The following is a 67,828-nucleotide window of genomic DNA, read 5'->3' on the forward strand; positions in this document are numbered from 1 at the left end:
AGGAGGATGGCTTCGGGCAGGTGTGAGGGGTGAGGGGTGAGGGCCCTGGCACTCGGGCCGGAGCGCGGGGACTCAGGCCATCACAGAACAAAGCCAGAAACGAGGTGTGCGAGCGAGTGGGAGCGAGGACTGAACACACATCAGGGCGCCCCGGTGGGGGCTCAGGGGGTGACCCTGGGTCCCGGGATCGAGTCCCGCCTCGGGCTCTCGGCACGGAGCCTACTTCCCCCTCTGCCTGGGTCCCTGCCTCTCTCTGTCTCAGGAACAAATAAATCAATAGTGTTTAAAAAAATTAAAAATAAAAAACAACTGAAGCTGTAATTATTGTGCAGCTTGTACAGCCCGGCCCGACACACCTGCTCTCTCGGTGGAAAGGGATGAACACACCTGGGGAAGTGAGACTTGTGGCCCCAGGTACCAGGAGCCCGCACCTGCCGTGGCGGGACCGACGGGGGTGGAGGCCCTGCCCCGCGGGTCACCTGGGTCGGGCAGGTCGCATCGCCCCGGCCTTGAGCGAGCGCCCGACTGTCCTCCCGACGCCCGCGGGCCCTGGACAGGGGCGACCCCTGGTGGCCACGGCGCGTCCCTGCAGCACCTGCCGAGCAGGTGTACTGAGCGCGGGACCCGCCTCCCTGCTGCGCCTGGGGCTCTTTGGAAGCAAGCTGGGGGGGGGGGAGGACGTTCCTCCATCCCTCCTCCCTCCTCCTCCCCTTCCCCCTCCTCCTCCCCTTTCTCCTCCTCCCCCTTTCTCCTCCTCCCCCCTTCTCCTCCCCTCCTCTCCTCCCCCTCTTAACCTCCCCCTCCTCTCCTCCTCCTCCTCCTCCCCCTCCCCCTCCTCCCTTCTCCCCTTCCTCCTCCCCCTCCTCCCCCCTCTTCCTCCTTCCCCCTTCCTCGCCCCTCCTCCTCTTCCTCCCCCTCCTCCTTCTCCGAGTCCCCCGGCAGGTGTGCAGAATCCCAGCGCCCATCTCCAGGCCTTCCCGAGGGCCCATCGCTGGAGGCCGCGTGGACCCCCCTGTGGCCGTGGTTCCGGGCCCTCACCACCGCTCCCGGCCACCCCAGGCCTCGCAGAGGACCCCGCCACCTCCCTTGCGCAGCCCCGCAGACCTTGCCACCGGGATGGTCTGGCCGGTCCTGCGCCGTCTGCACACACGGGGATCCCCTCGGTATCCCGAGCTGCGTGCCCGCTCCTGCTGGTGATGGAGACCCCCCTGCCCGCCCCCACGGCCTCTGCTGCCGGGCTCCTGGGGCCTGGTCCGCAGCCAGCGAGCCCGGGCACGTCGCCGGGTGTTGGGGCTCACAGACGTCCAGCCTTGGGAGACGATGCCAAGACCTTCTCCAAACTGAGACTGAATTACTCAGCGTGTAGATCATTCTCTTCAGCGTTTCGCTGCTCAGACTCCGAGTATCATCGGTTGTTTTCTGTGAAGAGCCTCTTCGCGTCTTTTTCCTATTTTTCACTTGCTTTACCTTCTTTCTTTCTCTTTTAAAAATATTTTTTTATTTATGATAGACACAGAGAGAGAGGCAGAGACACAGGCAGAGGGAGAAGCAGGCTCCGTGCAGGGAGCCCGACATGGGACTCGATCCCGGGACTCCAGGGTCAGGCCCTGGGCCAAAGGCAGGCACTAAACAGCGGAGCCACCCAGGGATCCCCTTTACTTTCTTTCGTACTGACTCTCGCATCCTGGAATCACTTAGGGTGGATTTCTGTGGGTGGTGTGAGGTGGCCGTGGCGGGAAGGGCGGTGGCTCCCGAGATGACCACAGTCTCACCCCTGGGACCTGGGAACATGGTACCATGAGCAGCGGAAGGACCTGTGCTCCTGTGGCTGAGGCTACAGACCCCGGGGTGGGCACGCCACGCTGGCCTGGGTTATCCAGGGGGAGTCCCCTGTAATCACGTGGGTCCTTAGGAACCGGGCCGTGTCTTGGCAGGGACCAGAGATGTGAGCGGGAGCAGGAGACAGACAGAGACGGAGGACGGCCGCGGGCGGGGGCTGCAGGCTCTGGGAGCTGGGACCGCCCCGAGCTGACCGGTCCCGGCCTCCCACTCGAGGAGCCAAGCTGTGCTCCTCTGGGGACAGGGAGTGCATCCTCCCCGCAGCGTCCAGAGGCCCCGCCCTGTCGCCCTCTCCATCCAAGCCGCCGGGACCCCCAGGGACTGCGACCTCCAGAAGTGCCAGGTGATGAACGTCTGGCATGGACGCCTCCAGGCGTGCGGGGGCGTGTCGTGCGGCAGCAGAGAAGGAACCCAGTGGGGCTCCATGCTCATCCCGGTCCCCTCCCTCCCCACACTGCTGTCACCCACTTTGCCCGCCCAACCGCGTCCCCCAAAGCGGACGCCCCAGTGAACAGATCACAGTCTGCAGTGATGTCGGGCCCCTCCGACCGTAGCTCTTATCTGCCGTGGAAGACGCACCCGTGGATCTAACCTAAGAGGGTCGGATATAGTTCGAGGTGGAAAAATAAATCACTGAGCACAAGGTGAGGGTTTAGGACACTTCAGGCCACTGCAGGGGATTCTGCAAGGGTCCCCCACATGGAGCCAGAGGCCCTCGAAAGCCCTTCTTTTGGGATCATCCCAGAGCCTCCTTCCTTCTCTCCTTTGCCTGATGGACGTGATGGCGGCCCAAGCATTAGGGAGGCGGGATGGAGAACTGGAAAGGACCTTGCCGCCTGACGGTTTGGGGGTTCCCTCGGGGCCCTGGGGAACGGAGCAGGAGCTGGGGCTTGGCCGGGCAAGGGCTCATTCCTTCAACAGCGAGCTGAGCCGGAAACAGCCAAGCAGATGGGGGGGGGGGACGCCAATGGTTGCAATGGCTGGAGTGTGGCCCGGCGGGCCGCAGCCAGGAGCTTCCTGTGCACAGCCGGGGAGCGGGGGGCATGCGTCGGGCCACGGGGGTGCTCCAGCCCTCACCTCCGCCGCGCTCTGACGACATAAGAAAGCCTGTTTTGAACAGCAGCTGTAGCGGAAGCTGTTTCTGGAAATGTTGGGGCTGGAAGAAGGTGCATCATCCATCCGGTGGGGTGACTTGGCTGCAAGCGCAGGAAACCGGCGACAACTCAGAGCCAGGAGAGCTCACTGTCGGGCGACAGGAAGCCCAGACACAGGGCAGGCTCCGGGCTTGCGGGGGCAGAGGCTCAATCCTCCTCGTGGTCACAACAGGGCTGCCCATGCTCTAGACACCGCGGGCAGTCCCCAACGGTCAGGCATGCTTGGGAGAGAGACGAAGCCGTTGCCAGACCCGCCCTGCAGACCCCTCGGGCCGTGCTCCTGAACCAGTCCCGGGGTGCGCGGCCACCCGCACGGGCTCCCTTAATCTAGAAGCCGCAGGACAGGGCAGGGGGCGGGGAGACCACCTGGAGCTGTGGCCCCAGGGTGGAATGTGGGCGGGCCATTCTCCCGTTGCCGGGTGACCACAGACACCCTGGGGGTTGGGGGCGCAGGGCTGAGGCGGGCAGGGCCCAGTCCATGGGAGACCGGCGGCACAGCTCGCTCCGCAGCCGCCAGGGCGCCGAGGCGGAAGGCCGGCCCGACAGGGGGCAGCACGAGGGTGTCCTGGGCATGCAGGGTCTGGGGCCTGGGGGCCGAGGACCCCAGGACCCCAGGTACGCGGATGACGGGGACCTGAGATCCGAAGAGCAGGACGAGGAGGTCCTCCCGGAGGTGACCAGGGAAGACATGGTCCCCAGTCCCCGGAGCCCCGAGGCGGCCCTGATGACGCTGCAGGGGGTTCTGGAGAAGGACACAGAGGACGGCATTCCTCAGCTGAGGTGGGCACCGAGGGGGCCCTGCGGCTGGGGCGGGTGCGGTGGGGGTGCGGGTGCGGGTGGGAGGGCAGCACAGGCAAGTATGGCCCGGGGCAGGGGTCTGGGACGGGCACCCTTATGGAAGCATCGCCCTGGGGAGCTGGGCGGACAGGGTTAGGGGCCAGAGGGGGGGTCGGGAGTGGAGGCCCCTGGGCAGAGGGACACGGGGAGCAGCTCCCAGCGCCAGGCCACCGTCCCCAGTGCCTCCGCTCCCGAGGCGGGTGAGGAGGGCCTGGTCCTCTGAGCACCTGCAGGGAGGGATTCGGGGCCAGTTCTGCAAAGAAGGGGCCCACTGTCACCCACCTGCGGGGCTGCCAGCTGTGGCCCTCCTGCCCTGCCCGCCGGCCCCCCGCGCCCGTGCTCTGGGTTCAGCTCTGGGTTCATCCTGGCCGGGTGCTCTCCCGTGGCCCCCTCCCCCTCCCCCCTGCACAGGGACACCCCCCCCCCCGTGGAGCCCGTGTCATGAGCACACACATGTGCAGCCTTCCAGGGAACGGCCAGGTGCCCCGGCATGGGACACTGCTCCTCCCAGGCCCTGGGCTTCCAGGCCGGCACACAGTGGGCGCTTAATACCTGCTCGTGCGTGAGGTTTAGTCTGATTTAGTCATCACGACCGCCTCGGGGGTCGGGAGCTGGTCTGTCCCACTTCGCAGAGGGCAGCGCCATGGTGACTGGTGGGGGTCACGCAGCTGCCTGGTTGGGAGCAGGGACTCAGCGGGGAGGGCCCTGAGCCGCGCCCCACCCTCCTCTCCCAAAGCCGCCTGTCCATTGCTCAGGAGGTCCCCAGCGCCTCCAGGGCCAGAGGCAGGAAGAGGAGGAGGGGGGTCTTTGAGCTGGCAAAGCCCAAGACCAACTGGCAAGTCCTGAAAGACAGGTGAGGCCTGAGGGCAGCCCTGCTGGGGGGCGCGGGGGGCAGCTCCTGCTGGCCTGCCCATGGTTACCCCGGCTGCTCGGCGCCCTCGCCCCGTGGGCACCCACCGATGACCGGGGCAGGTTCACAGGGGCGAGAGGTCAGGCAGGGCTCGGGCAGTGGGATGGGGTGGCCTCTGGGTGCCGACGAAGGACAGTGAGGCCTTTGAGCGAATGGAGCTGCAGAGCAAAGGCGGGGGCTCGGGCCTGTCTCATCGCAGGATGGGGTGCTGCTGTCAGGGCTTTGCCTGGGTGTCCCCGTGCAAGAGGAACTTGCAGTTCTGTGTGTGGTGGTGAGTCTCAGGGTGCCCTGGGTGGGGGCAGGCTCGCTCTCCTGCCCTGCTCTGGGGGGGGGGCAGGCTCCAGGGATCTGTCCTGCCCTGGGGGGATGCTCCAGGGAAGTGTCCTGCCCTGGGGGGATGCTCCAGGGATCTGTCCTGCCCTGAGGGGATGCTCCAGGGATCTGTCCTGCTCTGGGGGGCAGGCTCCAGGGATCTGTCCGGCTCTGGGGAGGATGTTCCAGGGATTTGTCCTGCCCTGGGGGGGATACTCCAGGGGATCTGTCCTGCCCTGGGGGGGATGCTCCAGGGCATCTGTCCTGCCCTGTGGTGGGGGCAGGCTCCAGGGATCTGTCCTGCCCTGGGGGGGATGCTTCAGGGGATCTGTCCTGCCCTGGGGGGGGCATGCTCCAGGCACAAGGACAGGGAGAAAGGCCCTTGATGGGGGGGCTTCCTCACCCCAAGGGCCTTCCCAGCCCCCCAAGCCGGGTGCTCTGGGCCCCAGTCCACTTCTCTGAGAGGTGGGCTTGTCCGCATGATAGGGCCCTGGGTCTTGCTCTTAGCTGTGCCTTGTTTTTTTTTTTTTTTCCCAGCTCTCCCTTCTCTGAAAATCAGCCCTGCTCAAAATTATCTGTGTTTCCCCCCTTGCCTCTCTGACCTACCCTCGTCCACATTCTCTCCACGTGTCTCTCCTTCCTCCACCCACCCTCATGGTGTCCCTCCTGGGCGTCTCTTTGGTGCCCCGGGTTCTGTTTCAGAGCAGGGCATGGGAAGTCTGTGCCCCGGCTTCCTCGACCCTGAGCCGTGACTCGGTGTATTCCAGGCCTTCTGTGTACTGGACGGAGAGGTTTCTTGAAGACACCACCCTCACTATCACAGTGCCCGGTAGGTTGAGCCCACCCACCACCCTCGCTCTCCATCAGGGGTCACCTGGCTCAGGAGTTGGCCAGAGGTGGCCCTTGTCCCAGCTCTAGTGCGTGGTTACCGTGGGTGACATGCCACCCTGGCCTCGTGGGGCTGGGTCACCCCCATTCCACTCCGGCCTGTGTGGAGATCCAACTGAGGAGATCCAGCTGGGGTCTCCCCTCGTAGCCTAACCTCACCAGATTCCCTATTGCTCCCTTGGCAAATTCGCCGGGGAAAAACCCAATTTGCTCTACAGCCAAAATGAGGGTTAGTATTAAATTTATTAAAAGACTTTTTGCCTTCCTTTCCGCAATGGTTTCTACACTCTCTGAGAGCAGAGAGCAGATCCCTTCAAATAAAACATTTCAAGAACTCCCTTATTGGAAAGAAGTAATAGGGCAGGTTGTGTCTTGGGGGTTTTAGAATCTTCCCCACAGTGGACACTGAGCCCTGTAAACCCTAGGCCTGTACTAACTGCAAACCAAAATCCACTTTCCCGCCAGTGGTTGTTGGAGCCACACTGAGCTCTACTGAGGGACAGATGGGCCTGAGCTCCCCATTGCAGCTCTGCTGCTCCCATGCTGTGTGCCCTGAGTAGGGGCTGCAGGCTGCTGATGGGGCCCAGAATGGGGGCAGCGCAAGTCACTGCGCTGCAAGGTGTCTGCTGCTCAGCTCTCTAGGCCCTCAGGGCCTCGCGTTGTCCTCTCACTGTAGCTAGTGGAACACTAAATCAAGCCAGAAGGAGATTCCTGAGGGTGGGTGGGTTTATAAGTCGGGGCTATTTCCTATGTTGTATAGAGGTGTCCCGCCGCGTAGAGGAACTGGCTCGACCTAAGAGGTTCTACTCCGAGTATTACAACAACAGCAGGTAAGGGAAGAGGCACCAGGCTCCCCTCGACAGGCTGTGGCAACGGGAGAATCTGGGTCCGGGGAGTGGACGACCTGGTTTCACGCTGGGCTGGGTGCCCCTGGGCAGCGCTTGCCCCTGTGAGCTACGCGCTCCACCTAGGGCTGCGTAGAGGTGGAGATGACACGCAGAAGGTACTTAGCACAGTGCCCGACCCAGCAACGCTCGGTGAATGTCACTTATCACCATTATGGGAGCCGTTGGCCCTAAACAGCCAGCAGCCTGGGACGTTACTGCATGTACAACCTTCAACGCAATACCTTCCTACGGCTCAGGACTTCCATGCTTGTCAAAAGTGTTCAGAGTTATTTAGGCACAGATTTTAATTATCTATTTTATGCACATAAAAGGGAAGATCATAACTGAAATAAGTGAGCTGAACTGTGAATGTTTTGAATCACTTTTTATCTCAGAGATGTTGACAAGCTCCACAGTGTTTTTATGCCTGTCTTTGTGACAGTGACTTTTCATTTTAATTTTTTTTTAAATTTTTATTTATTTATGATAGTCACAGAGAGAGAGAGAGGGAGAGGCAGAGACACAGGCAGAGGGAGAAGCAGGCTCCATGCACCGGGAGCCCGACGTGGGATTCGATCCCGGGTCTTCAGGATCGCGCCCTGGGCCAAAGGCAGGCGCCAAACCACTGCGCCACCCAGGGATCCCTGACTTTTCATTTTAATGCTGGATCATAGTGTGATCCAAAGATAATTTAAACTGCAATCAGACTTCATGTCTGTCGGTCCGAGAATGCATGTGACTCGGCTGAGGCCGTTTCAGTGCCAGCAACCACACCAGCGGGCACGCAGGCAGGGTCGGCCGTGGACCTTGCGACGTTAGGCTGAGAGCATTTGCAGCTGCAGTCCAGGCTCACAGGTGGACGTATGGACAGTCTGCCTCAGATCAGTGCAACACGGCTTTATTTCAGGGCAGAGGCCGCCCTGGCATCTGATCTCAGGAGATGCGGGCCTGGCGAGCTTTCTGTGACAATTGCAGGACGCCCCCCATTCTCCCCAATGCCCAAGTCCTGACCCCAGCCTCAGTGACGGGGGTGTGGGGGAGAGGCCCTGGGAGCTCCTGTCCCGCTCTGCTCAGGGGCACTGACCGGGAGGGTGGCCACTGGACACTGAGCCGGGATGACCTTGGGAGAGGGTAGCTCTGCCCTTGAGCACGCTTAGGGGCCTCCTTTTGGGGTTTCTTTCCTCAATCCCTTCCCGGAGATGTTTTCGAAACCCTGCAGCGTCCCAGGCTGTCCCTGACCCCCGGCTCGGAGGCAGGCCGGGAGGACGGGATGCCCACGCCCCGGGCTGGGCTGCTGTGTCAACTGTGGATGTCCCCTAGGAGCACCCCCATCTGGCCCATTCCTCGCTCCTCCCTGGAATACCAAGCTTCTAGTCGCCTGAGGGACCTGGCCATCCCGAGGGTCCGGAACAACATTTGGAGCATAAACATGTCTGAGGTGGGTGTCTGGAGGCGCCCGGGGCCAGCGCCACAGGGAGCGGGGCCCACAGCGGCCTGCACGAGGCGCTCAGCTGAGCGATCGGGGTTCGGGGCGCAGCTGGGATCCCCCCGGCACTGCCTGCAAGCGGGCTCACACGCGGCGTAGGCGTGCCCGCTCCGGGGGTCAGCTCGGTGAAGGGGTCCCGCGGAGCCGCCTGTGTGCCTGGGGCTCCCGCGTGTGTCGGCGGCTCCGGCCGGGCGGCCTTCTGTCCCACGGACGGGCCACTCCGCGCCCAAGGACACGCGAGCCGTTTCCAGCGTTTGGCTTTTGCAGACGAAGCTGCTCGGAAGCCCGCATGTCACCGTGGTTTCCATCTGCGTTATGTCACCTGTTGACGGGTTTTTTTCACGTGGTTGGTTCCCAGAGCCCCCGCTCCACAAACAGTGTTTAAGAGTGCATCCAGATATCACACCATTTTTCTCGGTAAATACTTCAGAATGTGTCCGTAACCGACAGCCGTGGGCACCTGACTATCCGAACACTCCGACTGCGTTCACTTTCCCCGGTTGTCCCCAACAAGCCCTTTATGGCCACGTGGGTTGAACGGGATGCGCTGTCCTTCGACCCGTCCCTCTGACCTGGAGACGCACCTGCCGCTTCCGGGGCTGCCTGTCTGCCCAGACGCCCCCCACCCCCCTCACCCGGCCGGCGCCAGAACCGCCAGGGCTCCCAGTCCTGGGAAAGCCCAGGTTCCCAAGCTGAGAACTGAAAACTCGGCCAGCCCTGGCGCCTCCTGCCCTCTCTTCCTTCATGCCCCTGCTTCGCTGGGCTGCATGCAGGGCCTGCCGCCTGGGACCCCTCGCTCGCCCTCATCAGCAGTGCTGGGGACCCCACCTTTGGCCTCCCGCGCCCCGCACGCTCCCGTCTCTTCCCCAGCCCCGAGCGCACCGTCTGCACGGACTGGTGGCCCTTCCAGCGGACCCTGAGCCATGCAAGACGCGGCCGCATCTTTCTCGGTTTTCGTGGCAATATTCCCGAGCTTGTCTTACCTCATGCGGGGCACGGACGGGCAATCCATGCCAGCTGAAGGCATGGCCAGGTGGCTGTTTACCTGCCCACCCGCCCCTTCAGGCAGGACTGCGTCGGGCCCGTGTCCAGGCAGCAGTCAGGCCTGAGCTGTGGGAGTCGTGGGGGAAGAAAGGACGCGAGAGGAAGGGAGGAGAAGGAGGACATGCACGTAACATCACAAACGGCACGACGTCCTCGATGAGAGCAGCGTCTGTGATTCTTAGGGGACACAATTTTAACAGGAAAGGGACTCAAATTTCAGCCTGACCTCTGGAGGTCATTTCAGCCAACTCCTGCTCCCAAGAGGTCGCCTGATAAACCGTGCTGTGCGACAGCCTTCGCACGACACGGACCGTTGCAGATAACCGGCCCCAGCCCAACATTCGTGGACTTAGTCTGACGTTTTACAGGCTTATTCAGATCCGCTCCTTGAGGAATAAAAGGTCTCGGCGATGACCCTTGCCTCCTCCTTCCCTCTCCAGAGGCATCAGGAGTGGCTTGCTCCTGTTTGCCTTGTCACGGTCCGAGACGTTCAAGGGTGATTTTGTCCACCCTTTGCTTCATTTGCACACGTGCAGGACCCAGCTGGAGGGCGGGCGGGTCATGGAAGAAGGTGCACTGGGGCAGCCTGGGAAGAGAGGGTCTTGAGTGCACTTTTTTGGGGGGCATGGGGGAGACTAGGGGCTCCCTTTGTGTAAGCTGATGCAAGGTAGCAAAGCAGACAGTTTTGTTTGTGCCTGAATTCTCTGGAAAAATGTAAGAAGCTGTCGATGGAGCAAGTGGGCTCTCCGAGTCGGCCAGGGCCTCCCTCCCCATTTTGAGCAGCTCTGCCTCACTGCCCTCATTTCAAACTCTATTATCATGTAGACCCATCAAGTACCATCATTGCATTTTGTGTGTGTGTGTGTTTTTTTTTGAAGATTTTATTTATTTATTCATGAGAGACCCAGAGAGAGAGGCAGAGACACAGGCAGAGGGAGAAGCAGGCTCCCTGCGGGGAGCCCGATGTGGGACTTGATCCCAGGACCCCGGGATCACGACCCAAGCCAAAGGCAGATGCTCAACCACTGAACCACCCAGGTTCCCCAGAACTCTTTATATATGATAGCTACTACTCCTTTGCTGAACTCATTGCAAAGGGACTTCTTCCAACTTAGTCCTGTGTCTTTTACTGTTGCTTGTGGGGTCTTTCTGATCCAGGGACCTGTGAGAAATCATGGATTATTGTGTTCTTTCCCTGTACTTGTTTCCAGGTGTCCCAGGTATCCAGGGCAGCCCAGTTGGCCATCCCCAGCCCAAGGATCCTACGGCTGGCAAAGCCCAGGGCCCCAGCCCCCCTGTTGGAAGAGTGGGACCCCATGCCGAAACCCAAGCCGCACGTGTCAGACTACAACCGCCTCCTTCACTTGGCCAGTAAGTAGTTCTGCTGGGACTTGGCTCCTTATCAGGCCCTTCTGTCCTTCTGCACTGGCCGCAGGCCATGGGGTGGGATACTCTCCAAAGACCTGGGCTCCAGGCCTGCTTCTTCCACATTCATGCTTCTCTCTTCATCTTTTTCCTAAACTGCAGATCAGTTGTCCAAAAACCCGTGTGCCGCTTGTAGCACAGCCCACGTGCGTGCTTCTGGGAGCTGGCAGAGAGGACTGTTCCCCAGGAGCAGAACTGAGAGGGGTGGTGGCCTGAGTGGGCCTCCTGGCAGGGCAAGCGGGTGCAGGAGAGCAAGGTGGGGTGCAGAACCAGGCACCAACGTGACAGCCCAGCTGAGGTCCAAGGGCAGCTTTAAAATGGCATCAACCTGGTTCTTTCCCTTTTGTTTAAAACGAACGAGGCACCTGGTTCCCCCAATGACAAAAGTAACGGACACAAATCGTAGAGAATCGGACGGTCCAGAAGAGCACGGAGAGGACGGGATCCTAGCGCACAGAGCAAAGGCACGCTCTGTAGTTCCATCTGGGTCTGCACGTCGTGTGTACACTGGTCCTCGACGTCCTGTGGCCACACGTATATGCAGGGGCGCACCCTCCCAGACGCTCTTCCCGCCTGGTGCTCCGGTGGCACCCTCGCGACCTCTGTAGGACTCCTGTGGGCTGTGCCTGCTGAGCCCTGAGCCCGCCCAGAGCTCCCCCCTCCCCCGCCTCCCCTCTGAGGCTGGCCATCCTCCCTGCACGAGGCCGTAGCCTGCCCTCACCTATCTCCATGTCCCAGGGAGACGCATCTTGCTAAACTCAACTCCGAGTCCGCCCTTCTCCGTTCACAGCCCTCTGGGGCTCCTGCCCCTCTCAGTGTGGCCCACGGGCTGTGTGATCTGTCCCCTGGCCTCCCAGACCGGGCTCCATCCAGCTTGGGCCACCCATGGCCCGGAACGCGCTCCCCAGACCCCTGCAGGGCTCAGTCCTCCACCTCCCGCAGCGCTTGGCCCTCTCTGCGCCCTGGGTGAGGCGCCTCCGTGCCCTCTCTCACTCCCATCTGGGCACCTACAAGCCCGTCTCTGTTCTTCTAGCACCTGTCACCTTCTGACATACGTCACTATGTATTTCTGTGTCTGCTTACGTGTGTGGTCTGTTAGCTGCCAGGCCCGAGGTGTCAGAGGCACTTAATCACCAGAGAGCCTGGCTGGCCATCTTGGCTCACTCGGTTCTATCATTTTCCAAGTTTCTATTTCTCTCTCTCTCTCTTTTTTTTTTTGGTTATTGATGTAGAGCAGCTCTTTATATAAGATGATCACGAATCCTTTATTGAGCACTTTGCAAAATACCCTCTTCCGCGTCTGCCTCTCCTCTTTTAGCTGGGCTTATGAAGTCTTTAGTTTGCTTATTCATTCCTTTATCCGCTCCCTTGATATTCCGTAAGTGAACGGCTAAGGGAGAGGAAGCGTGCGAGCACGTGTGCGTATGTGAGGGGGTGGGCCCAACAGTCTGACGCAGAGGCACGTGTGTGAATGCGGTCGTGTGTCTGTGCACCGTGCTCGGGTGTGCGCGGGTTGTGTTGCGGTGGGACACGGTCCTTTTCACATAGTGGACCTGCGCCCGCCAATGGCCGTGATGGGAGAGGAGCGACACGCGTGCTCCCGCCGTGTCGGCGCGGGAATTGTCCGTGGCCGCTCTGCCTCTCTGTGCATGTCCACACTGTGCTGTGTGGCAGGCGACTCTGTCACCATTCCACTCTTAAGTTTTCATTGGGAGAATTTTTAAAAATCAATTAATTAATTAATTAATTGATTTTTAAAAGATTTATTTATTTATTTATTCATGAAAGACACACAGAGAGAGAGAGGCAGAGACACAGGCCCAGGGAGAAGCAGGCTCCCTGCGGGGACCCCGATGCGGGACTCGATCCAGGGACCCCAGGGTCACGCCCCGGGCTGAAGACTGACGCTTAACCGCTGAGCCACCGGGGCGTCCCAATTAATTCATTTATTTTAGAGGGTGGGGAGGGGCAGAGGGAGAAGGGGAGGGAACCCCGGACGGACTCTGCTCTGTGTGGGGCCCACTCAGGGCTCGGTCTCACGCCCCGGGGTCACGACCTTGAGATCACCACCCAAGGCCACACCAGGAGGCAGACGCTCGCCGGCTGCACCCCCGGGGGCCCGTCTTGGGCGCAGGTGTAAAGCCCAGATGTCACGATTGCGTGAAAGCCCCCGAACTGTCAGAGGAGCTCGGAGAGGCCTGGGTCTTGCCCCCTGAGGCCCTTCTGCCCGGGGCTTGTCCCCTCACAGCTCTGTCCAGCCCTGGTGGCTTCCATGGGGACTCGCGCCTGCCTGGCGGGAGGGACCTTGCTTTCCTTTCACCAGGGTCCCTTGCCGAGCCAGGGCTTATCCTCTGAGAAGCGGGTCAGCTCTCTGCCCCTCGTACGGAGGCTCTGGACAAAAGGGGCTTGCAAGAGGCCTGTAATGTCCCTCCACTCTCAGGGTCCCGAAGCTCCCAGAGTCCGAAGGCTAAGGCAGTGACCACCAGTGACCACCCCTCTGCTGGTCCCCAGACAGGCCATGTGCTGCAGGAGAGGCTGGTGGGTGGAGGGGCGGAGGCGCTGACCAGCACAAGAGGCCTGGGGTGCGAAGAGGGGAGAAGACGGGCTCGGGGGAGCCACAGGCCCCTGCCCCTGTGGGAGCTCATCCCCGACGGCAGCCACTGCCGTGTGCGGCTATTTCAATGATGTTAAAGCCAACCCATTGGTTGATCTAAAATGAGTTAATCAATTGAATTTCCATTGACTCAAATAAAACTCCAGCCCACATCAGGTACTCTGGTCACACATGGCGGAAGGAGCCACACCTCCCGGGACGGCCAGCCAGTGCCCCGGGCAGCGTGCTAGGCCCAGGAGGCTGGTACTGAGTCCCACAGGGACCCTGTGCCCGGGAGCTGCCCCTGGGTCCCCCCCGGGGGTGCAGCCCTCACCAGGGAGAGGAGATCCACATCTGTCTGCGTGTAGCATCAGAGCAGGGGGGTGGGGGGAGGAGGTGAAGGACCCACCAGGCTCCGTCCTCACCTTGGCCACTAGGCTGGTCCCGCCATGTCCCCCTGTCTGGGACCTGTGGCCTTTTGAGATAGTTTTATCTTTACAATTTGCCCCTTTAAACTGTTTAACATGCGACAGTAAGAAAATACAGTATGTGTACAATTTAATAGTTTTCTGCACATTTGCAGTGTTGTGCACCCTTCACCACAATCCATTTTAGAATTTTAATTTCCTTAAAGAGAAACCCCATCTCCATTCTCCACTAGTCAGCACTCCCCAGCCCCCCGGAGCCCCCTCTCCGTCTGTGCAGGAGCACATCCTGGACGTGTCACATGCGTGGACTCCACCCCGTGGGGCCTCCTGTGTCTGGTTCCCTCCCTGGGAAGGAGCTCCCTCGGGGCTTGGGGTCGGTTCCCAGGGCGGCGTGGGGGCCTCGCTCCTGCTGGTGGCGGAGGGATGTTCCCGCGCGTGGGTGGGCCGTGTTGTCTGCGTCCATCCTTCTGCTGTTGGGCTTGGGAGCTTTGAGCCCCACGGGCCTGATTCGGGCCCCTCTCCTGTCCTCTCCAGTGCCCAAGGCCCAGTCGGACCAGTGTGTTCCTGACCGAGATCCGCGCTGGGAGGTGCTGGACGTCACTAAGAAGGCAGTGGCCAGTCCCCGGATCATCTCTCTGGCCAAGCCCAAAGTGCGCAAAGACCTCAACGAGGGCTACGACCCCTACCGCATTTCCCCAGCGTCCCTGGTGGCTCAGGCCTCCCCTCGCCTGTATGAGCTCGCTGTCCCCAAGAGCATCACCAAAAGAGTGTGAGCAACCCAGGCCTGGCCTCTGAGGTCCCATTCCCAGTAAACACCCAAATGCATCCTAATCCTGCGTGTGGTTGGCTCTGAGTGTCTTGGCCTGAGGGCGGGAGGGCAGACTGGACGGCCAAAGGGAGGAAGAAGAGGAAAATAATTATATTTATGTTTACATTCAACATGCAACCTGCGACTTGTATGGCCCTGTTATTTCCCAAAGCCCGTCCGTCCTCTCCAGCCTCTCGGATGCCTGGCTTCCACCTCCCTCAACTTCAGAATTTCCTTCTGACTCTCTTGTGCACACACATGCTTGTCCACCTGGTCCTGGGTGTCTACACGCACCTCAAACTCAGTCCCCTCCGTTGGAAAACCAGCCGATGGCTATTGCATGGCTTACTGACCTTTACAGTGACCCAGTGAAGGGGGGGCCGGAACTGTGCCCATTTTATGGAGGTAGACACTGAGCCTCGGAGAGGCTGGGAAAGACTCAGCCTCATCCAAGTCTCCCCGGGCCGCAGGGACCCACCACTCACACTGATGCTCTGATGGTTCTGGGCTCAGAAGTCCTAAAACCCACGTGCGGACGGGGCTGGTCACCCCCCCCCTCCCGGGGCCCCAGGGAAAGTCCCTTGCCCTCCACCTTCCAGAGGCGCCCCCTCCTCGGCCTGTGGCCCCTCCTCTGTCCTCAATGTTAGCAGTGTGGGGTCTGCCCGACTCTGGGGCTCCCCCCTCTGCCTCCCTCTTGGGGGGACTTGGTGAGGATGCAGGGCCCCCCGGGACTCCAGGGTCACCCCACCTCGGGGCCTCGACCAGGTCCCCTCTGCTGCGGGAGGTGACGCGTCCAGGTCCGGGGACAATGACGTGGGGATCGTTGAGGGCTGTTGCTCGGCTGACTCTGGTGGGAGAAACACCTTCTCTCTGAAACCCTAAACAAAGCCCCGTATTTTGCTGGCTCTGGCCAGGCTGCTGGGGACTGCTCACTGGGTCCTGGTGGTGCGCTGTGCGACCGGCCGGCCCTCTGCGCAGTGTCCCACGTGTCAGGTCCCAGGCCGTGCGTCTGGGGATCCAGAGTATTAGCACACTCTAAGTTATTTAAGGAGATTCATTCATTCAATAACTTAACGGATGGAATACTCACAGGTGCAGGACTAGACAGGCGATCAGGAGTAAAAAGTCAAAAAAATACCCCACCCGCATGCTCTTGGTACAAACTGACAAATACTCGACACTCCAGAAGGCGGGGCTCCCAGCTCAGAGCCTATGGGGATTGCTGCGGAAACGTTTCTTTAAAAAAATAGTATTTTTAAAATTTTTAAGTAACCTCTATACCCAGCGTGGGGCTCGAACGCACCCCTGCGCAAGTGTTTCTTGAAGAGCCGAGGGAGACGGTCGGAAAGGCAGGTTCAAGGAGTGGAAGGGACCGGCCTGGGTCCGTGTTGCTCTGGGGTCGTGCTCGTGCTGCTGGAGGCGTTTGTGAGGAGGGCGGTGGGTGACAGCCGGGACGCAGACCCCCACCCGTGTCCCGAGGTCCCATCTCGAGTCCAGCAGATTGGATTCCATGGTCAGCGGAGCAACGGCCCAAGATGTCCTGAGACCTGGGATTGTTATTTTACGCGGCAAGAGGGACTTTGTAAGCAAGTTTTAAAGATTTTGAGATGAGGGGATTATCCGGGAACCCTGGGTGGGTGCGACCTAATGACGCGCTTCCAGGAGGGTGCTGGGACACCTCGGCGAGATGTCACGCTTTGGCTTCCACGGAGGACTGGGGCTGGGAGGCAGTGCGGCCGCTGGCACCTTCATTCCTGCCCGGTGAACAGCACCTGTCGCTTTGTGTGGGTCCATCTGGTGGCAATTGGGGGCCTGTCGGATGGGCGATGGGACACTGAGCCCCGCCACTCACGGAGGGACTCGCAACAGCAGGGCGGGGACTCCAGACAGCAGGGAGGGGGACACACAATGGCAGAGAGGGGGACTCGAGATGTCAGGGAGGGGACTCACGAGGCTGCAGGGAGGAACACACCTCCCCAGGGAAGAGAAGTCGGACGGATTGTCAACCTTAGGAACCTTTAAAACAAGACACACTAAAAAAAAACAAAAAACAAAAACAAAACCAACAACAACAAAACAACAAAACAACAAAAAAACAAGACACACTAAGAGCTTCGAAAATTTCTTTTTTCCTGAAGATTTATTCGTAAGCGATCTCCGCGCTCAGGTGGCGCTGCGGCTCACAGCCCCCAGATCAAGTTGTGCGCCTTCCAACGGAGCCCGCCGGGCACCCCAAAAGCCCTAAACCAACTGAATGCCCAAAATGATGTGCAGGATCTCTCGTCAAAGATCACTTCTGGGGCGCCCGGGGGCTCAGGGTGGAGCGGATGCCTTGGGCCCAGGGCGTGACCCCGGGTCCCTGGATCGAGTCCCGCCTCGGGCTCCCCACGTGGAGCCTGCTGCTCCCTCTGCCTGGGTCTCTGCCTCTCTCTCTGGGTCTCTCATGAATAAATAAATGAAACCTTAAAGAAAAAGACCACTTCATATTTTAGCGTTCTTTGTCGAGTTGAGAAAATGCAAACTTCACGCAAATATATCTATGAAATAAAAGTCAACCAGCCTACGTTTAGCTGCCCACCTCGAGAGTCCAGGCGTCAACCGGGAACCACGCGTTGCCGTCGCACCTGGGTTTCGCAGTCGGCCTCGCTGAGACCGCGTGTGCACACGGCAGGCTGTCTGCTCCTCCGGGTGTGCTTTCACGAGCACCGACAGGCACGCAGCTGTGTCACCACCACCGCCAGCTCCCGGTTGAGAGAGACGACACTGTCGTTTGCCTCTGAAATTCCCTGGTGCTGCTCAGCTGTCAGCTAGTGTCCATCCCCAGGCTCCGCTCGGTGTCCCTGAATTGGAATTTTCCAGAACTCGGGTATGTGGGGAAGGCACACACTGCCGCCGGCTTTGTCTTGTCCACCTCACGCCCGCGGTCGGGATCTGTGCCCTCATCCGCCTGGGGGTCCAGCTGAGGCAGGCCCACTTATACCTCAGGCGGGACAGACGCTGGGTCTCCTTCGCCTTCTTGTGTTGCACATCGAAATTGCCTGACTGCTTGTGTTTGTTCTTTAAATCTTTCAAGCTGCGACTCATGCCTTATATCAGAGGCGAATCCCTCGGGAAGCAGATTTTGAGACAGAGATCATGGACAGGAGGGCTCCTGGGGACCGCACTTGGCAGGCAGTGAAGGAAGAAGGGCCAGACAGAGGGACGGGGGCCGTGGCGACAGTCTCAGCCAACCCGACGGGGCCTCTGGAGCTTCAGACTCGTCCTCTGCTGGCCACAGGTGCTGGCTCATGTGTTTGCACGGACAAGCCCCCGGCGTGGACAGCCTCTGCGGAGGAGGGGGGCTCCCTTCGGCCAAAAGCAGGGCCCGGGGGACCTTCAGCTTAGAGCCACCAGCCGCCAAGACCCCAGCAGCTGGGAGAAATGCTGCTTCCACATGTCGGGGGGTCGGATGGTGCCCACGGCATCCACTGTGGTCCACCCAGAGCTGCTCAGTCCACGTAGTATGTTCTGGAAACGTCTCACCCAAGATTGTGCTAGGCCTCCTTTTCTTTTTTTTTTTAAATTTTTATTTATTTATGATAGTCACAGAGAGAGAGAGAGAGAGAGAGAGAGAGACGCAGAGACATAGACAGAGGGAGAAGCAGGCTCCATGCACCGGGAGCCCGATGTGGGACTCGATCCCGGGTCTCCAGGATCGCGCCCTGGGCCAAAGGCAGGTGCCAAACCGCTGCGCCACCCAGGGATCCCCTAGGCCTCCTTTTCTGAGGGAAGACGTGCACGAAACGATGAGTGGGGTGAGCTGTGGTCTGCAGAGCCACCTCAGGCTGCGGCTGAAAGCTGGCCCTCCCCACCCGCAGCGCACACTCTCCACGGCTCACTCTTGCTCTCTGTGACCCGCAGGGCGGCCCAGACCTCAGGCCCTGAGACGCCCAAGCACTTAGTCACCAGCCCCTGTGAGGCCACGAGGGCTGCACAGTCCCCGTCACTTGGGCCGATGACAACCAAAGAAGGTGCGCGGCACGGTGCCCACGCTCACGCGGGTGTCCAGGCCTTGGCCACTGCCAGTGCCAGGGATGCGCTCCCTGCCTCTCTGCTTCTTCCTTTAAGACTTGATCAAGGACACTGCCAAGTTCTTAACTCTATTTTTTTTTACTTTTTATGTTGAAAACCATTCAGGTTTACAGAAGAATAAGTACAGCTAGAAACTCCACACACCCGTTCCCACAACCAGCTGTTAACATCTTGCTCCACTTCCTTTATCTTTTGCTCACCCCCCGCCGCGCCCCTGCCCCGTCCATGTTTGGTAGAGACAAGCTACACTTTTCCTAACCACTGAAGTTGCACGCATCGTGGCACCTCACCCCTTCGTCCCTTTGGGCTGCTCTATCGAAAATGCCACAGGTCAGGTGGCTTATAAAGAACACAAATGTATTTTTCATGGTTCTGGAGGCTGCGAAGTGCAAGATCAGAGCACCCGCAGCTTTGGTGTCCGGGGAGGACCTGCTTCCTGCATCCTAGGCTCTCTCTCCGCGCCACGCTCACAGGGTAGAGGGACAAGGGTGCTCATCCCATGACCTCCCAAGTGCTCCCCCAAGTACCATCATATTGGGGATTAGATGTCAAATGTGAATTTTGGGGGAAACACAGACGTTCAGTCTATTAACCCCTAAATATTTCAGTGTAAATTTCTTGTAGAATAAGAACACTCTCTTACAGAACTACAGCCGGTCATTAACTTCAGTGAGCTTGACATTGATATAATGTATTTATCTAATCCACACCTCAATTCCAATTTTGTCAATTGACCCAATGATGTGCCTTCTAGCGTTTCCCTCCACACTAACCAGATCCAGGAGCTGTCCTGTATGAAAACCTGTTTTTTTTTTTCTTAAAGATTTTATGTATTTATTCATGAGAAACACATAGAGAGAAAGAGAAACAGAGAGAGAGGCAGAGACACGGGCAGAGGGAGAAGCAGGCCCCATGCAGGGAGCCCGACGTGGGACTCGATCCTGGGACCCCAGGATCATTGCCTGGGCTGAAGGCAGACGCTCAACCACTGAGCCACCCGGGCCACCCTGAAAGCCTGTTTTATTTATTTATTTATTTATTTATTTATTTATTTATTTATTTATTTAGTTATTTATTTATTTATTTATGATAGGCACACAGTGAGAGAGAGAGAGGCAGAGACAGGCAGAGGGAGAAGCAGGCTCCATACACTGGGAGCCCGACATGGGATTCAATCCCGGGTCTCCAGGATCGTGCCCTAGGCCAAAGGCAGGCGCTAAACCGCTGCGCCACCCAGGGATCCCCCCCCTTTTTTTTTGATTTTTTTTGGAAAGCCTGGTTTTTAACAGCATTAGCATTTCCGAAGAATATAGTCCTTCTTTGTTTAATTGAATGTTCCTTAGTTGGGGTTTGTCCGAAGTTTTCTCAAATATAGATACAAGTTTTGCATTTCTGGCCAGATTAAGTGATGTAGTGTCCTCCTCAGGGCATCACATTGGGAGGTACGTGGTGTCCATCTGCCCCTCACTATCATGATGTTATTTTTTTTTTATCACTGGGCCAATGTTGCCTCATTTCTACACTGTAACTAATGACCAGTCAGTGGAGAGAAACTTTCAGGCCTTAAAAAGATCCTTGTCTTCATCTGATGCCTGCCCTCCACCCGTCACACGTCCCCGAAGATTCTTGTCGCAGTCCTCTCCGAGTTTTCTCTGGTTACCCTAGGCTGACTCTGTCCTGTTCCTTGCTTTCTGCCGTGTGGTAGAACACAGACACGCGTCTCCCTGCATCTGTTGCTCGTCTCCCTGCCTTGCTGGACCCCACGGGCCCTGCACCCTGTTGAGGGCTGCAGGGAGCAGGTGCTTAGCTGATTGGCTGAACGAGTGACCGCATGGATGACCAAGTGCTCTGTGGGTCAGTGAGGCCTGTGGGTCACAGTGGCCTGACGCTCCCATCTGAACGAGGTGCATCTGCAACAAGGGGTAGGGAGCGCCCTGACTCAGGTCGCGGTGGACGGCCGGGGCCCGAGCCTGGCACAGGGTCTCAGAGGGCTGGAGGAGCATAGAGCCCGATGCAGCTCAACTTCCCGGGGCCACTGGCTCTTGGCCGGGACATGGAAGGCTCCTGCGTTCCCCACCTCCCCTGCCTTGCTGGGAACACCACCAGGTCATCCGTGCCAGAAGCCTCGGGCGTCCTCCGTTCTCTCCAGGCATCGGGGGTCCGCCTTCCTGCACCGTCCACTTCTGCCCCAGCCGATGGCCTCCGTGCTGGGCTCCCTGTGCGTCCCTTGCCTTCTGCTCCTCTCGTCATGCCACCTGCACGAAGCATGATGCCCGATGCCTGATGCAGGATGCACGATGCCCGATGCAGGATGCCTGATGCCCGATGCAGGATGCACGATGCCCGATGCAGGATGCCCGATGCATGACGCAAGATGCCCGATGCAGGATGCCCGAAGCAGGATGCACAATGCAGGATGCAGGACGCACGATGCACCCTAAGCCACCAGGCTGACCTGCGCGCTGCGCCCCGGGCCACTAACCCTAACAGGGGACCTGGGGACCAGGGCCAGCCGGCGCGGGGGCGGGTCCTGCACGCGCAGGGCACCACCTCCCGGCTGGTCCGCGGGACCTGCGCGCCGGCCCGGGGGTGGCTCTCCGGCACCGCCGGCGGGTCTCGCTGGGCCCAGAGCGCAGAAAGTTCCAGAAGCACGCCGGCCGGCCTCCCCCCGGCGGCAGCACTTGCGCGGGCGGCCCCGACCCGGTGCACCGGTCGGACTGGACACGGGGCAGGTGTGGGCGCCGCCGCCCCGGCCCGACCCCGGCTCCGGCCCCGCGCGCCCACCCGCGCGCCCGCGCCGCCAGCCCCGCGCACCTACTACGCGCCCGCCCCCGCCCCGCCCCGCGGCCCCGCCCCCCCGGGCGCCGCAGCCAATGAGCGCGCGGCCCCGCATCCGGGGATCCCGGCGCGGCCGCCGCCTCCCGCTCACACACGGCCATGGCGGAGGTGAGTGAGCGGGCCGGGGGAGCCGGCCCCCCGCCCCCGCGCGCCCGCGCCCCCGCCGCCGGGTCCCGCCGCCCCGGGCTCCGAGCGCCGACGGCCCCCCCGCCCCGGGGAGCGCAGGCCCGGCCCGCCGCGCCGCACCCGTCGGGGCCCGGGGGGCGCGGAGCTCCGTCGGCGGCCGCCCCCGGCCCCCCCGCCGCTGCCACATCGCGGGCGCAGTGCGCATGTGCGGGCGGGGGGCGGGGGGCGGGGCGGGGCGCGCGGAGGGAGAGGCGCTCGCGGGCTGCCCCCCCCCCTCCCGGCTGCCGGGGCCTCGGCCCCGTGCCCGCAGCCCTGCCCCCTGCCCCCCGCCCCCCTGCCCCCGGCGCCCGCCAACTTCGCGGAGTGCGCTCCCCGGGCGCGCGGTCGGGACCCCGCGCGGGACTCGAACTCCGGCCCGCCCTGAGCGGACCCGGCGCGGACCCTCCCCGGGGCCCGACCAGCCTCACCGCTGAGAGCCTCCGCGCGCCAAGCGGGCCTGCGACCCCCCCCCCCCCGCGGAATCCCGCGGCCAGATGCGCGTGGGGACGCGGACTCTGTGGCTCCGGAGCCCGGACGCGGGGGAAGACGCGCCCAGGACCGTCTGGGCGAGCAGGAGCCGCAGGTAGCTTCAGGCGCGTCACACCGCGGACGGGAAACTTTCACTTTGGGGTATTTGTGCTGATTTGGTCGGTTTGTTTTTGACTTTGGAGTGTTGGATGAGGCCGGGCGGAATGTCCTCACCCCTCAGGGCCCTGCTGAGGGTTAGACGGTGCACCCGCCGGGGCTGCCTAAACCTGACCCCTGGTGCACGACGTTGCGGTCCACGCGCGAAGTGAGGGCCCACGCCAGGCCGGCCCACAGACTCAGCAAGTGATCCTCGTCCAGTGGGTGGGGCCTCTGCAGCCCGCAGGGGAGAAGGTGCCCACCCTATGGGCTTGGCAGGCTCATGGGGTATTCGGCATGGCTGTGGGACCCAGCCGGGTCTCGTGTTTTAGCACAACACGGTGGGTGATGCGCAGGTGGGAATGGCCACTCTCTTCCGCAGGTGACCTGAGGGGCAGCAGCGGGCCCGCACTAAAGCAGAGAGGGCGCGGATGTCTGGGTGCAAGGCCGAACCTCACCAGCCCCATGTGCTGGGTGACTGGATCCAAAGGGTTCTTAGTTCTGCTTCCTTAGGGAGTGTTTAGGGAAACCGAGGCCTCCCGGGGGGTCAGAGGCAGAAGCCAGGTCTCTCGGTGGCCCGGCAGGCAGGTGTGGTGCTGTGTTGGTGTCTGTGTGTGCTCCTGGCTCGGGCACGCGTGGCATTTGGGCGGCACTCCTGGGCTGGCAGGTGGCTGTGTGTCTCGGAGAGGTGGGGCCGAGTTTGGCTCCTGACTCTGCCTTGCCCAGTGCCAAGCCCCCGCACCCTAGCAGCGGCCGGCTGCCCAGGCCGCCCCTGCCCCACGTGCGGACAGTGTGCGCTGCTGCCCTGGTGAGTGGATCTGAGTTGGTTTCCCTGGAGAAGATCCGTGTATGAGCACACCCGTGTGCCTGGTGCCGTGCGAGGCCTTGAGGGTCCGGCTGTGAGCACAAACCCGAGGGTGCCGTTCCCAGAGGCCTGAGAGGCTGGTCAGTAAAGGACCAACAAGTGTGCAGGTGACAGAAGTGATGAGGACACTTGTTGCAGGGCAGGCGCCCCCTCCTCTCTGTGACCTTGGGCAGGTGACCATTCAGAGCCTCGTTTCTGCGCCTCTGAAACGGGAAGGCCCTAGAGTTGAGGTCTCGCAAGACCTTGGCTCAGTGGCTTGCACAGAGAAGCTGATCCTGACGGAATTACGGTAAAGGTGGCAGTTTGTGAGCTACCCGTGAGCGCCTGGCCGGTATCAGCTGCCTGGTCTCCGTCGTTGCTGGAGCGGCGTCAGCACCACGAGAAGGTGGTGGAGCCCCGTGGTGGAGCCGTGCTGTCGTCCTCGCACGCACCAGAGGAGTCCCTGGACGACTCAAGGACTGTGCTTGTCTTGTGTTTTGGACCGTGCGGAGCGGTCCTTTGGCCGTAGGGTGAAGTGCGTGTCCTCCCTGTGGCCTCAGCCTGGTGGGGTGGTGCCCACAGACCTCCTCGGAGGGACCACCTGGCTCCTCACCGCCCCGCCGCCGGTTGTCTCCCCTCAGGACTCCGTGTGCCCGTTCCCACTCGTTTGTGCTCTGCGTCCCCAGCGAGCCTGGTACCTTGTGTGGGTGGAGACGGGCAGAACCTGTTTCCCGATGGGCCGCAGCGCCCAGCTCGGCGGCTGGCCCGGGGCACGTGTGCCCTAGATGTCGGGGAGCAGAGGAGTGAAGCGCGCGGTCAGCGGTGTGAGTGGGGCTGGGCCCTCCTCCTTCACTACGTAGGCCGTCCCTTTGAGAATCTTGGTTGTAGGACAGCGATTGTCGTCTTGGTGGCCCCGAGGGCTGGCTGGGCAGTTCTCCCGCAGGGTCCGTGCCCTTGGCTGGCTGCGGGGCTGGAGCCGACCGCGGAGGCGAGTGTCCCTGCTCCCATGAGGCCGTTGGTGCCGGCTGCTGGCTGGGACCCCGGGCAGTGGCCTCCCAGTGTAGCTTGGGCTTCCTCACAGCGTGGCATCCGGCGACTGTCCCAGAGGACACCAGTGGACATGAGCTGCCTCTTAAGACCTAGCCTTGGAAGTCTTCTGGGCCCCCCCCAGGCCCAGGCCCTCCGGGTCTCCAGGGAGCGCACGGGAACCGGGTCCTAGGAGGGGCAGGGGGAGGAGGGCGGGTGGGAGGGACGTGGGTGCAGCTGCTTGGGAGTGTGGATCCCCACCGTGGGCTCTGCCGGGAGGGGCAGCGGCGGGAAGCAGACGCCGCCTGGGGACGGGGAGGGGGACGGGGCCCTGTGCCCCAGCCCCAGCCGTCGGGGTCCACCTGAGGCGGGCAGGCCGGAGCCCTCGGTCGCGGGGCCCCGAAGGCCTGCCCGGCTGTGAGGGGTGGGGAGGGTGCTGGCCCCGACCCCGAGCCCTGACCCCGGCCGCCTCCGCCTCTGCCTGCCGACCCCAGCCCGGAGCTCAGGGCTCCGCGCTCCCGCCGCTCCCGCCACAAGCCTCGCCGCACATGCGCAGACGCCTACATGCGCTCGCGGACCCGCACACGCGCAGACGCACGCAGGGCCTCCCTGCCCGCCCATGCCTCCGCATGTGCAGGTGCTCCAGGTGCCCAGACACCTGCTTGCACACACGCGTGCTCGGGTCGCCCCAGGCTTCGAGGCCGCCCTCGTCGTCGGGCCGGTGCCCTGCGGTGGGAGGGGCTCAGTGGCTGCTCCGGGCTTCGGGTCCCCGCCTCCCCAGGGGCGGCTTGCCCACCTCCAGGGGCGTCTTGAGGACCCGGTGAGGGAATCCCTAATAAACTTTTTCCAAATCCTAAACTTAACTTTATTAGATATTCGAAGCATTTGTGTGTGTGTGCAGAGCTTTACTGAGGAACGTTCGTGCAATTCACATGCAGACTTGCCTGGTTTCTAGCACATTCAGAGCTGTAGCGCCATCAGCCCCCTTGAGAGTGTCCCATCCCCTAGGGGATGTCCCCCCAGCCCCGGTCCCCCAGCCCTCACCCCGTCCTGCACGTGTCACACGCGTGGACTCACACTCCGTGGGGCCTCCTGTGTCTGGCTCCCCGCCTGAGCATCGTGGGCTCGGGTCCATCCCCGGGGCATGGGGGGGCCTCACTCCTGCTGGCGGCCGAGGACACTCCATTGTTCTGCCTTGGTTTGTGTTCTCATCGGCTGGTGGACATGTGTGTTCTTTCCACCTCTGCTGCTTGTGAATGGTCCTGCCATGAACGTTCATGTGCGAGTTTTAGTGTAAACGTGTGTTTTCTTCTTCCTTGGGCGTCTTGGGGGAAGTAGGGCTCAACTGTTTCCCTTCCCCTCCTAGGTTTTCAGGCGGGGGCCCTGTGATGTACACTAACAAAAGACATTATCGAGAGAAATAAGCACAGTTTATTAACACAGGCAGCACACATCACGTGGAGAAGTCACAGTGAGTAACCCTGGGGCTGGCCAGGACTTGGGCTTGTGTGCATCTCAACAAAAGAACGGTAAATGTGCACCACGTGTCACGACACAGGAGGGCTTTGAGTCCGTCCGGGCACCAGGTTGTGGGAAGGTGGAAATGCGGGGAACTAGTGGAAGGCCAGGCTAGTTAGTTAGCAAGGTTGGCTTGTGCAGACGCGCTTGGTGCTAAGCTGCTCCCCTCCTGGTTCAGGGCGGGAAGGGGGAGGTGCCTCACAGGGACTTACATTCTGCTTTGAAGCAGACAAGGGCAGCGCAGAGGTCATCCCATGTCTGCTTTTGCTCAGCTGCCTTCATCTCACAGTAACCTGTATGCCAGAGTGGCATACGTTGGGGCGGCACCCTCTGACCCCTTCAGTGGAATCGCTGGGTCCCGTGACCCTGCCCAACGGCTGCGGGACTGCGGACTGCTTTCCAGAGCACCTGCCCTGCTTTGCATTTCCACCTCTGACTTGCTCTCCTCTGATGGTCGTTTTCTCGTGTGCTTGTGGGCCAACTGCATCTCTTTGGAGAAACGTTTGTTCAGCTCTTTTGCCCATTTTTGAATTGCGTTACATTTTCATTAACGAGTTGTATTCTAGATATAGGTCCCTTCTCAGCGGTGTGATCCGCAGACCTCCTCTCCCTCTGTGGGTTGTCTTCTCACTTCCTCGATGATGTCGATTCAAGCAGAAAAGTCTTCTGTTTAGATGAAGTCCAGTTTATTATGTACTTTTCTCTTTTTTCTTGTGCTTTTGGTGTTTTATCTAAGAAACCATGCCTGTGTCTAGGCAATAAAAGATCTGTCCCTCTGTTTTCTTCTAAGACTAATACAATTGTAGCTCTCCTGCTGAAGGACTTGGATCCGTTTTGAGTTCACTTGTGTGTGGTGTGAGGTAGGCATTCGGCTTCATTCTCTTGCATGTGGATTCTTATTGTCCCAGCACCATTTTTTGGAAAGACTGTTCATTCTCCACTGAGTTGTTTTTGTCACTTTTGTTGACACTCAGTTGGTGACAAGACTGTGGGTTTATTTCTGGGTTCTCAAGTCTGTCCCTTTGATGTAAGTGTCCAGCTTTACGTCACTGCCACACTGTTTTGATTACTGTAGCTTTGTAGTAATTTCAAAATCAGGAAGTGGTGTATTTCAGGGTTGCTTTGGCTTATCCATGTCCCTTGACTTTTAGTATGATTTTTGGAATCTGTTTGTCATTTTCTGCATAGAAGCCAATGGAGACTCTCCCAGATGAGGCCACTTCCTGAGGTCGTCTGGAGAGTTGGGCTCTGAGCTGCACCTGCTCCCAGGCGTCATGCACAGACGTCTGCCAGTGGGTTCCGGACCAGCCGAGCCAACCTTACTTCTGTTCCTCCGCAGGCCTCCTCGCTGGAGAGGCAGAGCCCTGGCGTGGCCTCCTGCCTCACTCACAGCCTGTGCCCTGGGGAGCCCAGCTTGCAGACAACAGCAGGTACCTTCCTTGCCCCGTCCTTCCTCCTGCCCAGGGCCACCAGGGCCGCTATGGTTGTAAGAGACAGCGTCTTGTGCAGCCTGGTAGAGCCAGGGACAGGGGTGCGGGACTCTGTCCTCATTTTCTAGTGGGGGCAGGTCAGCCAAGGAGAGGACCAGACTGCCTCCTCCCTGGGGTGGCCCTCAGACCTGGCAGGCAGCTTAGGTGAGGCACGAAAACTGGGTTGTTCGGTGCTGGGTGGGCACTGCTCCCAGGTGCTCTGCATCCCCCACCACCAAACTGGCCCCTCGCAGCCCCACCTCCTCCTGTGTGTGCTTTTGAGCCATGTGAGGGAGGAGGCCAGCCTCGCCTCTACTGCTCCCTGGCCCAGGTATGGATGGAGCCCGTGCCATATCCCTTTGTGTTGTTTTGTCTAAATTTGACTTACTGAAGACCAGAATGGAGAGAGAGAGCAACGAACACATCCTGGTTCTTTTGGGAAAACCAAAAATCTGGTCACATCTGCCATCCTTTGGCCTGTGCAGGTGGTAGTGCTGTGGCCCCGCTGAGGCAGGAGAGAGGACTGGCGTTGGCCGGACCTCCTTTGTGTCCCCACTGGCAGTCTCCCCACCCTGTGCTGTCCCTGCAGTGACGCATGGAGGTGGGTGTGCAGATGGGGACCTGGCCCTCATGGGTTCTGCTCTTTCTGCCCTGCCTCACCTGGTGCTCATTTCTTCCTTGTCTGTGGGCTCTTTCCCCACAGGTGTCTGGTTAGGGAGACCAGCGAGCCCCCGGGAGAACACGTCCCCCCGCAGTTCCAGAATTTGTGTGTATAGTGGGCCAGCTGTGTTCTTCTGCCAGAGGTCATTGTGTTGGGAGCTCCTCTTCGGTAGACTGACCCTTCTGACCCCCACTGTGCAGACACGCATGCACACACACACGCATGCACATACGCGGTAAGTGCATGCTCGTGCCTACACGCACACATCCAGCCTTCCACACACAGCCTTGTGCGCACACAACCTTTCACATGCGTATGCACATGTACATGCGTCCGATGTGGCCGCAGACAGTGGGGCTTCGTCCCTGGTGACAGCTGGGGCACTGCTGTGTCCTACCCCAGCCGTCCTCAGCCTGGAGCTCATGCGGTTGGTGTCTCCCCACAGTGGTGTCCATGGGCTCTGCAGACCATCAGTTCAACCTCGTAGAGATCCTGTCCCAGAACTACGGCATCCGAGAGGAGTGTGAGCAGGCCACGGGAGACGCGGAGAAGCCCGAGGGGGAGCTGGAGAAGGACTTCATCTCCCAGGTACTTGGCTGAGCTGGTCCCCCCGCCCCTGTGCGTGTGGAGCCCCCTGGGCAAGGTCACAGTTTCTTCATTTGGCTGAACCCGGCTGCTCAGGTTTCACAGGGATAAGTACTGCCTGTGTGTCTGTGAAGCGCCAGGCACTCTGCGAGGAGCTGAGGTCACAGGTGTCGGGCCAGACCTGCCCCCGCCTCTGGGGCTTTAGGGCTCTGTTTTCTCTTTTTGGCCTAAGAACCCCCTTTATGTTCTTAGAAAGTATTGAGGATTTCGGAGAGCCTTGTGTGGGTTATACAGTAAACGCGTTGTTAGTAGAAATAATAAATGTTTACAAAAATGGAAAAATAACAGGGGTGCCTGGATGGTGCAGTCAGTTAAGCATCTGACTCTTGATTTTGGCTCGTGCCCCGATCCCAGGGTCCTGGGATTGAGCCCCATGTCGGGCTCACTGCTTAGTGGGTAGTGTGCTTCTCCCTCTGCTCCTCCCCCTGTGCGCACACGCTGTCTCTCTCTGAAGTAAATAATTTTAAAGAGTGAAAAAATTACTTAAAAAAAAAAAGATTTGGGATCCCTGGGTGGCGCAGCGGTTTGGCGCCTGCCTTTGGCCCAGGGCGCGATCCTGGAGACCCGGGATCGAATCCCACATCGGGCTCCCGGTGCATGGAGCCTGCTTCTCCCTCTGCCTGTGTCTCTGCCTCTCTCTCTCTCTCTCTCTCTGACTATCATAAATAAATAAAAATTTAAAAAAAAAAAAAGATTTTATTTATGCATGGGGGCGTGGCGCAGAGATAGAGGCAGAGGGAGAAGCAGGCCCCATGCAGGGAGCCCGATGCAGGACTTGATCCCGGGACTCCGGGGTCACGCCTCGGGCTGAAGGTGGTGCTAAACCGCTGGGCCACCTGGGCTGCCCAAAAAATAACTTTTATTTATTTTTTTTTTAATTTTTTTTTTTTTTAAACGAAAACAGGTGGGGGGCTCCTGGGTGGTGTAGTCAGTCGAGTGTCCAGCCCTTGGTTTCAGTTCTGGTTTGATCTCGTGGTGGTGGGATTGAGCCCCGCATCTGGCTGTGCACTCGGTGGGGGTCCGAGTGGGATTCTCTCTCCCTCTCCCCGTGACCGCCACATTCTTTCTCTCTACCTCCCTCTCTTTCTCCCTCTCTCTGGCGTAAATAAATAAATCTTAAAGAAAACCCAAAACAGGTTGGGGCGGAGAGTGGAATAGCTCTATGTTTCTGTCGATGCAGAAGGTGGAAGCAGGAACGGGAACCCAGCTGCTGTCGTTACGGCCGCCTTTAACCCGTTGTGATGTGTTCTTCTGGTGCAAGTACAAGTCTGTTCTTGAGAGAGGGGCGGGTGCTAACAACCTTTTCAGATGATTGTGGACGTTCCTTGATGCGGCACCCAAATGCAGTAAGAGGTAGTTTTGTGCAGGGTGGTTGCGGAGCGGCTTCTACAACCACGTCCTGTGCACGGTCACGGTGGAACCGTTGGTGGTGACCCTGGAGTGGCTCTTGCCTGCTGTGTGGTCTTTTACCTTCTGCATGTGACGTGTGTGCAACAGACTGTTTCTCCAGCTCACACGTCTCGCAAATGTACGTTCTCACGGCACAATCGAAGAAACCCACTTGTTCATACCAGAGGTGGGAGGGTGGGGTAAGCAGCCTTGTGGGGCCAGGGTCAGGCCGGCTGTTCCTGCCCAGGCCCCTCGTTGGCCTGCGGTGGCTGCCTCCCCTCAGTCCTCGCGTGGCGAGAGCGAGTGTGTGGCCTGGGGCTCCGGAAGCACCTCATCCTGTTGGATCAGAGCCCCTTCCTCACATCGTTCCGCAAAGGTCCATGTCCACGTACAGTCACGCTGGGTGTTGGACATCGTCAGCACTGATGTCATCAACTGTCTTTCAAGTATTGGGAAAGTTTTTTTTTAAAGCAGGAATCACGGGGCATTTACCTGGTTTGGTGCCAAGTGTCTCTTGGTGCCAGTTTGGTCTTAAAACCAAAGACAAAAGTCCACTCTTTAAAAAAGAAAAAACAATCTAAAAAAGTTTAACGTGAATATAAAATGTTTCAAAGTAACCAAAAACTAAAATCATCCACGTATTAGTTAAATACCTGATCTAGGTTTCCTTCAAATACAGTTTTTAAAACCTGATTAAGGTTAGAGAAATGCAAAGGCCATGTGATCTCATATGTGGAATTTAAGGAACAAAACAGCAACAGAGGGGAAGGGACGGAAAACTAAAATAAGACGAAATCAGAGAGAGACAAACCATGAGACCCTGAGCTCTGGGAACAGACTGAGGGGGCCGCTGGGGGGATGGGGCCTCGGAGGGTGGTCGCCACGGGGGCGCCCGATGGGATGAGCGCCGCGAGGTCTCTGCACCTGCGGACTCACTGGGCGCTGCCCCCGAAACCAGGGCTGCAGTGTGTTAACTACTTTGGATTTAACTTAAAATAAAAACTGATAAAGAGAGAACACCACGTCCGGGGTAAAAGCAGGAGCGCTGCCATGTCGTGTTACGTTGCCAGCCCGTCCCACAGATCGTCAGGCTCACGTTGTTAGATCCAGACTTTCCAGTATTACAGTTTTTTGCTCAAACACCGGAGTTTTACTGCGGCCGCGAGCACAGTCCGTGGTCTGGAGGGGGCGGCTGGCATGGCTCGGGTCCGAGTCGTCTGTCCTCACCGGCCCCGTCCGCGGGCACAGAGCAGAGCCGTGTGGTGGCCCTGACGGCCCCGCGCATGCCCTCCCCTTGGGGTGTGGCAGGCAGGTGCTCACGTGCTCCCCGAGCCTCACGTGGAAAATTAACGTGTGCCCTGAGAGACTTAAAGGAGCGGTTAGCCCAGGGTGCCCGTAAGGGAAGGTGGCATGTTTACCCCCACGGGCCGCGAGGGGGCCGCTGTAAGGTCTGTGCCTGGCGGTGCCCTGGGTCCCCCCGCGTGCAGCCCAGCGGGCCCGGAGAGGACGTGGTCCGGGGTCCCAGGTCCCAGTGTCAGTCCCCCGGCACACGCACAGGTGGAAACTCGGTGGGCGCAGCCACCGTGCCTGTCGGTGGGGAGGGCGTGAGGGAGGCCGGGTGCTGGCCGCTGGGGAGACACGGATGTCGGAGGCTCGTGAGACCTGCGGGCCAGGACACGTCGCAGCCACACGGCGCTGCTGCTGGGCCTGGAGGGACCAGCGTGCGCAGCGGTGACCTGGGCGCAGAACCGGGAGGATGCCAGGTCGCCGGTGTCTTCCTTCCCAGTGTGTCTCGTTTGCCGCCGGCGCCAGGGCGCTTGGCCTCCGCCCCCCCCCCCCCCAGCCGCTGTGGTGGGGCTGCTCCGCGGGCGAGGCCGCCGGCTACTGGGCACCGATGCCTGGACCCCGCCTCTGTCCGGGTACGGGGCGTTTTCATCAGAAGCAGACGTTGCAGCTCACCAGATCCTTCCTTCACGGTCGCCAGGATGGGCCCGTTGTCCCCCTTATGACACGTCAGCAGCCGTGGCGGAGGATTGAGGAGTCGAGGCATCCCATGTGCTGGGGCGCCCCCCGGCCGCCGGTCCTGGCCCTGTCCCGCCAGGCTGCAGCCTCGGGCTCACCGCGGACTGTCTGGGCGCAAGGGGTCTCGTCCGCCTCTGGGGGTGTGGGGGGGAGGGGCTGGGGCCCGGCTGCGGGCAGCACTGCTCGCAGCGGCCACGCGGTTCCGGATGCCTGAGCAGCCCCCTGACACGGCCCTGCCCCTGCAGAGCAGCGACATGCCCCTCGACGAGCTGCTCGCCCTCTACGGCTATGAGGCCTCAGACCCCATCTCGGAGCAGGGCAGCGAGAGCAGCGACACCACGGCCAACCTCCCGGACATGACGCTGGACAAGGTGAGTGGGGGGGGTGGGGTCGGGCCCGGTCACCCAGCCGAGCCGCTGGCCAAAGCCACCACGGTGGGCGCTGGAGGAGGGACGGAGCGGACAGCGGCGTGGAGACGTGCCGCCTGGTTCCCCTGGGCGGTCACGGGGTGGGCTGGGTCCCCGTGGTGGACACCGCATGCTCCATGGACGGGGTGGCCCTGGCTGGCCTGCCCTGGGCCTGGTCCCCCCGTCGGCGCAGGAGCTCCCACAGCATGTGCGGGGCGGGGCTGCGTGTCCGTCATGCCTCGGCGCGCCTGAAATTGCCGTCATCAGGTGTCCTCCTGAGACGGTCGAAACAAACCAAAAACGTGTTCTTTGCTTTCTCGTTAAAAGGAACAAATAGCAAAGGATTTGCTCTCAGGGGAAGAAGAGGAAGAGACACAGTCGTCGGCCGATGACCTTACCCCGTCCGTGACCTCCCACGAGGCCTCCGACCTGTTTCCTAACCGGAGCACATGTAGGTGTGCCCTGCCCCTCCACATGGGCTGGCCAGAGGCTCGGGATGCAGACGGTGGGGCCCTCTGCGAGCTGAGACTCCGCGGTGCTGGATGCAAGGGGGGAGCGGGTCGGTGCCTGTGGCTGAAAGTGTCAGACCTGGGGCCGCGCCCTGAGGCTGGCCTGGGAGGCCCCGGGAGGCCAGGCAGCGGACGGCGTGGGGTGGGGGGCTTGGTGGGTTAGCGGCTGCTGGGGGGGAGGTGCCTGCGGCCCCCGGCCTGGCCCGTCATGCACCCGTCATCGGCCAGGTGTGGGTCACACTCCCTGCAGGAAAGGCCGGTGGGGGGGCAGGTGGTCGGGGAGTCGGGGCGGGTGCAGGCAGCGGCGCCCCAGAGCCCGCGAGCCAGGGTGGGCCACCTGCTGCCCCGGGCGCACCTCAGCTGCCCACCTTCCCCCGCAGCCTGCTTCCTGGCCAACGCAGACAAAGAGCCTGGCTCCTCCGCTTCATCCGACACGGAGGAGGACCCCCTTCCTGCCAACAAGTGTAAGAAGGTGAGCGGCTCCGACCCAGTGGACGGCGGGCACAGGTCTGTGCGTTGGTCCCGGGAGCTGAGCTGGGCCGGGCCGGGGCTGGAATGTGCTCTCGGGAGCTGAGACCTCGGTGCTGCTCTCCCTGTGACGGGGCCCGAGGTCCTGTCCGGGAGCCTGGGGCTGGACCGCGGAAGCCCGGGTGCTCGCGCCTCGCCTCCCTTGCTGCGTGGCCGGCTGTACCAGGTGGCAGGTGGGGTGTGGACACAGCCGCTCGCACCCACACGTGCCTGCCTCTGCGTCGCGTGCTCCGGGCCACAGGACTTGGTGTCTGGGCAGATGGCCTGGATGAGCCCTGGGAGCCGGGCAGCCGCCCTGGGGCCCTCGTCAGCCCTGAGCATCTGGGGCCTCTTCCTTGCAGGAAATCATGGTGGGGCCTCAGTTCCAAGCCGACCTCAGCGGCCTGCAGTTGGAGCGCCACGGTGAGAAACGTAAGTGGGGCGGGGTGAGCGTGGGACACGGGGGCAGGAGGAACGAGACCCCGTGCAGCCAGGAGAGCTGCTGTGTGCCCCCTAGGGCCAGCTCCCCAGTCCTTGCAGGGCACTTGGGGCCCAGGCCGGGGCCGGAGGAGGTGGACGTCCCCTCCCTGCCGGGAGGCCCTCCTGCATGGCCAGCACCCACTGCCCTCGGCTCGTCTGCCCTCTCGCTCCTCCCTTCCTGCCCACAGCCCTGTCCTTGCCTCACCAGGCTGCACGCCTTTCCCCCCCAGCTCCTCCCGTGTCCGGGCCTCGTCCCAGGTGTCCTCCCGAGACCAGCGTGTCTCTGCCCGGCGTGGTTCTTCAGGGCACGCACTGTCCGGACTGGACGTCTGTCTGTCCTCCGTCCCCCTAGAACACGGAGGGGGCCGGTTGTCCTTTGAGACAGGCATTGCCACCTGCACTTACAGGTGAAGGGAACGGGACGTGAAGTCCCCTGGCTGTGGGCCCAGCCCTGTTTCCTGTGGCCAGGCTGGCACCCCGGGGTCAGGAGTGTCTCCCAGGAGGAGTCAGTGGCTGAGGCTGGCCGTGAGGTGCGGCCAACAGAGGAGGCGGGGACTCGGGGCTGGACGCTGGGTCGTGGGGTCCGCGTGTGCTCGCCCTGCGGTGAGCGGAGCCGACAGGAGCGGGACAGCTGGGTTGGTGGAGGGGACACAGGAGACCCTCCTCCAGGAGAGGCCCCGGTGCAGCCACGGCCGTAGGAAGTGTGGCCTCTGGGCCCCTTCCTCCTCCTCTTCCTCTTCCACGAGCCACGCGCCTGCGCCCGGGGAGCGGCTGGGCCTTGGTCCCGAGGGCTGGGGGCTGGCTCTCCCTCCGCCGCGCCGCACACCCCGGAGGTGGAATCCACGCGTGTGGACGTGGCCTTTGTGTGCCGTGTGCCTCTTCCTGGCGCGAACGGAGGGTTGGTCGGTGTTAGGGTTTCCGTGTGTGGCTGCGGCGTGTGTGCGCGTCTGTCCGTGGACGGATGGCTGGGAGCCGCCCCCGGAGCCACACGTGGGAGCCGCTGTTGCCGTGCGTCCTCGTGCGTGGGACGCCGTCTGTGCTGGTGAATTTAGCTCCCGTGGCGGGAGAGGAGCAGCGTCCGAGGGAGGGGGTCCGTGTCCTGGCCGCTTGCGGGACTCCTGTGCGGCCCTGCCCAGCCTTCCCCTCGTGTTTACGCTGCGTTCGTTTCTCTTTGACCCGCGGGCATCCCTGTGGCGTTCCGGATGCGGGTCCCTCGCCTGCTGTGTTCTCCGGCACGGCCGCGTCCCCCGGGGTGCCGAGGTCTGGGTTGTCCGCGTCTGTCCTGACCACACCGTGAAGCTCAGTGGAGCCGTTCCCTCAGCGTCCCGGTCACGTGCGACTTCGGCGACTGTTGCGTGCTGTTGGACATGCGGGTCGGCGGTGGGCGCTGCGCTGGCGTCGCACCTGGAGCCTGCCACGCTCGTGGGACCCTGGCTGTCACTGCTGTGGTGGCTGGGAGCCAAGTGCGCGGTGACACCTGTCCTCCCGCCTCGTCGTCCGGCCTCGTGGCCGCTCACACGTCGAGTAGTCGCACCAAATCCTCAGTTTCGTTTGTGGAGACGTGCGGATCCCGTCCTGAGACCAGCGGGGTATCTGTGGCGTCGGTGCCGTCACAGGAGACATTGTGAAAAATTTGGCCTCTCCTTGGTTTCCGTCAGTAGAAATGCAGGTTGTTGCTTGAAGCAGCCTCGTGTCCTGGACTGAGCTCCACGGGGTCAGGAGATGCCGTCTGGCGACCTGCGTGCGGTCCCTGCTCGCTGCCGAGAACCACGTGGGGCCTGCGGTGGCGCCCGGGGGCCCAGAGGACGGGGCCAGCTGCTCCCAGGGCCGGGGCGCAGGTGCGTGCCCCAACGTGACCCCGGCCCTCCCTCCCGCAGTCTACGAGAATGAGGACCAGCTGCTCTGGGACCCCAACGTCCTCCCTGAGAGGGAAGTAGAGGAGTTCCTGTACCGGGCGGTGAAGCGGAGGTGGCACGAGATGGCTGGGTCGCAGCTTCCGGAGGGAGAGGTGGTGAAAGACAGCGAGCAGGTGGGGCCGCCAGCAGGGTGAGGAGGGCCCTGGGGTCGGAGGTCGCCAGGGGCCGCAGGGGCCGCGGGGCAGGGGGCTCGGGCTCAGGCGGGGAGGGGTGTGGGGAATGGAAAGGCCCCGGGGCGGAGGGCGGGCCATCAGGCCCTGTCCCGTGCACACGAGCTGGCAGATTGAAACAGGAAACCGTGGCTAAGGGGGAGGTGGTGAGACCCTCCAGCCCCACCCTGGGTGCGGTGAGCGCCTCTGCTGTTACCTGGGGGCGGGCGGGGTGAGGAGGGCCGGTGGGAAGTCCGTGTGGCTCCCCAGGCGCTTTACGAGCTGGTGAAGTGCAACTTCAACGCGGAGGAAGCCCTGCGGAGGCTGCGGTTCAACGTGAAGGTGATCCGAGGTGAGTGCGGCCTCGGCCTTCCCCGCCCGGCTGCTGCGTGTCCGGGCGCCGTGGTGCCACCTTCCTTCCTCCCGCCTGCAGATGGGTTTTGCGCGTGGAGCGAGGAGGAGTGCAGGAACTTTGAGCACGGCTTCCGAGTGCACGGGAAGAACTTCCATCTGATCCAGGCCAACAAGGTGAGGATGCGGCTCCCGTGTGGCTCGGCACCTGCAGCCCATCGTAGGCCTGGGTCCACCTCACGGGCTCAGCGCAGCCCCCCAGCTCGGCGCAGCCCCGGGCCGCTGCCGGTCTCCACACATCTGAGTGCAGGACTCCCAGGGGACCCCGGGCCACAGCCTGGGGCATCTGCCCCGCGTTCCCGTCCCCCACCGGGGCTCCCGCCCCGCCCACCCCCACCCCGGGCTGCTCTGGGCTGGAAGCCCTGGCTCCTCGCTGCTCACGGGGCTCTCGGGCCCTGGGAGGGCCGGGCTGACACCGGGCGCCCCTTCGGGTGGGAGTGAACACGGTGTCTGCTTGGGGCGGGCGTGGGACGGGCGGCCTTCAGCTGACGGTGCCCGGAGCTGTGCCCAGCAGTGGTGACTCGCCAGGCCCGTGCCTGTCGGCCTGAGCAGGTTCCCAGCACGGCCTTGGCCGCTCCGTAAGCACGTGGCCGCAGCCCTTGTGCCCCTGTGCCCGGCCTGCCGGTGGCAGCCTCCCTCCCCACGCGCTCCGGCTTCCGCTGGAACTTGAGCCGCTGGCACGATGGAGGCGCAGAGGGGTCTCCTGGAGCAGAGCCGACGGTGCATGTGCTCCTGTCCCCGCCGCCTTCCAGACCCGCCCCCGGAGCAGGGTCAGGCCCCTCCTGGTGAACAGCGCGGGGGCTCCGGTGCCGTCGCCGGCGATGGGGCTGCCGGGCGGCCCCCACGTCCTGATGACAGGCCATAAAGAGCGTTTCTCTAGTGGAAGCGTAGCGGACCCACGAGGTCGTGTTGGTGTGAGGCGTGCGGTGGAGGTACAGACTTGGGGTGAGCCCGCGGTCAGTGCCCACCTCCTCCGTGTGCGCACTCGGGCCCTGGCGTTACACCCGGTCGTGGACGCTGTGCCCTGTGACGCTCCTCGTCTCTGTGGTTTATTCTTACAACACGAGAGGTTACGTCGGACGTGGGGAGCCACCTGCCTGCTGGACGCGGGTCTGGGGCACCCGGTCTCCCCGGGGCACTTTACATGTGAGAGTTTCTGGGTTTTTGTATCTCATTGTAAATGACAACCTTGAGCCGGGGTCAAGCCTGTGCCGTGTCCTCTCACGGAGCCCTGTTTGCACATGTGGGCAGCTCCGCGCTGGCGTGTAACCGACCGTCTGCACCTAGCGGGCGACGCGGCTTGCGTCATCCCTGCTGGGCCTGCAAGGGGCAGGGCTGCCGCTGGTGTGGGCACGGTGGTCTGGGGCGCGGGGGGCAGGCCCGACGTGGGAACAGGGTTCAGCTCCGCACCCGTAGGTGGTGCCGCCCTGCTTGAGGCGGGAGGGTGTGCTCAGCGGGCAGCGGCCTCAGCTGTGTCCGGGCGCTGCTGCTCCCGGAGGCAGAGGCCACCCCTGTGCTGTCCGTCCGCAGGTGCGCACGCGGTCTGTGGGCGAGTGCGTGGAGTACTACTACCTGTGGAAGAAGTCCGAGCGCTACGACTACTTCTCGCAGCAGACGCGGCTGGGCCGGAGGAAATACGGCCCGTCCGGAGCCACGTGTGTGCCGCGGGCTCCCTGGGGCCCCGTGGGGGGGGTGTCGGGCCTCCCACTGCCCTTCACAGCGCTCTGCCCCACAGGGACGCAGACCAGGACCTGGACGGCAGCGACCCCGACGGCGCAGGCCGCCCCCGCTCCTCGCCGCCTCTGCCCCCTGCTGCCGACGGCCTGGCCTCTGAGCAGGACCCGCTGGCGCGGATGCACACAGGTGAGAGTGCGGGCAGGTGCCTGCTCTTGGGGGAGGCCTGACCTGGGCCCCCAGGGCTGACGGGCGGGCAGGGGCCGATGCCTCCCCGCCCCAGAGACTTGGGCCTGGGGCATCACCCACGCGCGGCCACGGGGACGTGCTGCCTCGTCGCATGGAGGGGACAGTGTGTGTCCAGGGCTCCCTGGCAACCGGGTCCAGGGCCCCACAGACCCAAGACATGGCCTGGCCGGGCACTGGAGGCCCTGGCGGGAACCGCGGGGATGGGGACGAGGACCTTGGTTCAGAGTCTCCTGTGCTCCGGGGTGTGCGTTGTCCTTTGTTCCAGACTCTGGTTGGTTTGTGGTTTGGAACCAGGAACCACATCCACGGCCTTCTGGGCCGAATCACGCACCTGTGTGCAGAGGCTTCTCGAATTCCACGTCTGTCTGTACCTTGCCGTGTTTTCCAGCGTGTCTTACTCTGTTTTGTCGTTTCTTTCTCTTAATTTCTTTGAGCCTGTCACGTGCTGGTCTTGGTTAAGAGGCGGGGTGACGACCGGCCAGTCGAGGGCCGTTGGGCCAGGCGCACAGTTTGAGTGTGAGCGTGTGTGTGTGACGTGTGTGAAGACGCCGAGTGCGGAGGGTCCGCGGCAGGGGCACACGGTGTAGCCCGAGGCCCGGGGCGCCTTGCGGGGCGGCCCCAGGTCCCAATAGGGCCGGCGCGGGTGCCCTAGGGGCCGGGCCTCAGCTGTGTTCTCCCCCGCAGAGCCGCTGAGCGTAGACAGCGCGGCCGGCAGTGTCGGTGAGCCCGGGGAGAGCTCCGACAGCCTCCCGTCCTCGGAGCCGGGGCCTTGTCCCTTCCAGCAGCTGGACAGCCCTCCAGCCGCGTCCCTGCCCAGGCGGCCCCCAGCCCTGGCCGAGCCCGCCTTCTACCCCCCGGCCACGGCCACCCCGGAGCCCAGCAGCAGCCCGAGACTGGCTGTGGACTTGGCCCTGCCGGGGGCCCTCCCCGAGGAGCTGCCCCTCATCTCCAGCCACGCGGACATGAACGGAGAGCCCGAGGAGGCCGTGGCCCCGGCACAGGTGGCCTTGTCGGTCACCGAGTTTGGACTCATCGGCATTGGGGACGTGAATCCCTTCCTGGCCGCCCACCCAGCGTGCCCGGCCCCCGGGCTGCACTCGGAGCCCCTGTCACAGTGAGTGCGGCCCCTGCCCCGTCCCTGTGCCCCCCTGTGCCCCCCGCTGCGCCCCCGCTGTGCCCCCTGCTGCACCCCCAGCCTCCGGCTGAGCGGTGGGGAGGGGAGGGGAGTGCCCCGAGGGCCCGAGGATGGCGTGGCCGCAAGGAGCAGGCTCTGTTGGTTTCTTTACTTTTATTCTCTACTTTTAATTTGGCTTATTTATTTTTTTGACTAGGTAAATCATTCATATGGTTCAAAATCCAAAAAGGTACAAACGGGGCCAGTGCCAGGCTCCTCCCACCCCTGCCCCAGCCACCAGCCCTCCCCAGGCGCCAAGGACAGTGCTGCCTGGGGGAGCCTGTCAGCCAGCACGAGTGACGTCACGGTCTGCTGGGGGAGGCGAGGTCGGGAGCCACGGCGTCGGCACCAGGCCGTGCGGTGTGTGGGGCCGCACTGACCCTCTCTCGGTCTCTCCTCCTGCAGCTGTAACGTGATGACCTGTTGATCCCTGGCCGCGGGCGGGCGTGCGTGGCCCGGACTGGATGTGGGGCCGCCGCGGGCCCGCCTCTGCCAGTCTTCCCGACCCCCCCCTCTCCGCCTGGGCCTCGGGTCACGCCTCCTCTGCTTCAGAACACGTCACGGACGGGGTGAGCGGTGGCCGGGCCGCTGCCCTGCCCTCCTCACACACAGACTGGCGCCCTCAGTGCCCGCCCCGCCGCCCGCGCGGCCCAGGCTGCTGCTCCACCCGCAGGACCCGTCGGGCAGCCGGATGCGGAGGGCCCAGCCCCGTCCAGCCAGCAGAGGCGAGGAAGGTGTCCCCGCCCCGCCGGGAGGTGGGCCGATGGGGCAGGATGCCGCCCCCACCAGCAGCCTCGGTCCGGGGCGCCCTCAGCACTCCGCCCGGGGGTGGGGGCAGCTGCTACTCGGTGCCAAACCCCGTGGGGCACAGAGCCATATACCTCGACGTCGGCCCCGCCCGCCCTCAACCTCCACCCTGCTCTCCACTTCAGGAAACGCCGCACTTTACGCCCCTCTTGCCTCCTCCTGTCTCCGGCCCGGAGCAGCCTCGGGTGTGGGGTCGAGGAGACGGGTGACCTGCACCCCCTTGGGTACCGAGGCGCTCTTGCCTGCAGCACCGAGGGGCCGGCCCCAGTCCGTTCCCCTGACCCCGTGGGTCATACTTCTGTTGAAGCGCCCCAGCAAGGTGGTTTGGGGGCCCGGTCCTTCTCTTTCCAGCTTCCCTAGTTTTATTTATGTTTCTGTTTACAAATTGGAGTGGGGTCCTCCGCGGGGCCAGGGCAGCGCTCCCCAACCCCCGGGTGTCACCAGGAGAGGGTTTTGGCTCGAGCCCGCCTGCAGCGTCGGCCTCGACCTTCCCTCACCCCACCAAGGACCACACTGTGAAGTGCTAACTGCCTTGAATCCCTTGCTGTTTTATTTATTAAACTTGATTTGAAGCCCACAGGTGCCTTGTGGTAGATGGGGAGGACGGGGTGAGGAGGTGCGGGGGCTGCTGCTCACTCGCGGACCCCGTGACCTGGGCTCCACTGTGGCCCACACGGGGCTGCGGGGGCGGCCAAGGACAGCAGCCGCAGTGCCGGGAGGAGGCCCCGGGGAGAGGCTGGGGGGACGGGTGGGAGGGTTCTGGGTCGGGGCCCTGGAGGGGGGGCTCGAGGCCACAGTTTATAGTTGCCTGTGTTGGCTGCACAGGGGAGGGGGCAGGAGACACTGTGTGTGGGGGGTGCTGCCTGGTGGGAGGGGCAGGGGACCCTGGTGGGCAGCCTGGTGGAGGGGGCAGGAGGCCACACTGCAGGGCTGGGTTTCCAGTGTTGGGGTCAGGGGTGCGGGCGCGTGGGTGATGGCAGGGCGTCCAGACGGTCGGGTGGAGGATTTGCTTCGGTTCCCTCGCTTCTCCAGAGGCGTCGCCCGCGGCCCCCCCCTCCCCTGCAGCAGACACCTGCGTGCGCCAGTGTGTTTTTTACCCTGCGTTTGGAGATTATGTTTCATCTGTTTTTTGCCTTCCTGTCCACGATGGGTCCCCTGTCCTGTCGCGGGAAGCGTCGGCCGCTTGCTGGCTGTCACCTGCACCCTGGGATGCGAGGCGTCTTGCTCCGCAGGGCAGAGGCCTAGACACACGCCACGAGGCTGCGTAGGCCGCGGCCCCGCGCCCTGGGAACAGACCCGAGGGCGTTGGCCTTTTCTGGAGAAATCCGCGACGACTGCGCAGTGTCACCGCGTGGAGACCCGAGACGGGCCTCCTGGCTGCTTTGGAGCCTTGGTCGGGGCCTCGGTGTGTCCACGCCGCGTGGCCTTCACAGCCACAGAGGATTCCAGGTTGACTTTGAACACTTTAAATATGTTTCATTGACTCCTGGTTTCTGTCGTTTCCTGTTTCTCCAGGCAGGGCGTGCCTGTCCCCTCCAAGGGGGCCTCGGTTTCGTGTTTGGCACCAGCAGGTTGGTTGGGACGCACTTCGGTGCGGCGTTGACGGGGAGCCGCTGGGCGGAGGGCTGGGGCCTTTCCGGAGACGGGGCCGTCGTTGCCCTGACGTCTCCGCTGGTCTCCGCTGCGCCCCAGTGTCTGGCTGCGCGAGCTGGTGCCGCCCTCCCGGGAGCCCTGAGCAGCTGTTGCGCCCCGGGTGGGCCGGTCCCTGTGCTCTTGAAGTCACATCATGTATGCTCTGGTTCTAGTATTTGTACTTGGCTTTTTCCATTTTTCTTCTGAAATTCTTCATTTTCTACCTTTTCCTGTAGAAATTAACCTTTTTGTAACCGTTACCTGAATCTTCACTGTTTCTGCCGGCGCTCATTTCTAGAGACGCTTCTGTGAACTGTTTTCCCCTGGATCCCGGGTCCCCGCGTCTCCAGTGTCGCTTGTTGTGTCCGAACGAGTCGTTTTCGTCGCGTTGGTGTGGACGCACGCAGGCCCGGCCGGGCTGTGCTGTGACCGGGGCGGCGGGGCCTGCCTTCGTGGGAACCTTGTCGTGTGGTCCCTGTGGGAGCGCGCATCTCCCCGGGAGCTCCCGCAGGAGCCCTTGAAGGAGACTCGTTACCACGCCTGTGTCGTGCCTGGGACTGAACCGGGGACTGAGTGGCCAGCCCTGGGTCAGCTGCTCACCCACAGAGGCAGGGCCGGCCTCCCAGGGAGCAGCCGGGCAGCCCGGGTGGGAGGGGCAGGAGCACGGGGCACGGGGCCACGGAAGGGGCCCTAAGGCTGAAGGGCGAAGGCAAGTCTCGCCCCCTCTCAGCCAGGAATGCGAGGGCGTTGGGAGGTCGCAGGAGTGGACTTGGGCTTTGGGGAGACTGGCTGGGAGTCGCTATCGGGGCAGTGCTGGTTGGGGGGTGCAGCAGGGGGAGCCCTCTCCGTGGAGAAGGAAGCAGCTCACACTCTCTGGCCACGACTCCATGGGCTGGGGGGGCCTGGAGCAGTGGTTGCCCTGATAACCTCAGGCTGTGGGTGTGCAATCCTTCCTGATCACTAGGCCGTGTTTCCTTCAGTCCACGTCGACTGGGTGCCTGCTGGGTGCTGGGTGCTGGCCGCTGGCCCTGGAGCTCAGGGCGGGGGACAGGGATGATAAGCAGACACAGGAACGGTGCCAGAGCTTAAAGGAGGCCGTGGACACGGTGTGTGGGGGCAGTCGGTGGCCTGCGTGGATCCGGAATTCACTGATGCTACATTGTGACTTGAAGGGGACCCCGAGTACCTGCTCCACCGTTTCATGGCCCCTTAACCCTCCAGCGGTGCTTCCTGAGTTGGGCTCCCGGTCAGGCAGTTGAGTACAAACTCAGGGCGGAGGTACCCTCCCACGGACATGCAGGTGGAGAGACTGAGGCAGCAGGCCGACTCCAGGACCCTGAGCAGGGGATAAAGCCCCAAGAACTCCCAGTGTGGCCTCTCTGAGCCCCAGGAGTAGGCTTCTAAGTAATCTTTACACCCACGTGGGGCTGGAACTTAGCCCTCAGGGAAGTACAGAAAGAGCCAAGAATGCTGCACTCAGGGGCACCTACTGTGTGCCAGGCGCTGTCTGCCCCCCTCCCACGCATCTCTCCCCAGTCTTCACTGTATTGGAGACAAAGGCACCGGGAGCCCATCAGGTGGACGGGAACTAATGCCTCTGAGCCCTGAGCTCCACTCCCTGGTGGATCTAGGGGACTAACCCTAACCCTGGTGTCCAGGGGACCGGCCGGGGGCTCAGTCTGCCCCTGCAGGTGCAGGAGGAGCTCTCGGGATCTGGCTCCCAGGAGCAGGCCTCGCCAGCCTCAGGCGCGCTCTGTAAAGGGTTAAAGCAGACTCCAAGTGTGAAGACTCCCTGAAATGTGGGGGACCCCAGCCAGCAGACGCAGGAGCCCTGACCCCAATCCTAATCCTTGCTGTCCTCTTTAGAGTTTAATCCTGACCCTGCCCAGGTATTTAGGGACAGGGTAAGATTGAGGTCAGTGGGGGAGGGCAGGTGGCCACACTGTTGCTCCGGCCACGCTTCTCCCAGCTAAACAGGCGGCGCTGCTTCCCACCCAGGGTCTCTGCCCACAGGAGCCTCCCCTGGAGACCCGGGGCCCAGCCACAGCCCCCCCACCCCGCATCATGCCACGTCCCCTCCGTGGGCTGCCCCTGGCGATCTCCCTGGCCAGCACACAGTAGGTGCTCAGTAGGAAGCCCTCTTGACTCCAGTGCAGCCTTTCACATTCTCTACTTTAACTGAGGGTGGGTGGTCACCTTGAGCTTAAAGTGAGGAAAGTTCAGGAATACGGTCAGGTGACATTTATGTAGCATACTGCTGGGTGTCCTGGATGCCGTCCGCATGTCACTCATCAGGCAATTCTCAAAGAACCCACGATCCATTACGGGCTGCACGAGTGAGTGAATGGATGGACGGAGGGAGCTGGAGCCTGGGACCTGCTTCCCCTGGGGTCCGTCCTGCTCCGAGTGGCGGCCAGAAAGCCAGTGAGCAGCGCCCGGCTGGAGTGGGAGAAACGCCGGATCCAGCTGAGCCTGAAACTGGACCCTGAGGCAGCCCCACCCCCGGCCAGACTGGAAAAACCCTCCAGCCGGGGAGTAAAGCTGAGTCTCCCGCCGCCTCCGCCTCGAGGGAGTCCAGTGACTCCTGCGGCAGGAGGAAGCTGCGTTTTTTTTTAAGGATGTGCAACCTCCAGCCGCCCCCAACTCCTTGGCGGGTGCCGTTGGCAAGGGGGGGGGTGCTAGGGCTGTGCCTCCCACACCGTCTCTCCGCCCACACTGCGGCCGGAAAATCTGGGTCCCAGAGTTTCCATGCTGGACTTTGTCATGTCCTGGGGGTGGGCTGGGTTATTTTGAGTGCGCGTGTGGGGGTGTCTGGGGGCTGCTAAGGGGGGGAACGTTGTTTGGGGCGCACGGGAGCTGGTCCCGGACATCCCACCTCCTACTGCAGGCGTCACAGAGCCCCCGATCCGCTGTGCACTGTCCCCCGACTCCCAGCCCGGGCTCCCTCCTGGAACCCCTGCACCCTGCAAGTGTCAGTGGGGCCGAGCTGAAGCCCCAGCGGCCTGACCTTGGCGCAGGGCCACCTGTCTCTGGATCTGACCCCCTCATCTCTAGGAAGGGCTCAGAATCCTCCTGTTTTAGGGTCGTTGGAGGCACTGGGGCGGTGAACGTGGCTTAAGAGGTTGAGGGAGCGGGCCCTGGGCCAGGCCCCTGGGTTGAGTCCCAGCTCGGCATCTTCCCCCGCTGTGACCTTGGAGGACGGACAGTCCTTGCTGTCCTGTGTCCTGCCAGGTCAGGGCAGGGCTGATGGTGTCAGCCTAGGGTCCAGTGCCCGTGCCCGTGCCCGTGCCAGGGCCTCAGTTCTCCTGGCCTGGGCGCACGAGGGGGTGTGTGTGTGGGGCACAGACCTTCCAGCTGGTGGGCGACCCCCCCCCGCCCCCCCCCCCCCCCCGCGTTGGCTCCTGCTGGGACAGCGGGTGTGCGGGTGCCGCAGCCTGGGGGAGGCCGGGCAGGGGGAGCCCCGCATGGGAGGTCCGGGGCCCAGGAGGGAGGCGCTGGGCCTGCGACCTGCGTCCTGTCCCGCCTCCCGACCCAGGTGCCCAGAGGCGCCCCCGCAAGGGCCGCTCCCACGGGGGGCAAGGGGGGGCGCCGAGGACGAGCTCCCCCGGGGAGGGGAGGGGGAAGGAGGGGAGGCGGGAGGGGAGGGGGAAGGGGGGCCTCCCTCTTGCTCCGGCCCCTTCTCCGACTCAGCGGGGAGGGGGGGCCCTGGCCCTCAGCCTGGGGGTGGAGACATGACCCCTCCGGGCTCCCCGCTCCCCTCCCCCTTCCGCCTCCCCCCTCCCCGCGGCCCCCTCCTCCCTCCCCCTCCCCCTCCCCCTCCCCCTCCCCGCTGCGGGGCCGGGCCGGGCCGGGGCGGGGCGGGGGCAGAGTCCGCCCTCCCGAGCGGCTGCCCCGCCCGCCCGCCCGCCGCGCCCCTGCCCGCCCTCCGCGCCCCGCCCCGCCCTGGCAGGGCCTGGCTCCGCGGCCATGTGACCCCGCGGCCTGGCCGGGGCGCGACGGGACGCGCTGGGACGGGCGTCGGGGGTCGCGGGCGGGCGGGCGGGCGGGATGGGGCGCCGGTGGGTCTTCGTGCTGCTCGACGTGCTGTGCGTGCTGGTCGGTAAGCGCGGCCCGGGGCGCGGCGGCTGGGGCGGGGCGGGGCTCCTCGCGCGGGGACCCCCCCCCCCCCGGGCGCTCATCCGCGGGCGGCGGCGGGATTCGAACCCGGTCCCGGCGGGGGGACGGGGGAGGCCGGGCCGCGGGCGTCGGGCGGCCCAAACCTGCCGGGCGGGTGTGCGGGCCGGGCTGGGGGAGGGGCGCCCCAGGGTCCCGGCGACAGAGGCCGAGTGTGTGCCCCGCCGGGAGAGGGAGAGGGAGAGGAGAGGGAGAGGGGAGGGGGGAGGGGGACGGGAAGGGGAGGGGAAGGGGGAGGGGAGGGGGCCCGCCCCGCCCCGCCCCCCCCCCCCCCCCCGTTCCTGTGCTCCGCCCCGGGCCAGGCCTCCCGGGAGCCTCCTGCGAGCCGGACCCCCGCGGGGGTGGGGGTGCCCGTGCCAGCCCCAGCCCTCTACTGAGCAACTGTCCCTTACATTTAAACGTCCGTGTGGCACCTGCTGCGTGCCAGGCACAAGCGACATTGCCCGTAATCAAGCCTCCCCCACCAAGCAGCGGGGAGGTGGCTGCAGACCAGAGAGGTCCAGGCACCTGCTGGGGCTCACACAGCGGCCGCAGGCCAGTGGAGACCGGGTGGGCGCAGCCCCCGGCGCGGGGTGCTGAGGCCAGGCCCACGGCTCCCACTCTTGAGGCTTCAGCGCAGAAGCAGTTGACTTTCCTCGGGTGGCGAGGCAGCACCGAGGACAATACGGTGTATTGTGGGGGGTGATGCAAAGGCAGGGAGGTTGCGGGGTGCCCCGCCGCAAGGGCCAGAGCCAGAGCCCAGGCGCAGAGGCCCCGGTTCCATGCTGGGAGCTCCGGTTCCAGCTCAGGGTGACTAAGCCCCTGAGAGAAGTGCGGGGGACAGGAGCAGGGAGGCCAACCTGGGCACCCAGGCACCCTGCACAGCTGCGGGATGAGGCTTGAGCCAATGGCTCAGCATATTCTGGCCTGGCCCCCCCCATCCTGGAGCCCCACCTCCACCTCCACCCTGGCCCTCGCTCAGCAGCTGAGGGACCCTATGGAAACAGCTCCAAACAGGTGTCCCCCGCCTCATGGGCAGCAGGATCAGCCTTCTGGGGACCCTCCTCTGCGCCCTGGCACCAGCCCCAGCCCGGCCGCTCTGCAGGCCCAGCCCACCTCTACGCCCTGGCACCGCCACTGCCCCTGCCCGGTGCTCCTCCGCGCCCGCCCTGAACTTCCTCAGTCCCTGCAATCACCTCTCTGTGTGCCCTACCTGACAGCCCCACAGCATCCCTGACCCCGTTGCTGTTTGCTCTGGATTCTTTACCCCGACCCTCCCAGCTCCGCGGGCAGCCCTCTGCGTCCCCAGACTCCGCTCTACACTTGGTCTCCTGGGAGGAGGAGCTGGCCTTGCCGCCTCCTGTGGTATTCAGGCCTCAGAAGAGTCACACCCTTTTAGGCTTGTCACCTGCCCTGCTGAGGGCAAAGGGCACTCTGCGTGTGGCTGTCACTCTCAGCTCAGCAGGGCCCTAGGACCCCAGAGCCCTTCATTTTCCTGCCAGAACTTGTGGCTCCTGGAGACGTGGGACCGCGTCCCAGGACCCTGGGATCAGGACCTGAGCTGAGGGCGGGTGCTTCACCCGCTGAGCCTCCCAGGCGCCCCCCTTTCTTTTCAAAGATGTTTATTGACCACCTGCCCAGGCCAAGCCCTGGGAAGGCCCCGGGGACAGCCTTGAGCATATGGCACCCCCCTCCCGTGCTCAGTGACAGAGCGTCACACTCTGCATAAATACGTAGAGCGCGGGGGACCTGGAAACACATGTCCATGAAAGGCTGGACGGCGCGCAGGCTGGAGGGCAGTTAGGCAGAGACGTGTTGGGCAGTGAGGATGCCTGCCGGGTGCCGGGGGTTGTGCTTGTGGAGTTTGTTCAGGAGCAGAAAGGGGGCTGGAGGGAAGCGGGGGGGTGGGAGATGCGGGGGGCTTACGGCGGGCCCAGGAAGGTCTGGTGTTTGTCTGAGGGTGATGGGGAACCGCGAGGGGTTTTAATGGGGCAGCGCCCCCCATTTGCCGTGGGGAAGGCTCCTGCTGGCTGTCAGGTCAGTGCGGGGTGGCAGGGGGCACCCGGCCACTGGCTTCTCTCCCCTGCCCCCAGCCTCTCTGCCTTTCGCCATCCTGACGCTTGTGAACGCCCCGTACAAGCGAGGGTTCTACTGCGGGGACGACTCCATCCGGTACCCGTACCGTCCAGACACCATCACACACGGGCTCATGGCCGGGGTCACCATCACGGCCACCGTTGTCCTTGTAAGGCCGGCCAGGCTGGGCGGGCGGGCGGGCGACGGGCTGCCGGATGCTCTGGAGTTCCCGGGACCCCAGGGACCCCAGCCGACCCGGGGGCGGGAACCCTGCACCCTGAGCCCCCCGCGGCCCCGCCGCCCGGGCCCTGAGCTGTCCCCTCTGCAGGTCTCGGCCGGGGAGGCTTACCTGGTGTACACTGACCGCCTCTACTCCCGCTCCGACTTCAACAACTACGTGGCCGCCGTCTACAAGGTGCTGGGGACCTTCCTGTTCGGGGCTGCGGTGAGTCAGTCTCTGACGGATCTGGCCAAGTACATGATCGGCCGGCTGCGCCCCAACTTCCTGGCGGTGTGCGACCCTGATTGGAGCCGCGTCAACTGCTCGCTGTACGTGCAGGTGGAGAAGGTGTGCAGGGGAAGCCCCGCTAACGTCACCGAGTCCAGGTGGGTGCCGGGCCAGCAGCCCCCACTCGGGGTCATGCGGGGGCCCCAAGCCGCAGCTTCCCGCTCCCCACCCCTGGGGGAGGAGGGGGCCCTGGAGCCGGACCCTCAGGAGCTGAATGCCGAAGAGCGAGCTTCCTGCGGAGAAGGTTGAGGAGGCGACTCCCTCACTGAGCAGAGGCTGAGGTGGGGTGAGGCCCGAGGTGGGTGGGGGGTGGCTGCGGGCCTGGGTCCTGCAGACGAGAGGGCGCGGGGGCAGGGGGTGGGCCCTCTGTCCCACTTCTGCTCTGTGCTCTCACTCTGTGATAAACTCCATTGCCATTCTTATTTTCCTTTTCAAAAGATTGAAATAAAATTCACACAGCTAAAATTCACTAATTTTGCTATTTTAATGTGTACAATTCATTGATTTTTAGTAATTCACAAAGTTGTGCGGCCATCCCACTGTCTTATTCCAGAATATTTTCATCGCCCCAGAAAGAAGCTCCATGTGTATTAATCATCATTACCCAGTCGGTGCCCACCCGGCTCTTCCCCCCTCAGCCCCACTCCTGGCCCCTGCCCCCCTGCCTCCCCCCACCCCACGGCCATTCATTGTAACTATGGATCAGGAAGGCTTTCTGCTGTTTTCTGCATATTTTCTGTTTTTATGCTGACCTTTGCGTTTCTTCCGTACTGCCGCCTTTTGTTAGTTGTTGACCGTGCTAAGAGTTTATGGCCATGTGGTGCCCTTATGAGATTATTTTCACAAATTATATTTTTATACATTTTATGTTCAACAACTTAGATTTATAATTACTATTTTTTTTACGATTTTATTTATTTATTCATAGAGACAGAGAGAGAGAAGCAGAGACACAGGCAGAGGGAGAAGCAGGCTCCATGCAGGGAGCCCGATGCGGGACTTGATCCCAGGGTGCTAGGACCACGCCCTGGACCGAAATCAGGCGCTAAACTGCTGAGCTACCCGGGTATCCCTGTTTTATGCAATTTTTTAAAAATTGAGGTATAGGGCAGCCCCGGTGGCTCAGCGGTTTAGCACCTGCCTTGGCCCAGGGCATGATCCTGGGGTCCTGGGATCGAGTTCCGCATCTGGCTCCCTGCATGGAACCTGCTTCTCCCTCTGCCTGTGTGTCTGCTTCTCTCTCTCTCTCTCTCTCTCTCTCTCCGTGTGTGTGTGTCTTTCATGAGTGAATAAATAAAATCTTAAAAAAAATTGAGGGATAATTGGCTTATACCACTGTATTAATTTTAGTTGCACAATATAATGACTTGACATTTGTATTTGCCTTGAAATGATCATGACAGTAAATGTAGCCAACGTTCATCCCTGTATATGCAGTTCAAAAAAATTATCAGGAAACCCAGGAATCCTAAGCCACAGGTACTTCAGTGCAGAAGTTCGTATTGTGTAATTGCCTTGCTGGTGTCTCTCAGGTCGTTGTGTGGATTTGACTTGGTGTCTGGTACCTTTTGTTTTCCTGGAAAGACTCCCTTTTGGAATTTCTTAGAAGGCAGGTGTTTGAGCAGTGAAATCTCACTTTTTGCGTATCTGGGAATGTCTTAGTTTCTCCTTCGTTTTTAGGGGATAACTGCCAGGTGTGGGATTCTTGGTTCCTTTGAATGTGTCATCCCACTGCCTCTGGCTTCCAAGGCTTCTGATGCCAAACCGGCTGCTAATCGTACCGAGGGCCCTCGTCCAGGAGGGGTCTCCTGTCGCTGCTTGCACGGTTCTCCCTGGCGGTCCTTTGGCAGGTTGATTACACCGTGTCTGAGTTTCTCCTGCTGGAGCTCATCAAGCTGCTTTGGGGTGTCGATTAAGTTTTCGATAGGATTAGGGAGGCGTTCAGCTGTTATTTCTGCAGACACTGTCTGTGGCCCTGCCTGCCCCTCCCCTCTGGGCTCCCTCTGGGCTCCTACTGTGCAGGTGACTGCTGGTGGCTCTGGTCCCACCTCTGGTCCTCCCTTCCCTTTACTGTCTGCTCCTCCGATTGGATCATCTCTGTTGACTTGTGTCCGTGCTTGCGCTTTGCCTGCTCAGATCTGCTGGTGATCGTGCATTTCAGATTCAGCTCCAGAACGTCTCTGTCTGGTTCCTTTAGATGATCTCTGTCTCCGTCAGTATTCTCTAGTGAGACATCGCTTAGCTCTTTGGACAGATTTTTTTTTTAAGATTTTATTTATTTATTCATGAGAATACACAGAGAGGAGAGAGAGGCAGAGACACAGGCAGAGGGAGAAGCAGGCTCCATGCAGGGAGCCCAATGCGGGACCCTATCCCGGGTCTCCAGGATCACGCCCTGGGCTGAAGGCAGGCGCTAAACTGCTGAGCCACCGGGGCTGCCTCTTTGGACAGATTTTAAACGGCTCTTGAAAAGTCCTTGTCCAGCAAGTCTGGCGCCTGCATGTCCGCGGGGACAGGTTCTCTTACTAGATTTTTTTCCCCTGTGCCTTGGCCACACTTTTCCCAGCCTGCCTAGTACTAATTTGGTTGAAAACCAGGCATTTTTCATATTGTAGTGCAGCAACTCTGGGAATCGGATTGAACTCCTTGCCCCAGGGATTGTTGTTGGTGTTTGTTGCGGTTGTTGATTGGTTAGCGGCCTTTCTGCACTAGTTTTGTAAATTTTGTATTCTTTGTCATGTGTGGTCGTGAAGTTCTTTCTGATGACTAGTGGGTCGGTGGAGATTTTCTCAGACATCAGGCTCCAGGAGAAAGCTCTCGGGGTTACAGGTGGGCTCTGTGCACTGTGTTGGGGCCCTGCCTCGGGGCTTGCTCGGGCTTCCTGTGCGTGGTGCGCACCTGACGGGCAGGCAGAGGTGAGAGCGAAGGGCTTCCTTCTTGGGCTTCAGCCGCTGTGCATCTCCCCGGATGGCAGGGACAAGTGTTGGCTGTACATGTTTCAGAGCATTGCCCCAGCTAGCTGCTCAGCCCCGGGAGGGTGGGGTCCAGCTCCGCACACCGGGTCCAAACAAGCAAGCACGGTTGTGCAGAGAGGTCGGTTCTGCTCTTGGTCCGTGTGGCCCTCGTCAGTCAGGCTCTGTTCCTACCCGTGGGTTCCATGTCTCTTCAGGAGGGCCGGCCCTTTGGAGCTTCTTAGTCTGCTACATTCTCTTGTCCACTGATGTGCTTTTTGCTAAAACTTGAATTTACTTCTTGCCTCAAGTACCACAAATGGGAGATAACCCTGACATGTGGTGGTACCTGTTTGCCGGACAGAGACGTGTGCGCTGGTTCTGAGTTGGTGGCCCTACAACATTTGTGCTAAAGGCTGTGAGTCCCACTTGGAGACTTTCTGTTTCGTGGTCAGAGAAGTGAGGAGGGGCTGTGTTTCCCCACAACCCCCCCCCCCCCCGTGCTGGGTCCCAGACTACGGGCCACACAGTGGGAGGGGAGCAGAGGTGGGACTGAGCTTCCGCACCTCCGAGCCTGGGCCCTGGGCTGTCTTCTCTGTGCAGCCGTCCTGACGCCTGGCCTCTCCTTTCTCAGGCTGTCCTTCTATTCCGGACACTCCTCCTTTGGGATGTACTGCATGATGTTCTTGGCGGTGAGTCTTGTTCCTAGGGTTGGCTTTGGGACCGGCCGAGTCGCTGCCTTCCCTGGGCCTCAGTCTCTCCTTCCGTAGAGGGGTGGGCAGAGGTGGTGATGGATCGGGCTGACTGGTGTGCTCCTGGGAGCCGAAGGCCCCGGGCCTGCTGGCTCCTGTTTGTGGCCTCAGCTCCCGTGTGTGCCTGGGTGTGGGGTGAGCCCGGCCGGCTCCCGGGCTCACCGCCGCCCTCTGGCCCGCAGCTCTACGTGCAGGCGCGGCTCTGCTGGAAGTGGGCCCGGCTTCTGCGGCCCACGGTGCAGTTCTTCCTGCTGGCCTTCGCGCTCTATGTGGGCTACACCCGCGTGTCTGACCACAAGCACCACTGGAGTGATGTCCTGGTTGGCCTCCTGCAGGGGGCACTGGTGGCTGGCCTCACCGTGAGCTCCTGGGCTTGACCTTCCCCGCACCGCCCACTGCCCTGGGACCCTCCTCCTTCCTGCGCGGGTCTTCCCCCCCAGAGCCCCTTCCTCACCCCCGCTGCCTTCCCCGGGGCGGGGGCGGGGCAGTCCCCAGCCCCCGGCAGCTCTCGCCTCCCCCCTAGGTTCGCTACGTCTCTGACTTCTTCAAGTCCCGGCCCCCGCAGCGCTGCCTGGAGGAGGAGGAGCTGGGCCGGAAGCCTAGCCTGTCCCTGACGCTGACCCTGGGTGAGGCTGACCGCAACCACTACGGGTACCCGGTCTCCTCTTCCTGAGCGACGTCTGTGGGTCCAGCTGGGCGCCGGCCGTGCCCCTTGGGGCGGCGACGAGGGCTCCACACAAGCTCGGTGCCCCGTGCTGGTGGCTGCTTTGCGTTTGGAAGGCGGGCCTTGTGTTCTCCGCGCCCTCAGAACCCCCTTTGTTGGATTAGGGGGGCCCTGGGAGTCCAGATAGATGCTGTTTTTGTAAAGTGTAATGTATATGTGGACTTTTAGTAAAACGGAGCGTTTGCTCGACGCGTGGTGTCGGCCTGTGTTCCTTACGTTGTGAGCGCTGTTCCCACGCGGGGTCACTTCCTGGCGGGGGCTCAGCTGAGCTCAGGCGCAGACAGCTGGTGGCAGTGGTGGTGGTGCTGTCATGGGGAAACGCGGAGAGAGGACGCTGCCCCGCCTCACCCCGCGTACGTCCTGGTCTGCCTGTGGACTCGCGTGCATCACGGCCGGAATCCCCTGAGCTCCACCCCACGCCCGTGGACAGAGACCATGAAGAGGAGGCCGTGGGGACCTCTGGTCTCGTCAGTGGGTCACAAGTACCGCTGACAGCCCGCGATGGCTGATGGTGTCCTTGTCCTTAACCTGTGCGACCCGGTGCTGTCTCGGCCAGACTGTCCAGGTTTTGTTCTCCAGCGCCCCGCTGGTGTCCCAGAATTGCTTGGTGTTGTCTTGGGGGGGTCGTGCCCCCTGGATGCTGAATCGGGTCTGGAAACTGAAAGCCTTGCTGTTTGTGGCCTGGTCAACTCAACAAGGCAGTGCAAGGACAGCCAAGGCCTCACTGGCCTCCTCTGCTCCTCTCAGTAGGGGGAGCGGCCCCATGGCACAGCGCTCGTGGCGAGGGTCCCGTGTGCTGCAGGAGGCTCTGGCAGTTGTCTGTGCCCCAGGGAGGGCTGGGATTGGGGACACCCTGGGTTTGAGCCAGAGTGGGGAGAGGTGTCTTCCTGGCTCTCCCCTCACGGTGGGGAGGCCTCTGCTGAGAGCCCCCTCCCCCCGACACAGGTCCCCCCACATGGAAACCCTGGGCACAAGTTCAGTTACAGGTAAGGGCACCGTCAGGGGGGCTGAGTCCTCACCTGCAGCGGGGCTGTGCCTGGGTCCGCTGCTGGGGAGCCTGGAGCTCCCCTGGGTGGTGGGCCAGGGGCTGGACCCCTCATCCCCCTTTCTGCTCGGGGACTACTCTCCCCCCAACTGACCAGAGCCCTGCCCTCGGATCGTCCAGTCTCGGCAGTGCCCACCTTAAACTGATGTACGTGGGGGCCCCGGGACTCCAGGTCTGGCCGCGCCCTGCGTTCCTGGCAGACTCCTGCAGCCACAGATCCCTTGACCTGGCGCGTCCCCGCTGGGCATGCACGTGGGGCTCAGAGCAGCTCCTCGGAGTCAGCTCGGGATGCCCGCTGCCCACATGCACAGACGTGAACGGCCGGAAAGTAGAATAGGGGCAGGCTCACTGCTGGAAGGAGACGGGGCACCTGGCTGGCTCAGCCGGTTGAGCCTCTGCCTTCGGCTCAGGTCACGATCGCGGGGTCCTGGGGTCGCCCCGCACCGAGCTCCCTGCTCGTGCTTCTCCTTCTGTCCCTCCTCCTGCTTGTGATCTCTCTCTGTCTCTCTGTCAAATAAGTAAATAAAATCTTTTTTAAAAAAAATGGAAGGAGATGTGTTCAAAACCTTAGTGTAGGGCGGCCCGGGTGGCTCAGTGGTTTAGCGCCTGCCGTCAGCCCAGGGCGTGATCCTGGAGACCTAGGATCGAGTCCCGCGTTGGGCTCCCTGCATGGAGCCTGCTTCTCCCTCTGCCTGGGTCTCTGCCTCTCTCTGTGTGTCTGTCATGAATAAATAAATTTATAAAAAAATCTTTTAAAAAACCGCAAAACCTTAGTGTAGGGGAAGCCTTCGGTAATTGGGGAAAACCGAGAGAGTGAATGCGGCATGCACGGTGGGTCCCACGCCCGGGACACGCCGGGAGATGCCAGGCCTCTGGAGCTGGTCGCCCCACTGAGCTTGGTACCGCGGGATGACTGCAGAGCATACAATGACAGTGTAGTGACTTTGATTTTTTTATTAAATACGTGTAAAGCAGTTTACATATTTTTAAGTGTTAAAGTTGTATTTGTCTCCAGAATCTGTGTTTCTCCATTCGCCTGTTCTGGCCGGGCCTCAGCACGATAACGTTCTGGGGGGCAGAGACGCAGCCTCACAGCCCCATAGCCCCGTGCTGGGCCTGGATGGAGATGATCTCAGGGCCACCGTGACCTTGCTTTCGGGGCTGCGGCAGATGGGGAGGGGGCCCAGACGCCGTGGGGCCCAGATGCTGGACATCAGGCACTTGGCTTCACCAGAGGCATCGGGAAAGCCACCGTGAAGCTGCCCCGGGGCTGGGGAGCCTGGGCGTTCCAGGAGAGGGGATGGCAGTGACCGAGCCCTTGCTGCCCGCGAGGAGGACGTACCGAGACTCAGGCCGGGGTGTCTTTGTCAGTGAAGGGGGTGTGGGCCGGACCCCACCGGGAGCTGGGGATCAGGAGCAGGTGGGAACGACCGATTTGGGGCCCTTGTTGGCACCCACTGCTGCCCTCCCCTGGCGTGGTGACCGTGAAGGTGTCCAAGCCACCGTGATGCTTTGGGCCCAAACAGTGGAAACAGCCATGGTTGAAACGTCTGAATGCAGTTTGCCAGCCGATGAGGCGTAAGGAGCAGGGAAAAAATGATGATGGAGGTGAGTGGGTCGTGGCAGAGGGTCTGGGTGGCCTTGGCCATGAGAGCGCCTCGGTGCTTCACACAGACCCCAGGGCCACAGGCCTGAGGACAGACAGTGGTGCTGGCCCGGCTCGCCTCGAGTCCTCAGAGGGCCTGGAGGTCACAGCCTCTGGTCCCAGTAAGCTTCTTGCTTTACTGGAGCCTTCGCACGCTTGTCTGGGTTGGTGAGAAAAGAGCTGCAGTTTCCGGGTTCACTGGTTCTTACAGATTAGGAAGAGTTAGGACATACGGATATGCCAGGCAGAGACGCAGGGCAGCCCTCACGTACGTGACTGTAGGGCTACACGCCTTACGGTTTCATGGAGAAAACGGTCTTTTCCTCTTTTTACAAAGGAGATTTTTCTGTTGATTCTTCTTGGAAACTCCTAGATCCTTAGCCATGGAAATATCATTTCTCATGGCCTGTTCTCAATGCTCCACATTTACCCTACTTTCTGACGTTTTTTTGACGGATGAAAAGCAGGATTTTTTTTTTGAGTTTTTTTTTTTCTTTTGAGTTTTTTAAGAGCAAAATGCTACTATGGTTTTGAGGGAAATCCTGTTTCCTTTGGTGTAGGTGCACCCTGAAGTAATTAGGAGTGAAGTTGTGTGATGTCTATGACCTACTGTTGTTCCCCATACAAAAATGTGAAGCAAATGTGCCAAAATTATAATACATGTAAAGTCTCTGTGTTTATGTTCATTATGTCGCTTTTGGTACTATATTTTGCAAAATTGTATATTCAAAAGGAAAATTCTGCGCAAATGAATTTCCTACATTGAACAGTATCCATGCATTCCTTATTTCCCAAATGATTCGTATTTAAGTTGCAACATCATAAAATCCTAGTTGAAAAACAAGATTATATTAATCTTTAGTATAAATTAAATATAATTTCAGATTAGTGTCGGTTACCACCCTGATGCAAGAAGGCAGCTTCCCCCGTTCTTCAGCAGCAAGCAGTGGTGGTGACAGCCTGGTGCCCCTGTCACTCTGATCACGTAAATAGAGGGAGAAGGATGGCAACTTTGTACTGAAACTAAAAAGCCTCTGATTTTTCTTAATCCTCTCACACACTTTCAGCAGTTGGACAGCTCCCAGGCTCCTCGAGAGCTGCGGGTCTCTAACAGGAGACCCACCAGCTCCCCAGTATCTCGGCGAGCCTTATTTTTTTTTCAAAGATTATTTATTTATTTATTCATAGAGACACACAGAGAGAGAGGCAGAGACACAGGCAGAGGGAGAAGCAGGCTCCATGCAGGGAGCCTGACGTGGGACTTGATCCAGGGTCTCCAGGATCATGCCCTAGGCTGCAGGCGGCGCTAAACCGCTGCACCACCGGGGCTGCCCATCGGTGAGCCTTATTTTTCACAGTTGTGATCTGTGGAAAGAAGCAACCCAGAGTGCACCTTTCATAGCCTGATTTCGAGTGAATCCAGGACTTTGTATGAGAATCTGCCGCTGGTCAAAGACTGGAATTGCTGGTAACGGGCACCTGCCCTGCAAAGGTGCAGCTCCTCCCCATCCCGTCTCCCAGCTCCCAGAGGACCTGCCCACCTCCCCCGGCGTCAGACACAAACGGCCACACCTGTCCAGCCACTATGTGGCAGCCCATCCGAGGCCAGAGTGGCATCCCCGGAGGATGGATGGAAACCAGCCCTTGACACTGTGGAAGACCAGAGGGAACTGAGGTGACCTAAATGGAAGAAAAAAAAGCATGTTCCATTTTCGTTTCAGTGGAAACAATCAAGAGACTGTATTTCTTCGGTACCCATTTGAAAACTACACCTTCCTCTCACCTGCCATGAAAGCTGCTCCGTGTATTAAACAGCTTTATTCTCCATAAGGAGCGAGGCTGCAGGGTTTCATTCACGACGTGCTCCGTGTTCAACTTCTTGTCTAGGTCTTCCTACACAAGACGGCTAAGGGGCTGTTTCTAGGGGATCCTGAGGTTTGCTGCAGCCCGTGTGGTTCTCCCCATCATCCCTGCAGGGTGGAGCGCACACCACTCCCCGAGTCCTCTCCTTTCCGGTTCACCATGGTGCTGGAGGTGTGAAGACACCCTCCCACCTCCGGGGACGATGGACTTTCAGCTCTGCCCCACCTCACCCTTGTGTCCACCTGCAGGAATTTGTCCGTGTCCCTGTCTCCCCCCAGGCTGGAGAGGTGCCTGCCCTGGCCCGGGGCCTGAAGTTGGGGATGCTCTAGCGGTGTCCTGACAGCCACGTCGGGGAGCTCTGCAGGGTTTTCCAAGCACTGCCTCAAGCCGCATAGACTTGACACCCTAGGGACACATTGGGCAGGAGATTGGTGTTCCTCTTGGTCTCCTCTCTGTGGCAAACCCCAAGGCTGGGACGTGGCACAGAGTTTCTGAATATCCACCTGCACTTGCAGGAGGCACTTTAGGGGGTAAACCCATCCATGCATGCAGTGTTTGTGGGGCACCATTTGGTGCTTTGTCCAAGAATGGAAGGCACTAGTGACATGTAGCCCTTTAAGTTAATTTAAATTCATAAAGTAAAAATATGGTTTATCAGCCACAGTAGTCATATTTGAAGCATAAAATAAATAGAGGGGAAGATGAAGGAAAGTTCTGCTGGTACAACGGATTCTACTGAGAAGGTATCGTGTGGAGGATCAATGCTAAGGCTGTTCAGCTAGGGTTAAAAGTTGGGGTCAGGGTCAAGGTCATGCTGAGGGAGTGAGGACTTAGATCCACATCCTTGGTGGATGAACATCTACCTCAATTACTTGGAATTTTTCTGCATAAACAAAAGTAACTGGAGGGAGAAATAGGCCGTGGTGCAGTTGGAGGGGCGCCGACTGGCCCACAGAGCCCGCGGGCCTGGCCGACACGCGCCACAGTGTGCACCTTCGGCAGAGTCCGTCAGGACAGATGACACGCGAGGGCACCGACGGGTCGGCCATTTAAAGAGCTTGAAATGCTACCTGTAACCACAGGGGGGTAGAGCTGGGAATCAAGAGCAGAAGGAAACCTGCAAACTGCCCCGACAGTTGAATCTTAGCACCTGCTGAGATGACAGCTGGTCACAGTGGAAGTCAAAGGTGAAAGTAAGGGGCCCCTTCAGGGCTCAGTTGAGTAGACCCCTGACTCTCGACGTCCACTCAGGGTCATGATCTCGGGGTGGGGGATGGAGCCCCATGTCAGGCTCCAGGCTGGGCACAGTTTGCTTGAGATTCTTTCCCCCTTCCCCATCCCTCTGTCTCACCCATGCATGTGTGCTCTCTCTCAATAAATAAATCTTTTTTTTTTAAGTGAAATTCAGGGCATCTGGGTGGCTCAGTCAGTTGGGCATCTGTCTTCAGCTCAGGTCATGATGTGGAGCCCTGGGATCGAGTCCCGAGTGGGGCTTCCTGCTCAGCGAGGGGGTCAGCCTCCCCCTCTCCGTTGTCCTGCTTGTGCATGCTCTCCCTGTCTATCCTTGTCAAATAAATAAATAAAATCTTTTTAAAAAAAAGTGAAATTGGGCAGCCCGGGTGGCTCAGTGGTTTAGCACCACCTTCAGTCCAGGGTGTGGCCCTGGAGACCTGGGATTGAGTCCCACGTCAGGCTCCCTGCATGGAGCCTGCCTTTCCCTCTGCCTGTGTCTCTGCCTTTCTGTCTCTCTCTCTCTCTCTCTCTCTCTCTCTGTGTGTGTGTCTCATGAATAAATAAATAAAATCTAAAATAAAATAAAATAAGTGAAATTTAAAATACCTTGAGACCAACAAACATGACCATACATCATAGCAAGAGTTATGAGATGTGGCAAAAGCATTATTAAAAAAGGATGTTTATAAATGTCTGAGTTAAAAAAAAAAACTCTCTAATAACAAAACTACACCCCAGGGCACTAGAAAAGAAAAATCAGACTAAAGGAAGAGGGAAGAAAATAAGAAAGATTGGAGCAGAAATAAATTAAATAGAGAGGAGGAAAGTGGTAGAAAAGACAAACAGTATTGACAAATCTTTAGCTAGACTAAAAAATAAAAAGATGAAAGTCAAAGTCAGAAATGAAAGAGGAGATATTACACCTGATGACACATGAATGAAAATGATTGTGAGAGTCGACTATGAACCATTACACACCAGTGAAATGCTTCATCTACAAGAAATGGGTAAATTCCTAGAAACCCACAACCTATCAAGACCAAGTTATGGAGAAACAAGGTCTGCACAGATTTGCACATCACAACCAAGTGGGGCGCGGGTTCGGATTTAGGGTTAGGGTTGGGTTTGGGGTTGGGGTTGAGGTTGGGCTTAGGCTTAGGTTAGGTTTAGGTTTAGGTTTAGGTTTAGGATTGAGGTTGGAGTTGGGGTTGGGGTTAGGGTTAGGGTTGGGTTGAAGCTAAGCCTAGGTTTAGTGTTAGGGTTAGGGGTGTGGTTAAGGGTATAGTCATGTCATCCATATTTCTTCTTTATTTGCATTTATTTAACATTTTCAATTTATTTATTGAATTTACTTTCAGCTTATTATATACTTACATATATTTGATATGTGCGGGAATACACCATGTATGTAGGACAAATTTTTTGCCTTTCTGCCATGTGTTGCTTCCTGTTTTTTTATACTTTGAAGGTTGTCTGATAAAGAGATCGTTCCACTTGCATTGTTGACCTTCTTTTACTTGGCTTTTATGATCTTATTTAGGTTGTTTTTCTTGTCTTGTTTTTGAATATTCATTTATTTGTGGGAGTGAGCAATTCAGTGTGGTGTGAGGGAGTAGGAGACAAACTATTAAGCAGACTCCACAAAGTGTGTGGATTTATTCAGGGTTGGATTTCAGGGTGATTTGGATCATGATCTGACACACCCAAGGATTTTACATTTAACGGACTGCACCACCCTGGTGCCGGGTATGTGCTTGTTTTTAAGGCATTGTTTTAGTACTTTATAATCTCTTATTTTTTTAAGTCTATGATATGAAATGTCTAATCATTTTCTCCACAAATTAGTATTTTATGTAATTATTCTCACTCTTTTTGTTTTATCTACTTCTGCAACCCTGTCACTCTATCCCTTGCTGCCCATAATCACAGTATTTCTGCTGTTTCCAAGATCTTCCCTACTATACCCTATTTTCACAATTACATTTATTGTCCTTTTGTATTTCCTCCCCCTTTCCTTTGTTTCCTTTATAGTCAACATTTCCTCTTCTAGCCTGAATACAATGCACACACCCAAATACATTCTGCCCACCAGAATTTGCAGTTCTGTTAGTGGCAAATAGCTCCTCCTCCCTAGGCCTTGTTAGCACACTCACTTTATAGTCTTAATTTTAGTGTGGTAAAAATCTTTAAATATTTTTATTTACACTTGTGATTTTTAAAAATCTAAGAAAAATTGGGCAGCCCGGGTGACTCAGTGGTTTAGCACTGTCTTCAGCCCAGGGCGTGATCCTGGGGACCCGGGATCGAGTCCCGCATCGGGCTCCCCACAGGGAGCCTGCTTCTGCCTGTGTCTCTGCTTCTCTCTCTGTGTCTCTCATGAAAAAATAGATAAAATCTTAAAAAAAAATCTAAGAAAAATATATCTGATTTAATCTCTTGAAAATATTCTCTATGTTAATTCTAAAATATTTAATAGGTTTGTTTTTACAATTAGGTGTTCAATGCATATGAAAATGATATTTTATAGGACATTATATCAGAAATATCTCAGGTCATATCTAGAAAAGAACTAATATCATTGTAAATGACTCTTCTTTTCCCACTTCTCTTCTTTACTTCATCATATATCAGGACCTAAAAAACGGTGTCGATTGACTGCTGGGACCTCTAATTTGTTTCATAAGTGGCTCCTGGCACCACAGAAGTTATTTTTTTTTATCACACTAAATATATAATTCTGTTCTCTATGATTTCCATTAGAAGCGTTGAAATATTCTCAAGAATGATAATCTGTCTCAACTTTGTGGTAAGTTCTACTTTTTTCTTCATTTTTTTTACTGTGATAAAATGCACATAATATAAAATTTACATTTTTGACCACTTTAAGGTCTACAGTTCAGTGGCATTATGTACATTCACAATATTAGGTGACCATCACTACTATCTAGTTTTGGGACATTTTCATTATTCCAGATGAAAACCTTATGCCACGTTGGCAGTTCATCCTCATTCTCTCCCCACCCCCAGCCTCTGGCAGCCACTCCTATCACTTCATTGATAGCTACATACACTTACTTTCATAAAAATAGAATCCTACAACATGGATGCTTTTTGTTTGGCTTCTTTTGCTCGGCATAACGCTCCAAAGCCTGCCGGTGTCGCAGTGAGGCTCAGCACTCCATTCCTCTTTATAGCTGAAGAGCATTCCATCACACGAGTGTGCTACGTTTTGCTTACCCATTCTTCTGTTGTTGGGCCTGTAGGTTGTTTGCGCCTTGTAGCTATTGCAACCGGATACGCTATAGTCGTTTGTGTGCAAGTATTTGTCTGAACACTTATTTCCACTCAAATGTATGCCTACGAGTACAATCGCCGGATCATATAGTCATAATAGGTCTAACTTATGGAGGAACCACTGAATTCCTTTCCACAGCAGCTGACCACTCTACATTTCCACCAGCAACGTTTGAGAGTTCCAACTTCTCCACATTCTTGTCATTATTTTCCTTCTTTCTGATGATGATACTCCTAGTGAGTGTGGATTCATGTCTCCTTGTGGTTTTGACTTATTTACATTTCTTTAATGAATAATGATGTTGGACAGCTTTTCGTGGTTTTCTTGGCCATTAAAATATCTTCTTTCTCTGTCCAAAATTTTTGCTCACATTTTAGTTGAGTTGTTTGCCTTTTTGCGGTTGAATTGTAACAATTTTTTAAAACATATTCCAGAAACTAGACCCTTATCAGAGACATTACTTCCTAATAACTTTCTCCCAATCTTTGGAAAACCTCTTCACTTGCTTGATAGTGTCCTGTGATGTACTAAAACTTTTGATTGTGTGAATTCCAGTTTACTTATTTTTTTCTTTTTTTTTTTAAATTTATTTACGATAGTCATACAGAGAGAGAGAGAGAGAGAGGAGAGAGGCAGAGACACAGGCAGAGGGAGAAGCAGGCTCCATGCACCGGGAGCCCGATGTGGGATTCGATCCCGGGTCTCCAGGATCGCGCCCTGGGCCAAAGGCAGGCGCCAAACCACTGCGCCACCCAGGGATCCCTACTTATTTTTTTCTTTTGTTGTTTTATGCTTTTGGCATCATATTTAAGATACATCGACAGACTCAAGGACATGAACATCTGCCGTATGGTTCTTCTCAGAGTTTTACAGCTATTAAATTTAGTTCTTTGATCTAGTTTGCATTCATTTTTGTGTGTGATATAAAATAAGGGTCTGGTATCACTCATTTGCATGCAGATATTCAGCTCTCCAACACTGGGCACTGTTTTTCCCTTACTGAATTGTCTTAGGACCCTTGTCAAAAATCATTTATTCATAGATATAGGGGTTTTATTTCTGTGCCCTGTATTCCATTCATCTTTACCTCCAGACCTCCAAATGTGCCAGTGTCACATTGCTTTGATTTAGCTTTGTAGAAAGTGTTGAACTCAGGAAGTATGCCAAGGTTTTCCAACCTTGTCCTTTTAAGATTGCTTTGGCAATTTGAGGTTCTTTAAAATTCCATAGATGTTTTAGGCTCAGCTTTTCCATTTCTGCAAGAATGGCCATTGGGAGTTTGGTTGGGACTAAATTGAATCTGTAGATCGCTTCAGGGAATATTGTCATTGTAACAATATTAAGCCTTCCAATTTATGAGCATAGGGTGTGTTTCTATTCATTTGTGTTTTCTTCAATTTCTTACTACTATAGTTTTTAGTTTTTAGTGTAAAAATATTTTACCTCATTGTTTAAATTTATTCCTAAGTATCAGGGTGCCTGGGTGGCTCAGTTGGTTAAGTGTCTGCCTTTGCTCAGGTCGTGATCCTGGGGTTGAGCCCTACCTCTGGCTCCCTGCTCAGCGAGGAGCCTGCTTCTCCTTCTCTCTCTGCCTGCTGCTCCCCCTGTCTGTGCTCTCTTTCCATCAAATAGATAAATAAAATCTTTTTAAAAAATTATTCTTAAGTATCATGTTTTTTCTAACGCTATTGTAAAAGTCATTTGTCCTTAAAAAATGTTCAGATTGTTCATTGCTAGTGTATAGAAATACAGTTTCATCTTGTATGTTGATCTTGTGTCTGAAACTTTGCCAAATTCATATAGGTTTTAACAGGTTTTTTTGGTAAATTCTTTAGGATTTTTTTTCATATAGCATCATGCCATTTATGAATGGGGATAGTTTTACTCTTTCCTGTCCAATTTTGATGACTTTTATTTCTTTTTATCAACTAATTGCTATGGCTGACAATTCCAGGGTAGTATTGAAGGGAAGCAGTGAAAGCAGGCATCCTGGTCTTGTGCTTGATCTTAGGAGGGGAACTTTCAGTCTTTTAGGCACCATTTAGTCTGGTGCTACTTTGGGGATTTTCATATATGCCCTTTCACATGTTGAGGAAGTTATCCTCTATTCCTAGATTATTGAGTATTTTTTTTTCATGAAAGGATGCTGATTTTTCCCCCAAATGCATTGAAATGATTGTGCGGATTTTTCCTATATGCCATTAATGTGGTGTATTACTTTATTTGGTTTTCATATGTTGAGCCACCGTTGTATTCCTGGGATAACTTCTGCTTGATCATAGTATGTCCTCCTTTTTTTTAAGATTTTATTTATTTATTCATGAGAGAGATATATATATAGAGAGGCGGAAACACAGGCAGAGGGAGAAGCAGGCTCCGACGTGGGACTCGATCCCAGGTCTCCAGGATCGCGCCCTGGGCCAAAGGCAGGCGCTAAACTGCTGCGCCACCCAGGGATCCCTATTTTTTATGTTTTCTTGAGTAGGTCTTGGTAAATTTTATGCTTTCGGGAAATTGTCAATTTCATCTAAGTAATCTAGTTTGTTGGTGTAAAATTGTTCGTAATATTCTTGTATAATCTTTTTTGTTTATTGGTAATCTTTGGTTATTGGGATAGTCATGTGCCTACTTACTTTTCTGATTTTAGTACTTTGAACATTTCTTTTTTCTTAATCTAGCTAAGGTTTGTCAATTTTGTTAATCTTTGCAAGGAACAAACTTTTTGTTTTATTGAATTTATTGTTTTTCTTTAATTTTTGAATGTATTTTAAGTGAGATTTTATGTATTATTTGAGAGAGAGAACATGAACAGGAGGAGGGACAGAGGGCGAGGGAGAAGCAGACTCCCCGCAGAGCAGAGAGCCCAACATGGGGCTTGGTCCCAGCACCACGGAATCATGACCTGAGCTGAAGGCAGATGCTTAACCAACTGGGCCACCCAGGAACTTCAAGTTTATTGAGGTGTTTCTCTGTTTTGTTCCTTGCTTTTCTTCTGCTCCCTAGTGTTAAATTAGCTCTTCTTTTTCTCGTTCCTTAAGATACAAAGTGATGTTACTGAATTGAGTTCTATCTTCCTTTTATTATTTAAAAAAATTTTTTTTAATTTTTTATTTATTTATGATAGTCACAGAGAGAGAGAGAGAGAGAGAGAGAGAGGCAGAGACACAGGCAGAGGGAGAAGCAGGCTCCATGCACCGGGAGCCCGATGTGGGATTCGATCCCGGGTCTCCAGGATCGCGCCCTGGGCCAAAGGCAGGCGCCAAACCGCTGCGCCACCCAGGGATCCCAATCCTACATTTTTCAAAAAAGATTTTGTTTATTTATTCATGAGACACACAGACAGAGGAGGCAGAGACACAGGCAGAGAGAGAAGTAGGCTCCCTACAGGGAGCCTGATATGGGACTTAATCCCAGGACCCTGGGATCATGACTTGAGCCACTGAGCCACCCACGTGCCCCAATCCTAAAATTATTATGGATTACAAAAGACACCAAATAGCAAAGCAACATTGGGGAAAAAAAAGAAAGCAAAGCTGGAAGCATCATAATTCCAGACTTTAAGTTACAATACGAATTTGTAGTGATCAAGGCAGTATGGTACTAGCACAAAGACAGATATGAAGAACACAATGAAAACCCACAAGTGAACCCACAACTATATGGTCAGTTAATCTTTGACAAGTGATGAGGTATAATATTTGAGCATGCATCCAGATTATTTTGAAATGTACATTGAAATTTCTAAGGCAACAATTTTTTTAAAAAGTGCACACAGAACATCCACCCAGGTATGCTGTATAGAGACATGATAGGAATCACGTTCTTGGACTATAATATAATTCAGTTAGAAAGCACTTATAGAAAGATAACTTTAAAAAATGTATTTGCCTAACACCATATACAAATGTTACTCAGAATGGATCAAACACCTAAGTGTAATAACTAAGAAATTAAAACTCTAAGAGGAAAGCAGGGATCCCTGGGTGGCGCAGCGGTTTGGTGCCTGCCTTTGGCCCAGGGCGTGATCCTGGAGACCCGGGATCAAATCCCACGTCGGGCTCCCGGTGCATGGAGCCTGCTTCTCCCTCTGCCTGTGTCTCTGCCTCTCTCTCTCTCTCTCTCTCTCTCTCTCTCTCTCTGTGTGTGACTTTCATAAATAAATAAAAATTTTAAAAATCTTTAAAAAAAATAAGAGGAAAGCAGGGCAAAACTTCACAGCATTGGGTGCGGTTAAATATGACAACAAAGGCACAGGCAACAAAAGAAAAAATAGACAAATGGGACTTTATGAATATTAAAAACTGCTGTACATCAAAAGACACAATCAACAGAGTTGAAAGCAACCCACAAAATGGAAGAAAATATTTGCCAATAACATAGCTGATAAGAAATTAATATCCAGAATATATAGAGAAATCCTACAACTCAACAACCAAAAATCAAACAACTCTACTAAAAAATGGGCAAAGAACTTGAATAGATGGTTTTCCAAAGAAAATATGCAAAATACCAATGTGCACACACACACAAAATTTTCCACATCATTAACCGTTAAGGAAGTGGAACTTAAAACTACAGGATGCCACTTCATACCCATGAGGATGACAACTATCAAAAAAATAATAATAGTAAGTGTTAGTAAAGATGTTAAGAAATTGGAACCCTTGTGCATGTTGGTGGGAATGTAAAATTAATAATATATCCACTGTGGAAAACAGGTTTGCAATTTCTCCAAAAAGTTACATATAGAAATAGTATACAATCCAGCAATTTCACTTGTGGGTGTATACAAACCCAAAAGAATTGATAGCGGGTGTGTGTACATTCATGTTTATAGCAGGATTCTGGGGACCCCTGGGTGGCTCAGCGGTTTAGTGCCTGCCTTCGGCCCAGGGCCTGATCCTGGAGACCTGGAATCGAGTCCCACGTTGGGCTCCCTGCATGGATCCTGCTTCTCCCTCTGCCTGGGTCTCTCTCTCTCTCTCTCTCTCTCTCTCATTACTAAATAAATCAAATCTTTAATAAATAAATATAGCAGGATTCTTCTTTTTATTTTTTTAAGATTTTATCATTTATTCATGAGAGACACAGAGAGAGGCAGAGACCCAGGCAAGGAAGAAGCAGGCCCCCTGCAAGGAGCACGATGCAGGACTCGATCCCGAGACCCCAGGGTCACGCCCTGGGCTGAAGACAGACACTCCAGCCGGGCGGCCCAGCATTACTCATAATAGCTAAAAATGTGGAAGCAATACAAATGCCCATCAATGGATGAATGGACAAGCAAGATGTGCTTTATCCATACCATGGGCTATTAGTCCATCTTAGAAGGAGGGATATTCTGGCATAAAATACAATATGGATGAATAATGAAGACTAAATGCTAAATGAAATCAGTCACAAAAAGGCAAAACTCTATATTTCCACTTAAATCAGAAACTTACAGTAGCCATAGTCATAGAGACAAAAAGTAGAATGCTGTTTCCAGGCCAGGGGCTGAGAGGATAGAGGAATAGGATGTTATTATTTAATGGGTAGAGAGTTTTAGTTTTACTAGATAGAAAGAGTCGGAGATGGGAGGTACTGATAGGAGAGCATTATGTATGGCTTTTTATTTTATTTATTTATTCATTGAAAGACACACAGAGAGAGAGGCAGAGACACAGGCAGAGGGAGAAGCAGGCTCCATGAAGGGAGCCTGACGTGGGACTCGATCCCAGGACTCCAGGATCACGCCCTGGGCAGAAGGCAGGCGCTAAACCGCTGAGCCATCCAGGGATTCCCTAGGA

General features: G+C 58.5%; 3 protein-coding genes across 13 annotated transcripts; all 3 read left to right on the plus strand.

Annotated features, from left to right (window-relative positions):
- The first annotated feature begins 3,471 nt into the window (after nucleotides 1-3,471).
- THEG (theg spermatid protein) lies at nucleotides 3,472-14,598 on the plus strand. The gene is made up of 9 exons (XM_055344377.1): nucleotides 3,472-3,773; nucleotides 4,567-4,683; nucleotides 4,940-5,011; nucleotides 5,820-5,881; nucleotides 6,701-6,770; nucleotides 8,148-8,265; nucleotides 10,569-10,728; nucleotides 14,338-14,482; nucleotides 14,517-14,598. Exons 1-9 carry the CDS (start codon nucleotides 3,472-3,474, stop codon nucleotides 14,596-14,598), a joined length of 1,128 nt encoding a protein of 375 aa, XP_055200352.1.
- Nucleotides 14,599-21,568: 6,970 nt separating this feature from the next.
- MIER2 (MIER family member 2) lies at nucleotides 21,569-40,743 on the plus strand. Of its 11 annotated transcripts, XM_055343051.1 has the most exons (16): nucleotides 24,606-25,650; nucleotides 26,488-26,557; nucleotides 27,037-27,127; nucleotides 27,870-28,062; nucleotides 28,273-28,415; nucleotides 32,129-32,254; nucleotides 32,618-32,741; nucleotides 33,180-33,271; nucleotides 33,669-33,738; nucleotides 35,664-35,815; nucleotides 36,122-36,203; nucleotides 36,285-36,379; nucleotides 37,793-37,917; nucleotides 37,998-38,125; nucleotides 38,870-39,299; nucleotides 39,765-40,743. In XM_055343051.1, exons 4-16 carry the CDS (start codon nucleotides 28,050-28,052, stop codon nucleotides 39,784-39,786), a joined length of 1,602 nt encoding a protein of 533 aa, XP_055199026.1. In that variant the 5' UTR covers nucleotides 24,606-25,650; nucleotides 26,488-26,557; nucleotides 27,037-27,127; nucleotides 27,870-28,049; the 3' UTR covers nucleotides 39,787-40,743. The 11 variants fall into 11 exon arrangements, with proteins under 11 accessions (XP_055199021.1, XP_055199020.1, XP_055199019.1 ...); XM_055343046.1 differs by lacking the exons at nucleotides 24,606-25,650; nucleotides 26,488-26,557; nucleotides 27,870-28,062 and adding exons at nucleotides 21,569-21,628; nucleotides 39,517-39,549; XM_055343047.1 differs by adding an exon at nucleotides 21,586-21,628 and having other exon boundaries at nucleotides 25,546-27,127.
- A 5,029-nt stretch (nucleotides 40,744-45,772) lies between these two features.
- Nucleotides 45,773-53,150, plus strand: PLPP2 (phospholipid phosphatase 2). Its single transcript, XM_055343056.1, has 6 exons — nucleotides 45,773-45,897; nucleotides 48,044-48,195; nucleotides 48,355-48,632; nucleotides 52,120-52,177; nucleotides 52,420-52,596; nucleotides 52,761-53,150. Exons 1-6 carry the CDS (start codon nucleotides 45,846-45,848, stop codon nucleotides 52,908-52,910), a joined length of 867 nt encoding a protein of 288 aa, XP_055199031.1. The 5' UTR covers nucleotides 45,773-45,845; the 3' UTR covers nucleotides 52,911-53,150.
- The last annotated feature ends 14,678 nt before the right edge of the window (nucleotides 53,151-67,828 follow it).

The sequence above is a fragment of the Nyctereutes procyonoides genome, unplaced genomic scaffold (assembly GCF_905146905.1).
Source record: "Nyctereutes procyonoides isolate TBG_1078 unplaced genomic scaffold, NYPRO_anot_genome, whole genome shotgun sequence".
Taxonomy (NCBI): Eukaryota; Metazoa; Chordata; class Mammalia; order Carnivora; family Canidae; genus Nyctereutes; species Nyctereutes procyonoides.

Excerpts from the sequence above, each read along its gene's own strand:
- MIER2 (XM_055343044.1), top strand. Across the intron at positions 36,204-36,284 it reads CAACGTGAAGGTGATCCGAG|ATGGGTTTTGCGCGTGGAGC; the intron begins GTGAGTGCGGCC and ends TCCCGCCTGCAG. Across the intron at positions 39,300-39,764 it reads CACTCGGAGCCCCTGTCACA|CTGTAACGTGATGACCTGTT; the intron begins GTGAGTGCGGCC and ends CTCCTCCTGCAG.
- THEG (XM_055344377.1), top strand. The coding sequence starts at position 3,472 with ATGGGAGACCGGCGGCACAGCTCGCTCCGCAGCCGCCAGGGCGCCGAG. Across the intron at positions 5,012-5,819 it reads TTGCAGTTCTGTGTGTGGTG|GCCTTCTGTGTACTGGACGG; the intron begins GTGAGTCTCAGG and ends GGTGTATTCCAG. Across the intron at positions 10,729-14,337 it reads CCGCCTCCTTCACTTGGCCA|TGCCCAAGGCCCAGTCGGAC; the intron begins GTAAGTAGTTCT and ends TGTCCTCTCCAG.
- PLPP2 (XM_055343056.1), top strand. The coding sequence starts at position 45,846 with ATGGGGCGCCGGTGGGTCTTCGTGCTGCTCGACGTGCTGTGCGTGCTG. Across the intron at positions 48,633-52,119 it reads GCTAACGTCACCGAGTCCAG|GCTGTCCTTCTATTCCGGAC; the intron begins GTGGGTGCCGGG and ends CTCCTTTCTCAG. Across the intron at positions 52,178-52,419 it reads ACTGCATGATGTTCTTGGCG|CTCTACGTGCAGGCGCGGCT; the intron begins GTGAGTCTTGTT and ends TCTGGCCCGCAG.